The 72,089-nt window shown below is 43.0% G+C and overlaps 2 protein-coding genes across 2 annotated transcripts; both read right to left on the reverse strand.

The window, feature by feature from the left end:
* Positions 1-11,854: 11,854 nt before the first annotated feature.
* On the reverse strand, positions 11,855-35,372 carry LOC148216496 (uncharacterized). The gene is made up of 3 exons (XM_088136151.1): positions 34,493-35,372; positions 14,305-16,604; positions 11,855-12,889 (listed from the first exon to the last, which is right to left on the reverse strand). Exons 1-2 carry the CDS (start codon positions 34,947-34,949, stop codon positions 16,570-16,572), a joined length of 492 nt encoding a protein of 163 aa, XP_087992277.1. The 5' UTR covers positions 34,950-35,372; the 3' UTR covers positions 11,855-12,889; positions 14,305-16,569.
* A 98-nt stretch (positions 35,373-35,470) lies between these two features.
* Positions 35,471-42,297, reverse strand: IRX3 (iroquois homeobox 3). The gene is made up of 4 exons (XM_088136152.1): positions 41,877-42,297; positions 38,741-39,926; positions 37,213-37,279; positions 35,471-35,951 (listed from the first exon to the last, which is right to left on the reverse strand). Exons 1-4 carry the CDS (start codon positions 42,096-42,098, stop codon positions 35,897-35,899), a joined length of 1,530 nt encoding a protein of 509 aa, XP_087992278.1. The 5' UTR covers positions 42,099-42,297; the 3' UTR covers positions 35,471-35,896.
* Positions 42,298-72,089: the final 29,792 nt, after the last annotated feature.

Raw genomic sequence — 72,089 nt, forward strand, 5'->3', positions numbered from 1 at the left:
ACAAAAGAAGCCAAAAAATGTACCAGCCTACGAAAGCTGGTCTGTAATCTAGCATCTCTATTTCTCAGCACTAGAAAATAAAGAGGCATGAATTCAGCTCAGAATGCTTGAATTGGCAATGAAATAAGCATGATTGACTTGTGGAGTGTTTGAGGGTAACAACTAATTCTTAAATCAAAGCAGATTGGAACTGGGTAACTGTTGGGTGGATCTTCCACAGCTATGGATCTTCTAGTATCTGTACAAACAAAATTATTGAAACAACATGTGCAGTTAAAAAGCCGGGAGTAGAGGAGCAACCAGATCCAAAGATTCACCCTGACATCAGATCAGTTAAGGATATTCAGCTGCAGTTTTGTTTATTGACTCCACTCATAAATTGTACAACTGGATTTGACGGTAGAAATGCCAGCATGAAATGCTAGCTCTACCACAATGCAACTCCTTTATAAAGAAGGAACATAATGTACTTAATATGTTGAGCTTTGCCAGAAGCAGCATCTCATTGGATAAGAACTTGGCTACGGAACTTGAAATGGTTCAAACAAAACAAAAGAAGAAGATTGGAGAGAAGAGAAGAAGGGAAGCGTCTAGAATAGCAACCCAGTTTTTATGGTTAGCAAGGCTGGTATTTTGAGGCAGTGCCAACACTATGTTCGCATTTTCCCATAAACCACTAACTGAAGTTTTACATGTGTCCTGTCAGTGAAGCATGCCCTTGCCATGTAGTACAATGATTTATACTGATTCCAAAAAAATACTGTTTTTTTAAAGGAAAACACAAACACACACAACACCAAATACATTGACATATTTATGTCCTTTTTGAGTTTCCTCACTTTGGCCCACCCACAAATGTGTGGATGGATATAATGTTTGCGCATTACAATGTTAGGCATCCACAAATGTTTGTAATTGGGATTGATTTATTTTTTTTCCCACTGCTGTTGGATTTTTCTTGGATTAGCTTTGGTGCTTATCATTCCCCTTCCTTTCAGATTAAACCCAAATCCAGAGCTCCTTTGCCAAAGATGTAGGATAAAGCTACCAGCTTCGGGCTCCAAAACCCAAATGACTGATAGATGGCAACAGAGAAAACGTGTTGCCATTTAGGGTTCATCTGGATTTTTGAAGCCCACAGCTGTAGCTTCAATGGTAGAAGGTCTAGTGTATCTCTTTTCCCCTTCTCATTTTTCTCCAATAGGATGAACTAATCCAAAGAAATGTGGATTGTCCACCTTCAGTTGTACATGTGGTTTAAAATGAATGGGGTGCACTAGGGCCAAGAGCTGGTCATTCAGGATATCTGCCAAGATCAACAGCCAAAATGGCAACTACTCTTTGCTCCAATGTTGGGGTGTAGCTGTTGGGGATGGCAAAGTTCACACTAAGCTAAAGATCACCAGAAAGATCATGGACCATGTTCCCCTGTGTAAGATCCCTACTGGGATAAGAAATGGAGGAAGGTCCAGGAGCTGTATGTGTCCAGATCCTTCTCTAATTTGTCTTCTAGTGGCTCATCAACTCTATCCAGGCTCTTTTTGTTGTGCTGAGCATGCTAAACACGCATTTTCTTCTGAGTCCATTTTACACAATGGGTCCTTTCAACAGCTTTGATGTGTAGATCCCCTGATGAGTTATGGTATAAAAGAAGTGCATTACAGACCATGGTAGGACTTAGGCTGAGTCAAAGGAATTATATGGGGAAGTCCAGATAAAGGCTCCCTTACCTGCTGCTGTTGGTTCTTTTGTGGCAATGGGTATTACAGTAGAAATCTTTTCTTTTTTCCTGAGGACTCCCTGCCATTGCACTGAATCCTGATAGCTGTCTACAAGCTCCTGAGAAGCAAAGAACATGAAATGTTGCTCTAATAATTGCTTGAGGCTAGCAGTAAGTTGAGATAATCTTGCAGCCAGAGGAGTATCCAAGTTCCAACTCAATCTAAAAGGAGTGAATGAGAAATTGTACTATTATCTCTGGGAGGGAGCTACAATTCCTCTTAACTGCCTTGGGGATCTCTGTTATAAACCTTTCGAGACCCGTAAATACCTCCATTGCATTGCTTCTGTCACACAAAGAAGAACACTCATGATACCAAAATTCACTGCTCTATCCTTGCTGATTATGATGGAAACATCCAAGAGGATCCCGTATGGAGTATTTCTGTCTTTGCTCAGTGGAGTTACTCATGTTACACTCCACTGTCTCCTCTGTTGTACTTGGCACACAGATCTCCTATATCCACTCCTCACAAATTTGGTCCCAAATAGAAGCTGCCACATCCTACTCTCAAGTTCAAGAGCAAGCACCAAGCACATGGAAGCAAGTCATCAATAGTCCCCATCTGAGAGAGAGAGAGAGAGAGAGAGAGAGGCCATAAATGTAAAAACTACTGTTTGATTGGTCTTTTTTCCATGGTTGATAACATATTCATGCAGCTAATCCAACTCCAGCTACAAAAACAAAGAGAACCAGTGGCCTGCAAAGAACATCTCATATAATCATTGTTTTTTATGTTGTGAGAAACCCAGAGTTGGTTTAGAACTGGGCAGTGCCTATATTGAAAGAAACGGCGAAACAAATAAACAGGGTGGTTTCTGTCCAAACTGGGGCTGCTGTGACCAATTATTTACACCCACTACAAGTTACGGAATAATGAATCCAGTGCGACAAACAATTCATCAGAGTGTTCAATGACTTTGCAGCTGTCTTTGATGCTGTGCGTCGACCTGCCAAATAAGATTGTATGGCTTCTAAAGAAGAATTATGATGGCTTTATTGGCAGGGTTCACATCCAAGGTGAACTATCCAAGAGTTTCCCAGTCTGCACTGGGATGTACCAGCAATGCCTTCTTTCCCCTTTGCTATTCAATACTGCAACAGACACCAACATGAGGAAAGTCTTAACTAATAGAGGTGGCATTGTTCTGGCCAGGGAGAGTTCATCACTGACCTCATGTATGTGGAGGACACTGTTATTTTGGCCATGATAAATATGGTTACATCTAAGACCATCACCAATCTCCCTTTGTTGGCTGTTACTCGATATTGCATTGCTCTCTTCTGTGGTATACATAAATTAATAATTGTAAGTAAAATTCTCAGTGAGGAAGAAATATTATAATTTTCAGATTTCCTTATTCCTTTTCTTTTCAGCACAAAGAGGAAATTGATGGTTAGACGTCTTAATCGTTTCAATAGATCTTTTACTTTGCAAGAGTGGGGGACCAGGAAGTGAAACCTCCCTAAAAAAAAAAGTGCTTCCTTTTAAAGGATTTTTAAAGCCACCATTGCATTTGGAACTCTAGATCAGAGCTGGGAAGATTTTTATGGGAGATGACAACTTCGGACATTTAAAACGTCCTACACAGAATAGAGAGGATTTATGGGAAGAACTCTGGAATGAAATAAATTGTGGCTATTAAATGAACTCAACTGTATTAACATTATTTCTCAATAAAGAAAGAATAAGAGAAAGAGAATAAAATCACTGGAGGAGGGTTTCTTCCCTCTCTCTTTAGTGTGTTGGGATTTACACAGGTCATTCCCATTCATACAAATGGGAGTGAGCTATTTAAACCTGGTTTAAACCAAGTTCTTGGCACAAAGGGGAAAGAAGATCTTTGTGTTGATCAAGAGGTGGAAGAGGGATCATATCAGAGTAAGGGAATAAAATGTGTTTTCTCCATTGGCCAAAGACATGTTTCATAACCACAGACAGGCTAATCACCAGTCGGGGAACATTCAGTATGTAAGCAAGAGACTGAGCTGGGAGAGAAGGTAGGTACAGCAGGAGAATGTGGCTTTTTCACCAGCTGTGCCTTTTGCTTGGATCGGCTGTACATAAAAATTTAGAGAAATTCAAGACTCCCTGGACTTGTATTCCAATGCCTTTTGGGAGGGGGGCTTTCCTGAGGCTGAGATACTAATAAAGAAGCAAGTAGAATGAAAGTGCAATTCCAATCAGTTCCAATAAAATGATCAGTGAAAGATCAGCAAAGGGAAAGGAAAGGAAAGGAAAGGAAAGGAAAGGAAAGGAAAGGAAAGGAAAGGAAAGGAAAGGAAAGGAAAGGAAAGGAAAGGAAAAACATAATAATGAAAAATTATTGTCTGAAACTGGCTGTTTTGTTAACTGATTCATTCTTTTAATGGTGCTTCAGTGTGTGTGTTTATGTGTGTGTGTGTGGGCGTGAGTGCACTTATATCTGTAATAAAGCAAAAAGGTCAATAGACATAACCTTAAAGAAAGAAAAGCTGGAATTTTACGATGATGATTCCCCACAAGAAACTGAGGAAAACGTTGCTTAAGATTGCATGGCACTGAAGTCTTTTTGCGAGAGAAGTCAGATGATTAAAACAGTGTACTTAGTTCAAAGAATATGGGAAAAATGTAGTTTTAATAGCTGCGCAACCTAGCAAAAAACCGCATGTAAAAAATAAGATGTTTCCATGTCTTAATTTTTTTAAAAAAAATGTGCATGCTAATTTTGCACTAATTAATTTCATTTGAGTAGTTGGACTGCTTCAACAGGCATTTCTGAGAACTCTCCATTTTATTTGGTTTTTAATCAAGAACACCGTGAAAATATGAAGGAAGCTGGCTCATCTGATCTACGACTGCAGTGGGCAACCTGGTATCATTGAGGTGTTTTGGACTCAACGTCTGAATAGCTCCGATCAGCATGGTCAATGGTGTGCAGTTGTGGGAGTCAACACCTCAAAGATCTGGGAGTACCAGATTTCCTATCCCTGGTTATCATGGTTGATTTCCCCCCCCCCCCGAGTTCTACCTGCTACTTCTACCTATGAGCAAAACTCCCCCAGCTAACGGAACAAGTAGAATATTATCAACTAATATATAACTATACCTACATAATCCAAATGAAATAGCTTCTTTTGAAAAGTGCATCATCTAAAACTAAGGTAATGGTACTGTCAATACATTATTTTTTTTCCTGTTCAAAACTATGCTACTTCTCTTACAAATTTCTTGTGAAATTACCTATAGCCCAGTGTTGTGGACTTTCTCTCTCTTTCTCCCTTTCCTTCCCTTTCAAGAATTGTGTCTGTAGCCAGTGGTAAGACTCTGGATTGTTCCTTGTTTGATGTGTGCATGTAAAACATGCCATGGAAGTGATGTGGTCACTGAAAGATGTATTTTGAGGTCACCACTGTGACCACATATCATTTTCGAGCCTCTTGGCTCTGTGTCCATTGCAATGATGACATTTTTATAGCAGCATATTATAAGACTTGAAATAGACGGTATGCAAAAGAAGTTGACAATAAAGTCCTAGGTCGGGCAGAAGATGTGGAAAGACTAGATTAGAATGAGCTAAATATTTTTCAAATATTGTTGTTCTTATTCAGCTTTGTTCTGAATCTTGGAACACGAACAGACTCTGAAAACAATCTTGGGATGGATGGTGTTTGAGAGTGAAAAGGATTCTATTGTTGTAGCCAATCTCAGTAAAAGAGGTTTTCGCCTTCCTGTGAAGTTTTCTGATCTGGTCTGCATAGTAGGGCTGACACCTGGAAAGCATGTTTTAACAAACAAGTTAGCAGTTTTTCCTGGCTGCACATATGTTTTGGATTGCGATAGATGCAAGAACTTTGCATGGCTTGGCTACTTTTTAAAAAAACACCAGTATGATAAATTTGCTGTCCTGTCATTCCTTGAAAGAATGAGTCAGACCTTTATCCTGTTGTTATGCTTCCTGCATTCATGTAGTAACATTTAACTCAGCAGCTGAATTGCAAAATACTTGGAACCATAAATTAACCAAATGAATGATGAGGATGAGGAAGATGACGGTTGGTTGCACAGTCAGCCAGATGTTTAGACTGCATTTGGCATTTTTATCCACCTATTGAGTCCTTCCCAAGGACCTGGGATAGGCAGAGGTTGTGATTTGATGGTGCTAAAGGTATCATTGTAGGACAGAAGCTGCTCCAAGTAAAGGTGCTTTTTGCAGCTGACTGATGGTGATTTGTCAATGCTGATGGTCTTCAAGTGGTGCCCCAGATGTTTTGGGATTGCACCCAAGGCACCTATTACTATTACTATTACTATTACTATTACTATTGGTATTATTATTATTATTATTATTACTACTACTACTACTACTACTATGTTGTATGAACGTACTCCTAGTTCTTTAACTGGTGATTTTGTAAAGAAAATTTTCAGATCACCCTGGATGGAATTCTCCAGTCCATTCACTGAGATTTATATTTAGCAAAGTATAAATGTGTGAATAAAACCGAGCCCACGCTTATGAAGTTATTCCTCCGGCAGTTTTATCCCTTTCTCTGCATTTTATTATAGAGGAATTTGGAAAAATCGTGTTTCTTTGCCTTCCCTTCCCTTCCTGTTTCACAGCTTAATCCCTTTTACATCTGTGTTGGATTTCGCAGAAGCAGTGAAGGGTGAACTTGGATTACGCCACAGCAAAGCATTCAAAAAGTTAGTTTGGATGGCACTGAAACAATACCTGGGCAATCCTGAAAGTTGTTTTCCATTCAACAGTTCAACAAAGAAAAAGTAATTTAAAGAGAGCTCTTCGTCTTTTGAATTTATGCATGCATATATCCTCTCAGGAATATGTGCATGTTCATATATTCTGAACCTATATACATATATAATTTATTATTTTACTAGGCTGATATGCCTCTCCTAACTATGAGCAGCTTACAGACCTCCAAAACAGTGATAAGTTTAAAGACTAAATACAACAATATAAGCTGAATAGCAATATAATTTCCCAAGAGCCAAGGAGAAACCATAGCTCTTGACTGATTGAGAAACCATTCAATCATCTCCAGGAAAACAAAACAACCCTCAAAGTACCTAAAGGCCACTGAAATAGGCAATTCCTAAAAGTTTTATGAAAAACAGTCAGGATCAGGACCCATCTGGTATCAGGGGAAATGCTGATTCAGATATAGTCTCTTTGGAAACGTAAAAGAAATTGATATTATGGATGTTTTATTGTAAACCGCCTGGAGTCACTTCCTTGTGAGATGGGCGGTGTCTAAATTCGAAATATAAATAAATAAATAAATAAATAAATAAATAAATAAATAAATAAATACTGGTCTTTTAAACCTGGTCTCTATATACACTAGACTTATTGCTTATGAATGTTATGTTTGTCTCCTGCCTTTCAATTAATCCTTGGTCTGCCAGCATTTTCTCTTTGAGGTGCATGTATGCAAGCCTTATCATCTTGGTCTCAAGTTCTTCATCTTCTTTGAATGTCAGAATTATGATAGATACTGTGTTGGTCAGACCATACCTAGAGTATTATGTCTATCTTTGGGCGCTGCACTGAGGAAAGGACGTTGAGAAACTGGAGCATGTCCAGGGGAAGGCAGCCGAAATGAAGGGAACTGGAAGCGAGAACTTGTGAAAATCAGTTGGAACCACTGGCAAGACTTATTAGCTATCTTCCAGGGCTATCATGTAGAAGACAGGGCAGAACTGTCCCTCTAAAAGACAGTGCAAGAAACAATGAGTTTAAATTACAGAGAAGGAGATTTTGGTTGGACTTCAGTAAAAACTGTTCAACAAAGGGACAGATTTCCTTAGGGATGTTTAAACAAAAGCTGGATGGCCATCTATCCCCCATGATCCAGTTAAGTATCTCATGCGTATATGTGGAGGAAATTTGTCTTGGCATATCATTGGGAAACACAGATCATACCATTGTCTATGAGTGGTGACAGCTTCTATGTTGTAAATTGGACAGTTCTTGGTGAGATGGTTAGCATGGGAGCCAAGTCCTGAGAATAGATGTGGCCTTCTGGGGCAAGAGATTTATAGTGCAGAAGAGTCTGAAATGTAACTTGCAAACTCAGGTCGTTTCTGGCAGAATAATGCCACCAACATGGTTATGTTCCAATCTGAGTTGGGAAATGCAAATTCAACTTGGTTTTTAGGATACACTAGCAGGTTTGCCCAAGTTTGTATCTCCACATTTCAGCAACTCACCCATTATCTTAATATGTTCTGTAAAGCTGGGCATTGCATTAAACCGTGATATAGTTTACTTGTATAGTCTACTTACATTTAATGGACTATGCCAACCCAACAGTTAATTTTCTTAACAGAATGAAGATTTAGTGTCTTGTGTGAACCCTACACTCTCTTGTAAGATGTCTTATGTTTAATACTGAAATGCTTTAATAAAATTACAATTCACAGTACCAAATACCACAAGGCATTGGCAGCTGAGACCAGGCACTGCCAATGCCCATTGCTACAGTCTTACTGTTTTGGGAATTGGTGAAAGTCAGATGTGTGTGAATAGGCCATATTTCAGTTTTCCCAAGCTACATTTCCTAAGGTCTTCAAGCACAGACTCACTGGATCATGTTTCCTGTTTCCTTGAGAAGTTTGTGGTGGCATTGCCATGAACTGAAGGCAAAAGAGACCTGCTAGATGAGTGCTTTTCATCTAGCATCTAGTTTCCAAAGTGATCAGTTCAGCTTTCATTGGTGACTGTATGCATGAAGATCCCTTGAGGGTAAATTCCAAGGGCGGCTGCTGAGATGAGGAACACGTGCAGATGTGTGCGATTCATGCCTCACCAAAACCAAAAAAAGATGAAATGCATCTTCAGAAAAAGAGGACAGATGAAGTCATCAACTGGTGTAACATTGGCAGGTAACTAATTTATATGTAGCAATGCAAACGTGGAAGCAATGACTATTAACTGAAATAGAAATGAGATAAATCTCACTATTGTAAGGGAAAAAATGAAGTCTGATGTCCAGATATGATGTGTTACTGGGCAACTTTCTGGACTTTTCCTTTGTAAGGTTCTCATTAAAAAAGTATTATCTTGTTTGAGTGGTTACTTTAATGGACTATGGGATCAATCTTGCTCAGACCCCATGTGCTTTCTGAATGGCTGGATGCACTTATCAAGCTAAGCCTATACACACACACACACACACACACACACACACACACTTTTACATATACAGATCAGACTTGGTTGAATTTGACATAGTAGCCTAATTTACACCTAATTTTAAACTACAATGATTACACATCATAATAAGCCAAGGCAAACCATTTAATAGGTCTCTGAACCAGAACATAGATGTTAACCCAGATACAACACATTAAAAGCCATCATGTGATTGGCTGAGTTTTGATGTGTGAATTTTATGATTTGCAAGCCACGGCGTATGCTATAGTATGAGGTGTGAATCCAAATCATTAAGGTTTATTCAACAAGTCATTGTTAAATGATTTTAATGAAGTAGTCTATGTATGGAATCTGTAGGATCTGAGCACTGTATTAGATGTGTAATCTTGAAATGCAGTTATTATTATGGGGTCATCCACAAGTGACAGACAACCTCACTTTTCTGGCAGCTTCCAAAATTGTGTTTATTTTTACAGATGAAACCACAAAAGTTAACCTTTTTAACTATGATTAATATGTCACAATTTGTGAAAGCTTCCTTGACTCTTGGAGAGTGAATCTCATGGGGATATCGTAGCACAGTTCTGTTTATCGAAGGAACAGAAGAAAGAAAATAACTTTTTGATGTAGGTGCCAATAGCCCAGGACTGATTTGGACTAAGTGAAATTACTCTAAGTGGAAGAGACCAAGCTTAATGTAATAACTTGAGTGTGTTAATGATACAGAAGCTCTGACATGGTTCCAATTATAAGCCTTTTTAACTTGACCATCTTTCCAAAGGAGATGACAGATAATAGGAGGAAATCCGATATGTTAAAAATATACTTAGTTTTAATGGCAACAAGACACTTAACTTGTCAGCAAACCAATTATTAATCAGTTTAATGGACTTTCTCTCATCCTCCCCATCCTGTGGACAATTGATTTAATTTATGTCTGATGCATACTGAGTAAGGTTTTTACATGCTATAGGATCCTAAATACAAATGAGAATTTAAAAAAAATAACCCAAGAGTGACCACACCGATATACAACCAGGGAGTTTGCTACTGTCAAGATTCAAGGCTTTTATTTTAGGGTTAGGCCAGTGGGTTCTGGCCTGCATGTGGTCAACTAGAAGAACTAGAAGTCCATATGTATTCCAGCGTGGGCCAAAGTCAATATCCAGAGCAATGAAGCAAAGTCCAAGAAACTAGGGATGGGTGCTTAGAAATGTAGGAAGCTGCCATATGCTAGGTGGGACATAAGTCAACTATTAATATGGATTAGCAGCCCTCCACGGGGGTTCAGTTAAGCATGTTTACAGCTCTATCTGGAAATTGTAGGGATTGATCTGGGATCTTCTGCAACAGATGTGTTTTACCTTGAGATACAGCCAGTGCTACAGCCAGAGGCAGATAGATTTCAGATATATATGTCTATATGTCCAGTAGTTCTAGGTGCCACAACTTCATGCACCTAGGTAGTTCACAAAGCAGATGATCAAAACATAAACATTATAATAACTCTCATACAATATCAGTAAAAAAAAAGGTACTCAGATTCCACAATATGGTTGCCATATGCCTTCCTAGCCGTAACTGGAGAACACTGCAGAGCATCAAAGAGGTCTTCTACGGCACAGAAGATCAGACATTAGGGCCCTGCTTCTGGTTAGCTGTTTTCAAACCCCCTTCTTCCTTTCAAAGAGAGGGATGAACAGCTGTTACAGACTCACAGGAGATGTAAATGGGTAGAGATTCATTGAAAGTGTAATAGGGAGGTGTGAACCATTCAATGTAACAGACAGTGTCTATTTCATAAAGTGTGAAAAAGGAAGGAAGGATTCAGTGTTCTGTCCATGGGTAAATTATAGGGAGTGGAAGAGTTTACTACTTCTGTCTTACTATTTTCTCACCGCTTCTACTAACATCTACATTTTCCAATTATATTGGTTTATCTCAGCTTATTGTTGGGGTGTCTATTATGCTGGTTTTTAACTGTTGTTAGCCACTCGGAACCATCCTGATGAAATGGGTGGTCATATACATTGAAATAGTAAATAAATATGTGGTTATACGTGACTGAATTTCTGTATGCAATTTGCCCATGTGTATTGGATGGTTAGATCTGTGAGCCATTCAATTTCTTTCTGTGAGCCCTGACATAATTAATTTTGGAGCTGGGTGGGAATTTTCCATGTTCCGCAGGTAATGTCTGAAAGCAACGATTGGAACATCTTACAGCACTCAAACATCGTCCAGCTCTCAGAGTCGGCTGTGATCAGATTGGCCGATGTGTCCTGTAGAACGGATAAAAATTGATGGCAAGTGCTTGAAGGTCATCAAAATTAGTAGCCACCAGGCTACTAATAAAGAAGAGAAAAACACAAGAGAACACATAGCAGGGGGTATCTTGTAAATCCATCCCAGCTGTTTGGGTGAAAGCTCATTTTAGGTTTATCGGAGCGCGGTTGGCCACTTCAGTACCCATGTCCAAAAAGACATCCGACTGGCCTCTTACAAAACTCAGATGATGTAGACACATGCAGAAGCCTGGCAGGCATTAATTAAAATAACATGAAATCAAAATAAGCGTATCTAATTGCTTCTTTTGTATAGCTTACAGAGTTTGCAATATAGTCCATCAAACAACAAAGGGATCAATAGTATCCCCAGATGCCAAAGCTATGTGCAATAATTGATTCATCCCAACATATGGTCTCACCAATGGTACAGTTCACCTTGTTGATTTAGGATAGGTTTTTTCCCCCTCCAGGGTATGGGGAGTTCTTAAGTGAGCTTTTATTTGGCAATAAATATAGAAGATCACTTAGATGCTATTTTCTCTTCAGTACATGAACCAACAGTAAACATGACTTCAGTCTTAGAAATAAAGAAAAGCCCAGACCACACAGATTTGTTGAAATGTTATTTATTTTCTTATTTAAGATTTTAAACTCACTTTCAACCAGAGGGCTTCAAGGTTCTAGAACATACAAAACTGCAAATACCATTTTAGCATTAAACTATAACATTATGTAAGAGAAATACCACTAGCAGGGTTTTTTTTTAAAGTACAGCATAACAGAAGCAAATGAAGAATAAAATCAATATATTTTCTCAGTTTTGAGTTTGTGAAACCAACAGCGGGGAGGCCATAGGTCAGTTTTTCCCAACCTAGACACCCTCCAAATGTGTGAGGGTCAACTGCCCATGAGCAGGGTCTTTGCTAAGAATTCTGGGAGGTGAGGTCCATAAATCTGAAAAGTGACACCAGGGGGAAGGATGCTGAGCCCCTTTCCTGGGAAGAGGTATTCTAAAAGTGCTGGAGTAGAACTGAGATCCTTCCTTATGATCAACCAACTCAGTGACTCTCAGCGGAACAGTGAAGTGTTGCTGCCAATGCTTAGTAAGCTCATAAAAATATCGATAATATTTCAGGTAATTCGGTCTGAAATGATTGCAACTAAACATTCTCAACCTGAAGGTCTTCCGGATTAGTGGGGCTTGTTAGATTAAAATTCTGGAAAATCCAATTCATCTGAAAAATTCCAGTTTGGAAAGGCTGATGCAAGGCAACTAAATCCAGACAATTTTTCGAATGAAACTTGCATACAGAACAGGTGCGATATGCTCTGCATGACAAATTCCCCAAGTGTTCAAGTTACCATGTTTTGTACCACTTCCAGTTTCTGAGCCATCTTCAAGTAGAAACTCACATGAAATGCATTGCAGTAATCCATCTTGTGGATTTGCATAGGAGCCTGTTTGGTTTGAATCTGCCTGATAACGGAATTGTCCTTTGGAGATAAACGTGGTACTCCTGTAACGGACAGGATGTCCTAGAAGAGGATACAGAGGAGAGGCCTGCTGTAGAAACCATGAATGAGGACGATTCAATCAGCGGGCATGAGATCACACTCGTGTTATGTCTTTTGTTCATCTGAACAACATCTGAAGTCAATATCTGGGAGAAAGAACAAAAGAGAACAGATCCAAACTTGTAATGGCCATTCCTAACAACAGAGCAACAGCAACAACAATGAAGGCCGGAGGTAGTCACAAGAGCTTTTTAACATTCGGATTTTTTGAAGTCCAAACCTTATGCTGAAGTCTGAACATAAACCCCACTTAATATACATCAAGCAAGAATCAAATACTAGGGGAACATTTTTAAGGCACATTTTGGAATACATAAATCTGTGTCATTTGAAGATTTGTTTATGACAGCCTAGATATTTTTTAAGTGGTAGGGAAGGGGGAAGAACCGGGTCAAGTCTTTTTAAAAAAGCATTTGAGGTTTCCAGATAACATTATATGTGTTCATGAGAAATTCACTTCAAGTAGTACAAATAAGTTCTTTAGTAATACCCAGGAGTCATAATGTCTGTGCCATAACGAACCCTCCTAAATTACAGCCTGCACTAATTAGATCAGAGATTGCTGCATTCCAGTCTCTGAAACAATTTGCTCAAAGTAGTAGTTACCTTTAATGAAAAGGCACATAACTGAAAATGTCAGCAACCTTTTCAATTCGTCATGACTGATTGGAAGGAATCTGTTGTATCCTGCACCTACACCATGGCCACATTTTTGAATCCAAGCAGGGCTGATCTTCCCATGACAAAATAAAACATGGTTTGTGACACCTAAAAAGTATAATATTCCCAGAGGCAGCTGTTGCTTCGCCCTCCCATTTTTAAATACTCCCGTTAGTTGTTTTTTTTTTGAACTTTAATTTTGACTGTCCCTTGAATGCATTTGAAAGGAATGTTCCTTTGATGCCATCAATGGCCTCTTTTTCCTTCTCTTCCACTAAAGTTTCACGTCTTCCTTTTTTTTTCAGGAGATGATTATAGATTGGCTATCAATACAGCTCAGCTCTGCTCGGGAATCAGTCACAGGGAGCTTCAATTGAAATGGGCAGCTAATCTCAATATTGGGAAAAAAATGGGTTATATTTGTCCAGTACCACTCCAGACAGGCATTGATAGAAAAGCCATCTTGTTACTAAGTGGCACTTTTTGCTAATTAATAACTAACTAGCCAGTTGTTCATGAGAAATGAATGCTACTTTATATTCAAATACAACCCAGAACTCTTTCTTTGCTATGTGGCCTTCATACCAATTCACCATGGATTTTTCCAAATATATGGATATATTTGCACCTTGCTTTCCTATAGCCATAACTCTGAGGAGTTCATAATGGTTCTAAAATTCACTAACATCCAAATGGTTTATATGGCTAGAGTTTGGTACCAAACAAGAGAAGGAACAAACTATGAAAAGAGAATATATGAAAAGCAATCCTAGCCCTGTTGATCCATAAAGAAAACAAAATCCAGAATGCATAGATGTGCAATATCTTTAATAAAACTAACCCAAGAAAGAAGTGTGCAAGCTTGGGAGATCTCCAGAATCCTTCTTGGACAAACTGTTACAAACAAGTAGCTTGTTCCATAAGGAGGTGTGCAATTTGATCCAAGACTTCGGTCTGCATTTTCCACTTTGAGACTGATTTAAACGTTATGTCAGAAACAGAAGCAAAGTTATCAGCCCTTTAAAAAAACTCCCTTGCTTTAAGTTGGATTTTCACAGTGAATGATTGCTACTATGCATATGATTATGGAGGCATGATCTGTAATCACGTCATTTTAATTTTTAATCTCCCATGTATGTTGCAGTTTGTACTAAGTCCTTTGATATCTCACACTGCTCTAAAGCCAAGATCATAAACTCATCCCCGAATAAGGACAGTCAATAGCAACCTTCAGCTTTAGCCAATGATGCCCCCCAAATTGATCGCAATTTGATGCGTACCTCAAATTAGTTTGAAACTCCTGTATGACAAGGCCAGATTCTCATTCACCAAAATAGGAACATGTTTGTAACTGGAATGGTGATTTATTAAAATTCAATCTCAATCTCTCTCTCTCTCTCTCTCTCACACACACACACACACTTTCTCACTTTCTCTGTTTCTGCAACTGCAATCTGCCTGGTTTGTAAGATTAAGCAACCCAAGTTCACCAGGCTGCTTTCACCTGGAAAATAACGGAAGCAATGCTTGGCAGATGATGCAACAGGGTGAGTCATCTGCCTTCCAGAAGGCCAACAGGGTTAGGGCCAACCTCACCTCCGGGGACATGACGGGCAGAAAAGGTTTCTCTCCTGGGTCCTATCAGATGGAGCACCTTAGCAGACAGGACCTGTAACATGCCCTTCCTGATGGACCTGGTGGGATAGGTAGATGGAACCGGGGAGAGGTGACTACTTCTGTAGTTATCTTCTTCCCACCTATTGTTTTGGCTTGTGGCTCCATATTGCTAGAACAGGTTGTGTCATAATGTACGGCACTGAGATGTACAGGGGTGGGAAAAGAATTTCAGGCCTAGTCCCATGAGGGTCTCCAGTAAGACACTTCAGAAGATCTTGGCCCACGTTTTCAACATTCAAAATATGGAGGAGTTTCTACCATGGGACTCATACATTTTTCTGAACGGCAAGGAATTCAGTTGACTGACCACAGACATGGGCTTCCGTGTAGAGGGCAAGGCAAGGCAAGAATACCAAAATATGCAGGATGACATCAAGCACACAAATGTGGTTACTGATGTACTCATGGCAGACATCGGGATGCAGAGAGATATGTGCTGACATTATTGTGTGCTTTTTAAAAATTTATTTATTTGATTTAGATAGCTGCCCAACTCACTTGCATGTGACTCTGGGTGGCGTACACAATTAAAGCAAAATTAAACAATCAATATAATTTATCCATTAAAACAGTTAAGAAACATTTAAAAACTATAATAAGGAAAAGACAGGTAAGAGTGCAATCAACTTATACCAACCATTTCGTGAGCTCCACGCTTCCATGGGATGCCCAGGCCCAGTGGCCAAACCAAATTTGGAGAGCCTTCCCGAAGGCCAACAGGGTTAGGGCCAACCTCACCTCCGGGAACATGACAGTCAGAAAAGGTTTCTCTCCTGGGTCCTATCAGATGGTGCACCTTAGCAGACAGGACCCGTAACATGCCCTTCCTGATGGACCTGGTGGGATAGGTAGATGGAACCGGGGAGAGGCGGTCCCTCAGATAGCCAGGCCCCATGCCACCTAGGGCTTGAAAAGTCATCACCAGCACCTTGAACTGGACCCAGAAGCAAACTGGCAACCAATGCAGCTCACAGGACAGAAATGTAACATATGCCATCTTGGGGTACACATAACTGCCCCGCTGCCACATTGTGCGCCAGCTTCCAGATAATCTTCAAGGGTAGCCCCACGTAGAACACATTACAGTAGTCCATTTGGGAGGTGACTAGGGCACAAGGGCTGAGAGTAGGCATGTTGGCATCATTGTGGCTTGTAGTCGATGCCACTGATTGGAGATCTTATATACGGGGCAGTCCAACAGAATCAGAATGCTTTTACTGATGTGCTAAATATCAGTGGAAAAAGTCTAGCAGATGTTCAGAAAGAAGGCATTCTGGATTCCAGCATGGAAAATTCTCTGAACTGTAGCTTTGATACACACAGCAACGTTTTCTGGAACTGTGGATTTGGGTTGGGAAAGGAATGTTTGGAGACAAGTCTCTGAAAAGAGCCTTATATATACTGTGGATTATTTTTTAAAAGTACATTTTTAGAAGTCCATTCTTCTTCCTGATTGATCGGTTCCTGTGGAGACCATGGTGAAACAAAACAAAATGAAACAGAGAACAAATGAAAGATAATACACAATATATTCTCAACACACGGTATATTCTCTGTGCTTTCTGTTGGAAAAGCGGCTAAGATTTTATAAATAAACTTTTCCTCCCTTCTTCCATCTCTATTTCTTCTTGAGACCAAATAAGACTTGAAAGAAAGAAAGAAAGAAAGAAAGAAAGAAAGAAAGAAAGAAAGAAAGAAAGAAAGAAAGAGAAAGCAAGGAAGCAAGGGAAAGAAAGAGAGAGAGAGAGAGAGAGAGAGAGAGAAAGAAAGAAAGAAAGAAAGAAAGAAAGAAAGAAAGAAAGAAAGAGAAAGCAAGGGAAAGAGAAATAGAGAGAGAGAGAGAGAGAGAGAGAGAGAGAAAGAAAGAAAGAAAGAAAGAAAAAAAGAAAGAAAGAAAGAAAGAAAGAAAGAAAGAAAGAAAGAAAGAAAGAAAGAAAGAAAGATGACAGGGTGGAACTGTCAAGCTGTTTCTTAGGGTAAGAAAATGTAAATTGTGTGGGTCTGCCAAGGGTTCTGATTGAATATCCTTTGAAGTTATGATAGCTATAATTTAAAGCAACAGTTACCATATTTTCATCTCTCTCTATTCCCTTTTCTTCCCATGACAGCCTCTTACTGTTAAAACAAAAAACAAAACAAAAAAACCCCTTAAAACCTCCTGAAAAATAACCACGGCTATGTTTTAACATTCAAGAAGGGCCTTTAGAGGTTCTGCCTTTAATTGCCATCATATGTAGCTAATATTGCAAACATAACTGGCTAATGAGAAGGTTCATATAGAACGTTTCTTGACAGATGAAAGGTAAATTAAGAAGGAGATGTGCTGAAGCTCCCTTCCTCTGGACAAGGCTGCCCATTGTCCTTCTCCTGTTTATTTTGATTCTTGACATACTGAATAGAGATACAAGACAGGATGAGAGGATTATAGGAGAAAAGATTAAAAAAGAGACTTATAAGTTAAGAGCTTTTGAGGATGATTTGGTGTTGGTTTTGGAAGATCCTTTAAAGGGAACTGAAACATTAACGGGTCAATTAAAAGAATTTGGTGGGTTAGCAGGTTTAAGATTAATAAACAGAAGACATAGATGTTAATAAAAAATATGAAAATACAAGATCAAACAGAACTGATGCATAAAACGGGTTTCAAAATTGAGAAGAGAGTAAAAAAAATGGGTATCACTTTGATAAATATGAATTGTATGCTATTTCAAAGTAATTGTGTTAAGACATGGAATGAAGTTAAAAAAGATATGTTGAGATGGGAGAAAATATAAGTCTCATTTCTGGGAAAAATCTCTGCAGTTAAGATGAACGTTTTATCTAGAATGTTAGTTTTGTTTCAGACAATACCTGTTTTGACAACTGACGCACCATGTAAACAATGGCAGGAGGATGTATCTAAATTTGTATGGCAAAGGAAAAAGTCACGAGTTAAATAAAAGGTGTTACAAGATGCAAAGGAAAGGACTGGGTTTACCTGATTTGAAATTGTACTTTGTTGCTTATTGTTTAGTTTGGATGAAAAAGCGAGCGTTGCTGAAAAACAGAAGGCTTTTGGTGTTAGAAGGACACGATCTGAGGTTTGGGTGGCATGGATACTTGTGGTATAATAAAGCTAAGTTTAATGTAGATTTTAAAAATCATTATGTTCGACGTGCCGTTTTGAGAATATGGAATAGATACAAATCCAGGTTGTGTCCGAAAACGCCTCTGTGGCTCTCAGCACAAGAAGCATGTTATAGACGAGAAATGATAAGCAGACATAAATGGTTGACTTATTGTGAGATTTTTCGATTTTTTCAAGGGGAACGTAAAATAAAGTCAAGAAAAGATTGAGTAGCAGAGCAATGCACTTGTCAATGGTTCTCTTATATACAATTGTTAGAAAGGTTTAAAGAAGATAGAAGAATGTATGGTTTTGAACACTGTAAGACCGAATTTGAAATAGAATGTGTAGAAATGATGAACATGTAATTGCTAAAATGTATAAATTCTTATTAAAATATGAAGCAGAAGAAGAACAAATTAAAGAATGTATGATGAAATGGGCCAAAAAGTTTGGTTACAATATACAGATAGAACAATGGGAAAATATGTGGTTGAAAGGACTGAAATTTGCATTATGGTATAACCTTAAAGAGAATTTCTATAAAATGATGTATCGTTGGTATATGTCATCAGAGAAATTGACTATAGAATGTACAAAGGTACTTCAAACTTATGTTGGAAATGTAAACAACATGAAGGGACATTTTATCATCTTTGGGGGACGTGTAAAAAAGCCAGAAAATTTTGGATATAAATACATATATTAATGCAGAAGATTTTAAAGTTTAAGATACAATCGAAACTGGAGGCTCTCCTTTTGGGATTGATACACAAACAGCTGGAAAAAGTCATGGAACTGTTTTCTATATATGACAACTGCAGTGAGATTATTATATGCAACAGAAGTGGAAAGATTCGACATTATCCACAATGGAGGAGTGGTTAGGGAAGATGACGGAACTTGCAGAGATGGCTAAATTGATTTCCTCAATTAGAGAAAAGACAATATCTACATTTATGGCTGACTGGAAACCCCTCATAGACTTTTTGCACGAAACAGAAAAAAATGAACTTGTGACTTGTGGTTTTGAAGATTAGGGGAAAAAAATAGATGATAGAAAAAAGAGAGTTTGTTTTTGTAACCATAGAGTAAGAGGTAATTTTGTATTTGTAATTATACTTTCTGTAAAGAAAATCGGAAGCAACTTCTTTCTATTTCTTTCTATTTTTTCTTTTGGCCGTTCGACTTTTTCTTTCTCTTTTCTTTTTACTTTGCATTAGTTCTTGTTAGTTTTTATCTTCTGTTTAAAATTCATACACACACACACACACACACACATGCGCACACTCTCTCCCTTTCTCTGTTCCTGTGTTGTTTGTTCACGAAAACCTTTTGAAAAGAAGGTGCTTCTAATTATTGCAGTTTTCTTTCCAAAAACAATGATTCTTCAGGCCTGGCATCAGAAGAACATAAATTAAAAGGAAAACTGCAGCGTGGTGATTCCAGAAAGTTCTGGATTATGAAATACGTTAGTCATGATCTTGCACAGCAGTGGGTAATTTTGGCTTGTTGGCCATGTGCCGCCTCCAAGTCTGTTTGTGTGGCCATTGGAAGTTCCAAAAAATTGTGTCCTGATAGGCTTGTAAACGAAAAACATTGTAATTCACCTCTGCAATCACGCAAGTGATTCATTCAGCATACAGTTGCACTTTTCCAAAAAAGAAAAAGAAAGTTGCTGATTATCACCTTTAGGGTAGTAAAACAGGGATGGGCTACTTGCTTTCTTTGGTGATCTCTGGTTATACCACTGCACATAATTGTAAAAAAATAATCAGCGTAGTTTCCACCATTTTGGAAACACACAGCAGTGTAGTGTAGTAAAAGAAGTAGGTTTTGTGAACATCGCACAAAATCCTCCTTGATCCCAGGAAAAGAAAATGAAAATTCTGTCTCTCCCCATGTGCATGATCGGACCTCACTCTTCTCCTATCACCTTGAAAATGTTCTAGGTGTGACTCTTGACTATCAAAAGTTTATGCAATCCAAGACAACCCTTTTGCAGCTGAGGACTGCATTCTCAAAGGAGGTGGTGCAAGGATGGGATGTGCATCCCAAAAGTTGTGATTCATTAACTCAAGGAAGCAAAGAGGTAACAGCTCAGCAAGATAACAACTTGTGTTGAGCCAAGAGCCCTTGGAAACACCCTCATCTATCATCTTTTTCTCATAAGCTTAAAAGAAACCCAGCCATTTAGTAGAATTTCCTATCTATTCTTTGCCCCTTTTTTGAGGGGCATGGGTAAATGGATAAATTTCTCCATTTATGCTAAGCAGGGGACATTGTGGAAAGTGCAAAATGGTGGTTGTGTGGCAACAGCAATGAATTCTAAAATATCTATCTATCTATCTATCTATCTATCTATCTATCTATCTATCTATCTATCCATCCATCCATCCATCCATCCATCCATCCATCCATCCATCCATCTATCCATCCATCCATCCATCCATCCATCTCTAGCTAGCTAGCTAGCTAGCTAATCTATCTATTGGGAAAAGGAAGACATTGAGTTCCCTTGCAAATAGTAGTCTATCCCAAGGACCCATTGGAGAATTCACTGAAATGGTTATCTGTCCCCTCTCCCAGCCCACAAATACACACTTTGCATAGAGCCATACCTCTTCAACAAACTGGGACTGTGACCGAAGAAGGAGGTGAACGGGCCTTTCTCTTGGCAATGAGGTTAAACACTCATATGGATATAAATTATGGAGTTATTCATCAGATGCAAGCTGAGCGCTGGTTTAAGTTAATTATCCAGGAATACCTGCATACATGAGCTCTTTTTCCCCCTAAAAGCCTGTCTCATTAGACTGAAAATACCTTCTTTATAGTATAATTAGATTTTTATTTAACTGGTGAATAAGGTTTATATATGCACGTAAGTTTTAACACTTCCCAGAATCTTAGAGGCCATGCTAATCAGCTCAGAGTTGCCCTGAGGATGAGAGCTGCAAAGACATGTTTCACTGTGTTTTGTTAGTAAAGATACATCCTTGTGGCAATTTGGCAGACTCCTTCAACATCTCTGTATTCAGGAAATTCTGCATAAATGTAGTATCTAGTGGTCCTTGGCTGAAATAAATCCTATCTCTCTGTTCCTTAACTACAAACAGTCTGCCTCAGTTATATTCTACACAACACATTTTTCTGCCTAAGTTGAACGTTGCTTTTTTTCACAGAAGCTGCCCAGTTGGTCATCGCCATCCCCTTCAGAAGTTAGAATGATAACAAATGTCCCATCGTTGCCCCGTCAACAAGAGAGGACCTTCTAAACTAGATGGAACAGCAGAGACAAGGAACCAGCCTTTGTGGTGATGGAACATTTCTCCCCCTGTAAAAATGATTCAGAGGAACCCAAGTCTTCCCCTAAACCACCCCCTCCCCTTTCAGATGGATCCGTTGCAAGAATATTGGTATGGCTGGGGCCTGACAGAGACAAACGAAACAAAAAAATTGAACCTGGGACAAGTCTCCCTCATTTTTGTTCAGATCCATCTCATCTTGCAGATGAGACATCATCTTGCCTTTGGACAAGCAACACCTAGCAACAAGGTCAGCTGCAGAAGGAAAGCCAAACATGGAAGCCCCTCTTGGCGATCATCGTTTGACTTGCTCAAAAGCCGGATTGTTTCTCCTGACCCCTCCCTTCCCCTTTAAACTATCTGCAAAGAATTCAGAATGTGAGACCTTTCACTTCCAGGCACAGACCTTATCAAGAGAGATCTCAGCCTTCCTGGCCCGAAGGGTTGAGTTATTGCATCAAGCTGTTGCTTGAGACACCACCTGCAACTGGAGCTGGTGCAGAAGGCAGGGAAGCGCTCAGGGGCCTTCACCTGTGGAAGCTGGCAAGAAGAGCCTTTCCTTTCCATGAACAACACAAATAAGCACACATCGAGGCTTTGCGGATGATTTCAACATCTCGAGAGAAGCACATAATCTTCATTCTGACTCGTGTGCTCTGCATATCGGCTGCCTGTTCCTGTCCACCGTCTTTAAGCTCAAACACACTGACTCTTCTCGTCCTGGTGCCGACCTCCTCAACATCCTCTCCCAGACATAAAGCATGCACCAGTCTTACAGCAATTCAGGGACATGCTGGAAGTATTTTTATTCCCTTTGGCATACGATATCTCACAGTGCCATTGCTCCACTGTTCACTGGCTGCTGTTTTATAGATTTTAATATATATTAATCTTGCTATTGCTTTATATTAAATATACATATGCAATATATACTATGTATGTATATACCACCTGGAGATGCATAGCATGATAGGTATATGACAAAGAGTTGAAATAAGTAAATATTAAGATTTTTCTCCCTCCCCTCCTATGAAGATGGGATTTGGAAATCTCAGAAACTGACCGTTTTCAGAGTTGTCCTAATATGGATTCTTTTCCCCTCACCCTAGCTTCTAGCTAATTATCCCATGATTTGAACATTTCTAGTTATTTGTTTGGAGATCTATGGCCTTCTCTAGAGAGTCTGAGAAGAATTTAGTTACTTTGGCTGGCTCCTTTGCTTTAGGAAGAAAGAATGTCACCTTGTTCACAATCTGCTCCAAGATTCTGAACGGCTGTGCTAAATAATAGATGAAGGTGCGAAAAGATCATTCTGTTTGCTTGTTCCTGTGCTGCAATGACAAAAACAGCCAAGTGCTTATCTGAAGGAAGTCTGCCCAGATAAGAGCCACCAAAGGAGCAAGCAGCCGCAACCAGGAAGTTGGTCAGATGGACACCAATTGCTGGAATCAGTCAATCCCATTTGATCATGCGTAAATCTTTTTTTTTTTTTAAGGCAAAATTATGTTCAAAATGCCACTTTCTTCCAGAATTTGTCACACAGTTTCATCATTAAAAACAATCCTAAGCTAGGGGAGCAAAATATCATGTGCCAGCGTGAATGGAAGTAGCAGTAGAAGTTCAGAAATACACAGAAAGTCACTTGTGTGCTCACTGTGGGTTATCTTGAGCCCTGTACAACTTTCTCCTGGAAATTCTAAAAAATATTCATCGTATTTTGGTCAAGAGGAGGAGGATGCAATACCTACAGCTTCTCTTTGACAATGAGTTATTGGTTCATCATCTTGGCTTGATAAGATTTTCCAAAGGAAAAGAAACAAATATGGGAAAACCATGATGTAATGTTGCGGTGCATATCTTGCTAGGTCACTTAATGGTTTTCTAGGCTGTCAACAGGTGGGATTCAGACCTAGTTGTACTTTGTGGAAGATGAACAAGTGACTTGTTAATCAGGCCCAAATTAAATCCTGTTGATTTTAATGGTTGCACTCTAAGAATATCATGGAACAACTCCAATGTTAGGCATTAATAAGTGACTTATTAAAAAATTCAATAAATTGTAAAGAACAATAAAAGAAGGATTAAACTATATCATGCATACATGCAGAGACATACAACTTTTGAAACATCAGAAAAAGGGATTCTTCTAACAGGCATCTTAGAATAAGCCCCATGGCAAAATCCAAGCCAACCACCAGAAACTGAAACATTTTAAATGATCTCAAAGAACATGAAAACAGAAGCAATTCAGAAGAATACACTTTCCTTGGAAGGAAATGTAGGAGGACACCATCTTCTTTCAAGAATTCTGCTTACCTCTAGGATTCTTCATTTTAGCTCTGTTGCACCTGATGGTCACTCTTCCAGTTTTCTTTTCCAGCTGCCACTTGATGTTCTCATCAACTGCCCTCCTACAATAAATGTGGAGGAGGGGGAGGGCTTGGCCCTTAATTTTTATGATTAAATGTGGCATTCACCGGGACTCTTCAGCGATGCGCCCTTAATCATTACCGAGGCATTCCACGTGCTGACTAGTAGGACATCCATATGGAAAGGAAAATATGTTTTGTCTCCCCTGCCTTTTATTTTTTTAAGAACTCACATCCTTCACCTTAGCTGTTTTGCTTAAAAATAGAATTTAATTTTGAGGTGTTAAAATGTGGCAAAAGCTGGAATAGAATACCTAGTAATTGTAAACCCATCTTTCCAAGCTGGCCTACTGACATGCATTTCCACTGCTTCTAAAAATAATGAGGAATTCAAATGACTCCATTGATGGTTCTGAGTCCCATCACTTTCCTTGACCTAATTGATCGTAGCTATGCACCCCTGGAGTGCTTTGCATAACCAGCCTAGACAGCAAGAACATTTCCAGCCTGATTGATTGACATATTTTATTTCGAACTTTAAGCTTAATCATGGCAAAGAAATGATTCATTTACACCTTACAGATTTTTGGAACTTGACACAACAGAAACCCGTCTGCAAGCGCCTTTGCTGAATGATCATTTGATGCAAAGCTGTATATATAGACATTATATACAATATTAAATTTAGTTTATCAACTTACTGAATCTGTTGAGGATGATGAATTAAAATAGATTCATTAAGGGGCAGCCAAAATTACTTCCCATTACATGAGACCAAGAGATATGCCAGGTTTCTTTACAACAACAACAACAACAACATTACAAATTAAACTTCCAGGACTTAATTTAAACAAATGTTACTAGCATTTTATTTCATCAAATGTATCCAATTTTCTTCCTTGCTGCTATTCAGCCCTGAAATGGATGAAATTAAGAAAAGCCATAGAGCATGTACAGAGTACATTTGTCTCTGATAAAAAGGCTTAAAAATTTTTGCTTTTTAATAAAATGTGTTGGCTGGAAAAAGTGTGACCCAAGACTCCTTCAGATTTTTGGCTACCGTAGACCAACAAGGCTTTCCTCCTACAAGGAAAAGTCTAAACAGTGGTGGGTGGTCCTCTATGGGTCTTTTGGTAGATGACTTGGTCTGCAGATGTGCTGGTCTTCAATTCCCAACCAGCTGTAGCATACAGGAATGGAACAGCTGCAGTATTCCAGTTTGGGGAGAACAATCTCAGATAGTTTAGGCATCTCTGTGCCCAGGAAGTCCTTCTGAGTTAGTAGAACTTCAATTCCTTGAATTGATCTACTCCAGAATGCAATGAACTCTGCAGATATCGTTCCAAGTCCCAAGGCGAATAAAAGGGGGTAAGCTATAAGCCTGGTGTGCGTAACCACACTCTGCTCCCTTCCTTTGTGTTGCTACGCTAAGCCTGTCCTTTAGCACTTTGCAACCATATTCTCTAGTGTGCAAAGAGGCTGACGCTGACGCAGAGTATTTAACATTGCTGGGAGCGAAGAAAGGAAGTGAAATAGGGATGTTGATTATTAGCCATTAGCCACAAGGACATTCACTTAGCATGTGAATAAATAAATGGCAGTGTACCCTAATGGGAATGGCCTCGGTGTACCTTAAAGCAAAAGAGAGAGGAAAATGTTGCTTAATATCCGTCCTTTATTGAATAACTAAAGAGGGTCTTGGACCTTCATTGGTAGCACACATTTAATAAACGGGATTTTGTTGGGGCTGTGTTCTATAAAGACCATCTTCCATAAAAATTAAATGTTTTTCTCACACCACACTATGGAACATGGCTTTTAATTTTTTATTTTATTTTATTTTAAGGGAAGGGTTAACATCTTCCTAGTTTAAGGGTGGGGAGGTGGAAGTCTTAGTTGAAACAGGCAAGTATCTCATTTTTCCACTTGGCATTCAAAGCATTCAGTTAAAAAGAACCCTTGATATCTTTATTGGTTTTTCTTAGATTAAAAAGCAATCAGACTATAAGCCTTAATTTTCTTATAGCTGTTTGTTAACAGGGGGAGATAAGACATTCCAAATCACTTGGTTAGCAGAGACTGCCTTCGTAATATCCCGGGTATGGTTTGAGGTGCCTGCATTTTTTAATGAGATTTATTATTGTTCATTTGTAACATCTATTATGTTCCTGATTGGAATCATGCTCTTATGTTATTTAAAACCCCCAACCTAAATAAAATGAAATGAAAACCATTCAGTATGAAAAAGTACATCATTTAAATTGTATTCTCCATATGGTTACACTTGGCTATGTCTTTTTTGGAAGCATACATAAAATACATTTTGGGAAACACAAATCAGACTCATGGTCATGCTGAGAGGTACCATTAACTTAAGCACTAACAAGAAAAAAAACTCTAGAGCGGCAGAAACCTAGAGTTATATGGTTCCACTTGAGGCTATCAAGACCAACCCCAGGAATGTAAATTAAATGGATCCCAGCCTAGCCTTCCCTTGAATGCATCTAATGAAGAACAGCCCACCAACTGCTGGATTATTTGGTCCCACTTTTGAGTTGCTCTTACTGTAAGGAGATTTTCTTCCACATTCAGTCAGAATCTGGGTTAAAATTAATCCATGTTTCCATGCCTTGCATTCTGGAATGAAGGAAGATGGACAATAGGATTTGACCTTCTTCTGGGTGATGTCCTTTCGGGTGGTCAAAGAAGTTGCTGTCCTCTTCTCTCCTCATTCTTCTCTTCTCAAGGCTCCACATTCCCAAATCTCTCATTCTGTTCTATTATCCTGTAAACCACTCAGGTTGGCCAAGGACAAGTTATCTGCTCCAGGTCACCCCATGCTTTGCAGTAAGTGTAATAACCAGAAGCAATTGCTTCAATAAATACAACACAGTTCTGGCATGTGTGAGTCATACAACACAGTCAGGACAGTGACACCTTTTACCTTATTAAGGAATGTCAGAGGAGGATTACATTTTTCTACCATCAAATGAATGCCACGGAAAGCTTACTTTCTCCCACATGCAAACACGTAGACAAGGAATGTCCCCAAATAGAGCAAAATAAATTTCATCTTATAATAATAATAATAGCAGTAGTTTATCCACTTTCTTGTCTTCCATTGGTAGGCTCATTTTTCCCTTCATGCTATGAATAAATAACAAGAGACTGTGTAGTTCAGAACTAAGAAAGAGAATACACACGGTTTCTGGAAGAGGTTCTCCTAGAGGTAGATTGGATTCCCACCCAATTCCATCATGTGAAAACTTGTTCATTTGCCCCCAGTCTTTCAGGTTTTATAGTTGCATACTGTCTGAGATTAAGCAAAGTCATTCTCTGAGCTATGGGAGCAAGATTGATGTCAGCCCAACAAGGTAGACTAGACTAGGAAGCCAATGCCATATAGTTCAGGTTTACTTTTATTGTAACAGCTGTAGTAACAGAATCTTGCAAGTCTGAATGTGCCTTCCCCTCCCTCACATTATCTTCATTGGAACTAGGGAAAGGCTTGTGTGAGAAGTTTCCTCAACATTGTTTCTTGGACTGGGCTCAACTCCACTTATCTGACAGTTGTCTTGGTAGTGGCTCTTCCTCCTGTGCTTTAAGGCCATTCCCTACAGCCTCTACACAACATGAACACCCTTCATGTTAAGCTCAGGAAAGTGCTGAGGTTTGCAGAACCCAACAATGTGAGAGAGCCACGTTTCCAAATAAACTATAATGGGAGGGTTGGATTCACACAACGTGCTAAATCAATGGCTAGGTTCACATCACATGCTGAACTGTAAATTACCTAACCCTATTTTAGCCTAAGCTGGCATTGTAAGAACTCAGCCAAGGAAGACCAAGCATGCCCCTTTGGCCACAAAATGATAGGGATGGGGGGATGAAAAATAGTTGTGAAAGGCATAGGAAGAGATGAAAGGAAAGGAGTGATTCTGAACTGATATGTCAAATTCTAGTTCCCATCAACCTCAGCCTGCCTATCCAATGACTATCCTAGTTGGAGTGAGAGGACTTGTATTCCGATGTATTTGAAGAACACCAAGTTGGAGGAATGAGCATCCTCAAAGAAGTTAAGGTGGGCTGGTTTGAACCTTGGTTGGGAGCTTCTCACCCAGCAAGGTGACTTTGTCTCCCCATTTCATTTTATATTCCTCCAACCGATCTTACTTTGCTACGCTTTTAGGTTTTTCAAGTTTCTCTGTTTTAACTGCATTTTTAAATATTTGTTTTCAGAGAGCCTTGATGAAGAGTGACCCGTTGATCTCCCAAGTGGAACCAACAAGTTGGCAAGTAAATGAGAGAGGAGGGTGGTGATGGGCTATGAACCTTTAGCTTCTTGACCCAAATGCTTGCTATGGACTTCTCGCTCAGTGCCATCTTGTAAAAACTATTTTGAGCAAGCTGGAGAAGCCCCTGGCTTGACAATCTGAAGATCTCAACCCCTTGCTAGTCCTCCCCCCACCACACACACATTCACATCCTTCCTCTTTCTCTCTAGGAGCTTCATATAGGCAGCAAGAGGATTACATCAATCAGTGTCAAATCCAGACTCTGTGATTTATGAATATGCATAATGAGGTCTCACCTTTGAAAAGGACTAGCTAGGAAGATAATTGATTGGACAGGGAAAGAGCAGCCAAGAAAACAAGGTAAGGGAGGCAGGTGAGGTTAAAAGCTTTCCCTGGCTAGCTAGGGCTAACCGTCAACCTGGTTCTCTTCTGAAGGAGAAGGAGTTCCAAAGGATACGTCTCACATTGGAAACAGATGTATAAATCCCAAGGGATAATATTCACAGCCACCCTTTGAAAATGTTGTGGAGATCCCAACCAGGAGGATATTGGTAGCCTAGACTCCAGGACCTAAGCCACCAGAAGAGGGAGCCATTGTGGCATGATCTCTCATACTCTACTCTTGGACGGTACTAAGGCCGGTGGTCAGACGGAAGCATCGCATTATAACTTGTGATTTGTAGATGATCCAAGGAACAACGGCACAACACCTTGTTGCATACTCTATTCTTTAGCATGGCAACAATTACATTTATCCATTTAATCATGGGTCTTCTTAGGTGGTTCAACCACCTTACTTCATGATCATCCAGCGTCCATCTAGTGCTTCTGATGTGGGTCGACGCATTTAGCCCTAAGCTTGCTGGGGCTTAAGGTTAGCTGGCAATTCTGGTTATCACTCTGTATGAGTGCAACTAGCTGTATTTCTCTCTCTCTCTGGACTGCAAGCTACATATTATGCACACATCACCACAACTAGACCATTGTTATCCATGGTAATTGGAGAACATTTATCCTTCATGCTGATAGCAATTTTCCAACCCACACTAGCAAGATATTGAGGTGTCATGCATTTGTCATAAGCTAGTCACCTTAAGGATGCTTGACCCTCCAGATAATCCTGTACTCAAACTCCTTCTGTCCCTATCGGCTAGATCAATGACCAGGAGGGTGCAGTCTAGCAACCATGAGGGGAACGCAGGTCCGTGAACCTTGCATCCTAGGATTGCAACATTTTCTTTCCTCATGATCCATTGAGAATCTCTTCTTCCTTCAAAAATCACAAAGGCCTTCTTTCTGCTATCTGGCAGCAACTTGTGGGCAATTGTTACAGTGGGTGAAACAGAAAAGTAGAAGGAAGTCAGGACAGAAACGAATGGAAAAAATAGAGCAAAGAAAGGAATGAGAGGAGACTGAAAACTCCTAGGAATAACAGAAATGCAAAAAGAACAAATGCGGTTGCTCTGATGAGAGAATGATGGAATGCTTTCTGTACCAGTCAAGCATAAACATGGCATGGGCTAACCAGTTCCTAATTCAGGGCACTTCAAAATGCTACCTTGTAATCAACCTTGGTGATCAACTAAGCTGAGATAGAAAGAGAATTGGGGAATGAAAAGCCAAGGAAATCATTTGCCAGTTATATCCTCAACATTACAAGCAAGACACATAAGGTCAGCAATATTGTCTTTCCCCACTACCATTAGTCAGTGGAGATCCTTCTATTATGTTGAATTCAGGAGAACATCAGGGAAGTCCAGGAATGGTAGAGAACAATAAACATGGCTTTGAGTCCTTCTCTTCTTCCTCTAAACAATAGATACACACACACACACATGGCACAAATAAAGGAATAGGGTGGAAGAGGTAGGCTTTGAAAATGCAGGTTGGTATAACATAATTCTGACAAATATTTGCAAAACTCCACACACACACACACACATACAAAATCCACGTAGAAGTGCCATTTTAGCAAATGCCATGCTCCATCCTCTCTGTGTCTACTCAGAAGTAAATCCATGCACAGGTGTTCAGCCTTATGGAAGACTCTGCCTGCAATTCTGCCAGCTGGGGAAGAAGGAATTTGCTTGAAGAAGGAGTGTTTGCAAAATCTATCGCCTTGCTAACTTGCTAAGGCTAAACTAGGAGGGCATCACTCGTTAACCTCAAATTGAATTAATTACCTACATTGAAAAATAAAAGGGTTGTGCATTACTTGTAAACAATCACCAGTGGGACATCTGACTGGCATTGAAGGACTCTCCAGGGGTAAAGCTATCTCCATTAGTGGAACAGTGCTTAATGCTACTTCCTTAAATAGGAATGGCCTTCAGATATTTCTGAACAACACCACCAAACAATCCTAGCCAGGATTATCTATGGTTGTAATAATGGAACCTATTGTTCAGCAGCACCTAGAGAGTTATAGATTCTCTACCTCTGCTCTTAGATCTGTCTCCTTAGTTTAATGGGGAATCTTGCTCAAATGTCCTTCTTTTGCACTGATGAAGAAGACAACAATTGTTTCTGCTGGGGAAAATATTGCACTGACTTCATCAAGGTTTTCTTGAGGGTAGAAAGAATCTGGTGGTGTTACAAGCAAGCAGTACTGATTTCCTGGAAGAGTTACAGAATAAAAAGCTGACTTGCATAGTTACACACTATTAGAGTTAGACCATGCTTATGTTGGCCATGTTGCACTTTCATCTCAACTATCTTACAGAGCCTTGGGAATAAAATGAATGGGTGTGAAAAACGGTGACTACCATCTGAAACTCCTTGGAGGAAGGCTGGATAAATGTATGCCATTAAAAAAAAAAAAAGGCAAAGAGATGAAATAAGCATTTTACCATTAAAAACAAACAAGCAACCCTCTCATTTCTGTCTCCCAGCCTTCAGCTGCATACAAAACAACCTGTATGGAAGACTTGTGGAAATTCAGACTTTCAGGTGTGCTAAGCTCACACCTATAAAGTGCATCTTTAAGAGAAAAACAAGAGAAGAAATCAGGAGCTTTACAAAACTTGAGGATTTCAGATGTGGTTTATCAGCTGCTTGCAACCAGGCCTATAAATAATACATTCCTATCACCATGACCTCAAAATGTCAATACCGCCACCCCACAGCATTTGCATAACTTGTACTGTCTAAACTTGAAGCATGTCAGCCTCGGTGCTCCAGTATCTTGGTCTTATCTCTTAGCATCTAGCAGCTATTTCACTTCTATAAAAGATGCATTGATGCTTCTGTGCAACTGTGTGTGCATTCGGGGTAAAAATCTGCTGGAATTTCTCTCTGGTTCTCCAAATAACCAGCCTTTCCAACCATCCATCTTCTACAGTGTTAGGCTGCAGTGCCCCTCTACCTCAAACAAACATCGTCCTATCTTTTAAAACTTCCTTTCCTTTCCTTTCCTTTCCTTTCCTTTCCTTTCCTTTCCTTTCCTTTCCTTTCCTTTCCTTTCCTTTCCTTTCCTTTCCTTTCCTTTCCTTTCCTTTCCTTCCCTTCCCTTCCCTTCCCTTCCCTTCCCTTCCCTTCCCTTCCCTTCCCTTCCCTTCCCTTGTTCATCCTTCCCTTCCCTTCCCATCTTCAATTTCTAGTTCTCTCTGGATGATAAATGCAACCCACACATCCATGGTTATCACAGTTGAGGCCCCTGAACCCATGCCCTGACTTCTCCATGTCCATCATAATTCATGAACTGAATCCATACTATAAATGGTCTAGGTATCTGCAGGATAAAGTTCATGCATACTTTGCAGGGCCCATACATTTCTACTTTTGGAGAGATCCTATTCAGAAGTTGGAGCAAACACATGGGGGCAGTCAAGGAAAGTCCACTGCTGCTTTGTCATCCTTGAATCAGGCACGCATGGAGTTTTTTTTTTTCAATGAATTAATTTTACTGTATTGCCAATTACCAGGGATTGTCAGCGGTACCTCACGGAACTTGAAATCAACCTCAAAACCAAACCCAGGACCAAAGCAATGAGCAACAACCATAAAGAACAATTCAAAACAATGGAAATCAATGATGGAATGTCTAAAAAGGGGTCTTTTAAGGAGATTTTTTTTAAAAAACAACGACGTAACAAAAACAACCAATCTCTTCCATTTAGCAAGGAATGTGTTCCAAATTTCTAGGACAGCTATAAAAAAAGTTTGACCACTTGCCCCAAGATAGGACTATCACTTTAGGTCACAATGAAAGGAGGTGGGTTGTATGGAAAACGGTGCTTCCTCAGGAAGTCATAAGAGGACTTTGAAAGTAATAACCAACATTTCACAGTCATTTTAGCAAGGGTGAAAAATGTTTCACCTGAGTTCTTGCAAAGCCCTTCCGATTTTTCTCTTGAGAAGATCTCTTTCTAGACAGATATCAAAAGAACAATGGTGTACTTTAAAAGATTCCAGGGTCTATATTCCACGATGCATTGACACTTCAATAATTGGTTTGTCCTTTCACCGCCTTCTTCTGTTAACACAGTCACCAGCTTTCCTTCAAATTAAAAACTAAAAACCTAAACAGAAAGGAACCCTGGCAATTTCCACCTAACAGATTCATTGCGGGGCTAAGTCAGTTTTAATATTTGCAATTGTGCAAATATTTTTTAGGTGAACTGCCAAATTAAGAGATAAAAAGGTGCAAAAGGAGTGAGTTAAAAACAGGAGGACTCAGGGAGGGCCTTAATTGGATTGCAGTGGCTATATAAATCAATTTAATGCATCAATAAATTACAGTGGGGTTCCTGAATTCTTAATGGACTTGCAATGTTCTCAATGGGCAAAATAAACCCTAGGAAAATGCTCCATTTTTTTTTTTTAATTCCATCATCGTCATCATCTTGAAAAATATTTTTTCACCGCTTTAGTTGTCTCAAGCTGGCAGAGCAGGTCAATTTTCTACATTTTGCCAAGGAAATAGATGCCCTCTTCCCTCTTAGATTCGCATGCCCAACTTTGCGGAGGTAACTGAAAAGTCAGCCTCGTTCTTCCTTTTTTCTTTTCAAGAGGATTACCCTCCCCTTTCAAAACACGAATCACAATTATTTTCCCAGCCTGCAAAACTATGTACATCCACCAAAGAATTGTTTAATTGCAAGGAACTTGCATTTATTAAGTAAACCTGCAGAAGAATCCCACTGAAATGCAATCAGTTCTTTCTTCACCCTTCCGCAAACTCCCAGATTGGAGTGCAGGTTCCTTGCAAGGCTCTGGGAAGAGACTGATTTGCAAGGAACAAACATTATATTTGGACGGCTAACACTTGGACATTGAGAGGGGGAAGGATGAATCTGAAGCAAAACGTTCATTTCACTTTTTCAAGGGGGGAAAAGGCGGGCAGAGTTTCAGATTTGGGGTGCAGATAATATTTTAGATCAGCCTTCTCCAGCTGGGGCCCACCAGGAACGCAGTTCTGCAACTAGCAGAATTCCCCACCAACATAGCAATGAAGGAACCCTCCAGAAGGAAGCCACACGAGGCCAACTCCTGCATCTAAACAGCCAGAAAACCCCACTCTCCTTCACCCTGATGATACTACCGAGCCTGGAAATGAAACGTCTGCAAGAAAACCACCAAACTCCGAGAGAACAGGAATCGAACAGCACAACGTTCACCTGGGAATCCAGGGAATCCAGACTCCCAGATCTTCTGGAAGAGTCCTGGATGGAACAGGTTCTTCAAGTTAACTTGTCCCCTTTCTCAGCAAGGGTGACTGACATAGCATGAAGACCCCCCCCCCCAACTTTCCATGATGCTTCAGCACGCTAATCAATCAGGTTTGACAAGCAGGGTCTTCACCAGCAGGGCAAAGACACCCTTCAAAACGACCCCTGCTTTCTCAACGTTGGCAACTTAAAGATGGGGGGGACTTCAACTCCCAGAATTCCCCAGCCAGCAAGTCCAAAAATTTGTGGGATTTTTTCCCCCCTACCGTCCTTCTCAAGCCAGCTGTCCCTCCATTTCCAAGCGGGGTAGGGGAAAAGGCAAGAACATTGATAGCTAACCTACACTGGAAAACAGGATCCTTGGGGTGTTGGGGCTCGAGCTGGAGCGAACTGAGCTTCCTCCCCGCGTGGTCCCCAACCCCTCGCTCCCGCCCTTGCTTTTTCACGCCGGGCTGGTGGGGTCTACTCGCTTCTTTGCACGGCAAGATCCCGAGAAAAAGTAACCCCCAGCCTTCTCGGGGGGGGGGGGGCTTTGCAATAAGGGGTGGGGTGGGAAGGAGAAAAAAAGATGCTCTTTCGAAACCAGCGCGGCCGGGCACACTTACCTGGGAATCCTTTTCCGTCTGGAGCCGGGGAGCCTTTACTTCCGAGTAAACGCGCCCCTCTGCGTGGCGGAGCTCCCCCGCGCCCGAGGAGGCGTGCTGTTTTCCGCCTGCAGAGGGCGCTCCGGATCCAGGTTTGCCTCCCGAGCAGAAGTCCTGCGGCCGAATCCCGCTCGCCTTTCACTTTCGGAGATTCTTTCGCCCCCCTCCCCAACTTCTTCTTCTTCTTCTTCTTCTTCTTCTTCTTCTTCTTCTTCTTCTTCTTCTTCTTCTTCTTCTTCTTCTTCTTCTTCTTCTTCTTCTTCTTCTTCTTCTTCTTCTTCTTCTTCTTCTTCTTCTTCTTCTTCTTCTTCTTCTTTTCCGTAAATAAAAACGATTGGCAAATGAATATAAAATAATCACAGGAGAGCGCGATCCCCGCGTAACCCGCCAAGCCCCTGCCTTCGCGGCCGGCGCCCATCGCTCTCTCTTTACTACAGACCTCTTTCGAGGAGAGGCGCGGGGGAGGGGAGAGGAAAAAAATAATACCGTAATGAAGTGGGAAGAAGACCGAGACTTTCCCTCTCTTTTCCCGCTCCTGCCCCCACCCCCCGCGAGACCTTGCGCCTCCTTAGCCGGAGAGACCGCCAGCTGGGGCTAGAGCTCCCGATCCATCAACTCTCTTATTCATCAAGCGCCCCGAAAAGAAATTGGGGGGCGCGCGCGCCCGCACAGGCACCCTCCCGAAAACGCTTAGCTTGGTAGAACCGATTTACACATTCGCCCGCGGAGGAAACTTAATAGCACTCATCCTCGCATTTTTTTTATAAAAAAGATCAATTCTGATCAGCCACAAGGCTCTCGCAATCCGTCGATGCGTTTCAAGCGAGACCTACTATCCAGAAACGCCTGCCCCAAATCAAAAGAAAGCATTTCCCCCCCCCCTTCTCCGTAGAGAGTTTCTTCCCCCAGCGCCCCCACCCCCTCTCGCTTTTCCCTTCTGCGCACACAAAGCCTTGATGGATATTTTCTTAGAAGAGCAAGACTTGGATCCTCCAAGGGAAAGGACTTTTCCTTCCATCAGAATAAATAATAGAGTTCCAGCGGGTCTCGGAAAAATTGTAGTCAAAGTGGCAACAGTTTATTAGCCAAAAATATATACTTTCTTGTACAGTTTGGTTCACACGTATGTACATTTGTGTGTGTGTGTGTGTGTTTTACCCTATATACAAAGGAAAATGAACGCCTATTTCTCACCAGACTTCCAAAATACTTCACGAATTTGGCTAATCCAGATGATAGCACAGAAGTGGATTTCTCCCCCCACACTTTTTTTTTCATTTAATACACAAACATGCGTACAAGCTGTAACTATACAGAGAATTTTATTTTACAATCATTTAGAACAATAATTAAAAAAAAAAAGGACTATGATGACGACAACGCAGATAGAACCATAGCTGCATCGAGTTGGTTCTCAGGCCTAGAAGAGAAGGGATACAGAAAATACATATTTGGGTGCGCGTACATTAAATAGCAATATATCTCATCATCTGAGTCTGAACTAATCTGCAAAATGCTAATCAAGGATTCCTGGGATATGCAGAGTTTTATTGACTTTAAAATGATGGTGGAATTAGCATTTGAGAGGGGGAGAGTTAGATCTCCCTTGGCCCTGCAGCCATAAAATAAAACCACAGGCCAATCGGTGTTGGAATGCTCTGAATTAATTCGGCAGTGCCAGATCAGTAGGACTTCTTTACTTTTACAGGTGCGTTCTGCACAAGACCCTTCGTGTTAAAATTATTTGAATTATGAAAATTCAGAACACCACACCATTTTCAGCAGCGGTTGGCCTAACCCTTTTTCCTTGCTCTGTGCTGTGTGGGTACACCCATTCCTACGCCACACGCATAGCTCCCTCCTGTTTCCAAGAGACCCATAAAAATACCTCCCAGCTCAGTTTCCTGATTTGAGTGGGCTGAAACATGCTTAATTCTCTGTTCCATTGGATCAATATACATATGCACAGAGGTAAGAATAAATAAATATTTTAGAGCATTGAAAGAGGGCCGGCACCAAAACGTTTTGTGTTTAGACTTAGATTTTGGTTTTGTTATTCGTGCTAATTTACATTTATGGTTTAAGTGATTAATCATAGTATAGACTGATACCTTCTTTCTTTCAACACACATGTTTTATAACTAGTGTCAAATCTTCACCTATTAAACCCATTTTTAAATAGAGTCCATTCTGAGCTGCTTTATGAATCGGAGGCAACTGAGAGCTTCATCTTGTAGTTTATTCCAACAACAGCAAAAATAGAACCCATTTTACACACACATACACACAGAGAGCCAACTGCATATCTAAAACACCTCTGAGCAGAAGTTTTAATAACTCTAGACATCAAAATGATATAGTAATTATACTTGAAGCCACAAAACACAGACTAAAGTATGCTAGTACCGAACTTGTGTGAGGGGGGCAGGAGGGGAGAAGTGTCCCTATTCAATTATTTCTTCACCCCTAATATGATACTGATTCAACCCTTGTAAGTTTGCTTGGAAGTAAACTCGAATGGCTTCACTGATATTTACTTTGGTGAAGCTATGGGTGGATGGCCACCAACCCAATTCAATTCTAAATAAAACTGATTTCTAAGTGAATGTGCACACACACACACCCCCCTTCGGTTTCCCTTTTCATACATCTGCTCGTCTAGGACATAGATAATCTCTTACCGCCTCTGAACTGGCTGGAAAGCTGTCTTTATTAACTTTTTCTCTACTTCCAAGGCACTAGATCGATCTATAACAAACAAAAGCAAACAAAGGGGAAAAAATCTTTTTGTTGTCTTTTGAAAAGCACCTTGGATTTTCTTCTATCAATCCCTGAATTCATATCATTCTTCAGCACTTCATTCAGTGCATTTGCCAAACCAACCAGCAACATCTGGTCCGCAGTTCCCAAATCTTCCGTCCATCCTGTTCTTTAATTCCACTGCCTTCATCCTTTGATTCCCTAGGCTCCAATTCCCTCTTACCTGGGGCCCACTCAACAGCTGAGCCTTACTTCTGAGTAAGTGGCTAGGGTTGCCTTAGCAAGGGAGGGAAGACTCCTAGATCTCCAAACTACCCTGCTACTTGGATGCAAAACAATACAAGGGCACCCTGAAGGCTTCAGGGGCAGGACAGAGGGTATACAGGCAGAGGGGAGCCCGCGGGGAAGAATGGTTGGCGATGCGAACAATACACCATCAGCAGCAGAAGAAAAAATCGGGTTTTGACCACAGCAACCCACCTCTCCCCCCCCCCCCGTTTCGAAGCTAACTGGGGTCATCTTCACTCCTGCCCGGTCTCCCCCAGCTCGGTTTAATTGCTGATAGAAACAGCAAGCAATTGCCCCCCCAGAGAACACCCCCCCCAAAGCAGGCGAGAAGCTGGCCTGGAAACGCTCACCAAGAGTTTCCTTTTCAGACACTTTAGGCGAAGGACCCAACTGGATCTTATGAGAAGACTCCCACCCGCACAGCCTTTCCCCGCTCCTCCCTCCAAGAAAAACCAGAAATGAGTTTATCAATACATTCTCTCTTTCTCTCTCTCTCTCTTGAATCTCACGTTTAGTTGTCACAGAGTTTCAAATTCCCTAGGACTTATTTCAAATTCCCAAGGACACTTCTCAAACTGTCTCCTGCATTTTTCCCACTCCCCGTTTTTCTTTTTAATCTATTAACATATTTATTTGGGATACCTTTTCCTCTCCCCACACCTCCAGGTCCTCAGCTTCGTAAGCTGGGCATTGAATTCCTTTAGTCAATTCTCTCCTTACTGAATTCTGGCTGACTGGGTTCGCACGACTGTGACCTCGATTCCCCCAAATTCTCTAGTTTTGTCAGACCGAGAGAACCACCAGCCCAGAGCTGGGTCTCCACATCCACCTAAGCTAGAGGAGGAGTGGCTGGTTGGTGGCTTAGCGGGTCCTGGGAACACAGCCATCGAGGACCCCGAGTTAAACGCGCTTGCCCCCTCAACAAGCCTTCCGCAGGCAACACTCCGGGAGTTATGGTCCATCGTCCCATCTTCCAGCCCCCCGCCCCCAAATCTGTTTCGATCCGATTTAGAGGAGAAGGATTAACGGCTCGACTTGCCCTCGGAGATCCAAAGGGGTCTCCACGACCCCCTGCCCTCCCCGCACGAGACATCATCTTTCCAGCTCGCCCCCCTCTCATCCGGCGGTCGCTTCAGCCTCCTCGCCCCGTCCAGTGGTTACCTGTTCCGGAGGCTTCCGCGCTCGGCGCCTGGTCCGCGGGTCTGGAGAAAGCCGCAAGAGCCGCCGCCGCCGCCGCCGCCGCCGCTGCCGCCGCCGCCGCGGGAGCCGTGCTGGGGCTGCCCCCCCCGAGTCCCAAGAGATGGGGCGTGTTCAGTAAGGTCAGCGGGTGGGGGGGGTGAGGGGGGGCGGCCGAGAAGGGCCGGCCCGACCAGCTGGCGAACTTGCCCAGCGGGCAGGCGGAGACCAGTCTGTGCGCGGCGCCCGGGGCGGGCTGCGGGGCCGCCCCCAGTGGAAGGCACGGGGGGCCGGCCGGAGGGGAGCCGCCGCCGCCGCCGCCGCCAGAGGGCGACCTGCGCGAGGGGTTATCCGGGCTGGTGGCCGTCTCTGCCAGGGACCAAATCTTGGGCTTGGGCGGCTGGGCGGGCGGCGGAGCCGGGCTGGGGCTGCGGAGGGCCGGCGGGGAGGACGGGTGGGCCGCCGAGGCGCGCCGCCGCGCCGCCACCGCCTTCAGGAAGCGCTCCTGCGCGCCGGACAGCTCCTCGAAGCCGTCGGAGCTCTCCCCCTCCTCCTCCTCCTCCTCCTCCTCCTCTTCCTCCTCCTCGGAGTCGCTGCCGGCGCGGGCCTCCTGCGGGGAGGGCAGGCGCAGCGCCACCGCCGCCGCCGCCGCCGCCGCCTCCGGGGCGCCCTCCTCTGCGTCCTCCTCCTCCCCGACGTGCAGGAGCAGCTGCCCGCCCTGGGCGCCGGCCCCGGCCGCCCCGCTCTCCGCGGGCTCGGAGTCGCTGTTCTCCAGGTCGATCTCCTCGTCGTCGGCGTCGCGCTTGTCGGCCTCGCCGTCCTCGCTGCCGTAGGCGGTGCCCTCCTCGTCTTCGCTGCGGCTGCGGGGCGCCCAGGTCATCTTGTTCTCCTTCTTGAGGCGCCGGCGGGCGTTGGCGAACCAGGTGGAGACCTGCGTGAGGGTCATCTTGGTGATGATGGCCAGCATGATCTTCTCCCCCTTGGTGGGGTAGGGGTTCTTCCGGTGCTCGTTCAGCCAGGCCTTCAGCGTGCTGGTGCTCTCGCGGGTGGCGTTCTTGGGCCTGGACGGGTCGCCGAACTGGTACTGCCCGTAGGGGTAGAAGGCGGGGTGAGGGGGCGGGAAGGCCGGGGGCTGGACGCCGGGACTGTCCTTCAGCTCATACTGGGCGCCCTGAGCATGGAAGGGAGAGAGACAAGGGAGGGCGTTAGAGGCAGGGATCCCCCAGAAGGAGCCCCCCTTTCTTGGAAAAAGAAAAAATAAAGACCCTGGTTGGTGGACCCGGCAAACTCACCGGGACCTCTGCCTTCATGCCCGGCCGGGAGGCCTGCCGTCCAATCTGAAAGGAACCCCTGAGAAACCCGGGGCTGCTTCCCCACAACCTGCTTGCCCAGCTTCCTGGATCTGCCCATTTTCCCAGGCTTGTTCAATGCAACCAGCAGTAAATGAAGCAGAGGGGCTGGATTCACTTGACCCCAATCCTCTCCCCACCAAAGGAAAAAAAAAAAAGGAAGAAAAAGAAGAACCTTAATATGATTGCTAACATGTTTAGCAACTAGTGAAAATACAGCCAACTGGGCCAGGTAACTGTTCTGGTCACAAGTGGGTGGTGTGAAGACAGATTTTACCTGGGAATCCTCAGGGAGAAAGAGATTCTTTTAGCTACAGGTTTCCAGATAGATTTGACAGGAGATAGAGAGGGAGTCCCCCGGCCTTAAGGCCCAGATCTTTCAAATGGTTAAAGATCCCTTTTTCTCACTCCACATTCCCTCTCCCGATTGGATGAACTCCCCAAACAATCTTCTAAAATTGGGCTTGGTTCTCCTCTGCAGAAAAAGAGGGGCCTGGGAGTGAGCCTGAACTGGAAAGATTAGGATGAAAATGCGCTGTGCATCAGGGTATGAATTTAAAAAGGAGGAGGTGGCCCTGGGAAGATTAGAATTTTTTTTTTAAGGCTGCTTTCAATTTTTGTAGGAATAAAAGGGGGATCACAGAGTCTGAATCTGAGTATGTATGTCCCTTTCTCTTGGCCCCCTCTTTTGCATACTGGAGGTGCTGGGGAGAAATTCTATTAAAGCTGCCCAACAATACAAGAAGATGTCAATCAAACCTTCAGCCAAGAAAGATCTGCACCTCTGGCTGCTTTCTGTATTTGTGTAACTAAGGGTGAGAGTGTATGTATTAAGCAGGAGAACTCTTACGATTTTCTTTCTGGAAAACACGCCTAGGCCTCCAATTTTCCCCCCTCCTTTCTTTTGGCCCTTTTGGAACGTTTTAAACAAACCAAACAGCGGCTCCCCCAACTTTTCTTCACACCTTTCCATTAGGGGAATAAAAGCAACCCAAACTCTCCTTCTTAATATTGTATTTCCTGCATTCCTAAACCGGCTCTTCCTATTATTATTACTTTTTAAATATAGCACTTATTCGTTGATATATGTTGGTAATAAATCCAGGATGCCGAAGGTAGGACCTTTGGCTTTTTAATACAGATTTAAAACCCGGATTCCCGACCCCCGGGGCTTCCCTTGCCGGCTCCTGAGCAGGAAAGCAGCGAAGCTCTCCGATGCGGGAGGTGGCCCTTGCCTTCCTCCTGCGGCCCCCGTTCCATTCCCCGTCCCCGCGAAAGGAAAGTCGGGGAAGCGCAGAAGGAAAAGATTCCTCTCCCGGGAAGGATCTGAAAACGGCCCAGCAGCAATCGGTTTGAGGATCCGGCTGCGAGAGGAGGGTGGCGGGGAGAGAAAGAGAGGAGAAGAGAGAAATCGGACTACAACTGGGAGCTTTTTTCTGCGGACCGCACTCATAAGAGAGGCCACGGGGGAGAGAGAGAGAGAGGAAGGAAAGGAAAGAAAAGAAAAGAAAAAGAAAGGAAAATTCACTCCCACCCGCTTCCCGAACAGCAGCTGACGTTTTGCACGCCGGCTCGTCTCGTGGGGAAGAAAAGGGGGATCGCTCCCGAAAGCACAGCTTTCGAGCCGGCGTCTCGCTCAACCCGCCTCCCGCCCCTGCTTTGCGCGCCGGAACAGTTGCAAGGAAGGCAGCGGAGGGACGGGAGAGCGGGTGGGCTTGCAAAGTCGGGTCGGGGGTGGGGTGGGGTGGGGGGCGCCGAGTTTTTTTCCTTACCAGCTGCGGGAAGATGGGAAGCTCGGCCGCGTAAGGCAAGAAGGCCCCGTAGCCCTGAGCAGCCGCGGCTGCCGCGTAAGGCGCGCCGTACATGGAAGACAAGACGCTGCAGAGGGAGCCGGACGGGCTGAGCTCTGCCCCGCTTCGGGAGCCGCTGTTCCCCTGGCGATCCGTCGGGTAGAGCGGGCGGATGTACTGGTAGCCCAACTGGGAAAATGCCATGGCGGGGTGGGGGGGGCGGGTGGGGAGGGGGAGGAAGGGGGGAAGGAAAGAGGGGAGGGGAGAGAGGGAGGGGGAGGAAAGGAGGCGAAGAGGAGAGAGCGAGAGAGGCGAGAAAGTTGCGGCCGGACAGCTTCCGCGCTCGCCTTGGGCTGGTCTGCCGCACTTTTAGCGCCGCGCAGAAAGTCTGCCAGACATTGGCGAGGCGGGGAGGGGGGTGGGGGGTGGGAGAGAGAGAGGGCGGGGGTGGAGACCAGGCGAGGCCGGGGGCTGCTGCTGCCCTCTCCTCCTCCTCCTCCTCTTCCTCCTCCTCCTCCTCCTCCTCCTCCTCTTCCTCTTCTTCCACCTTTTGCGGCTCTTCCTCCGGCGGCCGCCGCGTCAAGCTGTTTCTCCCTTCACTTTTCTTATTGATCTGGACGGACTGCAGGTCAGGTCCGTACAGAATTGCTGGGGACTTCGTGGAACTCCCCGCCTTTGATTGACAGCCGGAGTCGCTTCCTTAGGCCCCGCCCCTCTCTTTTAAGGCCGGCCGGCTGGCTCGCTCTGACTCTGACTCTGACTCTTCCTCCCCCGCCCGCGCCGCCTTCGCCGCCTTCGCCTTCATGACGTCGCGCCTTTTATTTGAGTGCTTTCAAATCTGGCGCAAGCCCTCGCCAATCGGGTCGCCGGTTTGCCAAGCTTCAGCCCTGCCCCGGAATCGGGGCTTAAAATAATAACAATCACGCGCTCTTATTATTATTATTATTGTAATACCAATATGATAATCCCCTTACTGGAAATCAAAATCAGTGTTAGCGGGGGAAGAGAACGTGGAAGGAAATTGATGATGATTTACTACTAAGTTCACTCCGTGGTAATTTGCTCTTTTTTTGTTTGTTTTTGTTTCTTGGTAATAAAGATCTGGTTCATTCCTTTACTTTCCTCTCTCACTTCTCCCCACCTCCATCTCTTGATTTAGCCATTCCGGCAGATGTTGGCGTCTTTCCTACGAGTTTGATCGCCTCTCCGCTCCTCGGTCGTCCACGCCGCCCCGCAGGTGACTGTCCCTGGCGTACCAAATGTTGAAATCGTTTTTCTAATCTGGCAAGAATCGGTACAATAAAGTCATGAAAGGGGGGGGGGGAGAGAAGGCGGGGGGAGAAGGGCGGGGAGCAAGTTAAACGTTCCTCCTGTAACGGAGTTTCCAAGACATGTATGCCATGTTTTTAACGTCAAAGGTGAGAAAAGGAGACAAATTAATGAGAGAGAGAGAGAGAGAGAGAGAGAGAGAGAGAGAGAGATCAGAACAGCTCCGTGGGTCACTGACAAATACTGTAAATAGCATGAAAAAGAAACCGTGGGACGCGCGCGCACGCAGAACGGCAATCAATTCTGACGCGACTCGTTAAGCGCTTTTGGGCTTTAATTAGGACATTTATAAAGGTTTTCTCCAGACGTGAAAGATGGCAGAAGAGACCCTGCTAGGATTTAAGAAGGACGAGACTGAAAAATAGAACAATTTATGGACAGAAAGTGTTGAGGGGACGCAATTCTTACTCCGTTTCGCAAGGAGACGAAGAAGTTCAGGGTTCTTCCGACCGGGGCATTTGACGTGAGCCGGGTTCACTCAGAAGCAAGTCCCCAACGTGTTCAGTGGGATTTAATCCCACTTGCGGGAATGTAGGATCGCAGCTTTAGGCACCTGAGAATGGTCCCCTGAAGCCTGAGAAAATGTCCATAAATTGCCCTGATGTTCTCTTAACCGCCCCTCCAAAAGTGGCCTGTCTCGAGATTAATTGGCTTTTTTATGGAATTGCGTTTTTGTTTTCTGAAAGAAACCTAACCTTCTGAATATTCAACGGCGCCCACAGACATACGGCTTTATATTTCAGCTAGAATATAATTATAACGTCCTTAAAATATAGGTCATGGGGCTTAGCTGCCTGCTCTGGCATTTCACACACGCAGGGGAGACAGGGTACACCCACGTTCGTGCACGTGTAGATGTAGACAAACAGGCACATATTTCTGTATTCTTTATCTCCTCAGCTAGTTTCCGGTAACTTTATCCTCTAGGAAATCGGATGAACTCCCCTGCATCCTTCGGAAAACAGAAAATATTTTTTTCTTTTTTCTTTTCCCCAAAGTGGACATATAGCTCCTCATCTTTTTTCTGCTTTTTTCCTTCTTCCCAGGTACTTCCGAGTTTTAGTTTTTTCCTGCCTGATTCCTTTCCTTCCTTCCTTCCTTCCTTCCTTCCTTCCTTCCTTCCTTCCTTCCTTCCTTCCTTCCTTCCTCCCTCCCTCCCTCCCTCCCTCCCTCCCTCCCTTCTTTCTTGTAGGGTTTAAACACTAACCTTTAACCGCCCCCACCTACAATACACCCTCTCCTCATTCTTGTCTGCCTTTTATTTTATAACTTGATTTGTTAAAAAAAAAAATTAAATTCATGTCAGATTAAACGGGTTGAGAAATCGACCTTGATCGCTCCCTCTCATAAACCGCTCTCATCTTGTAATAAATACGGATTAGGGTTTTGTTTTGCTTTTTTTTAAAGCGGCATCAGCAAGAGCCGGAATTAAAATTCTCGGAATCAATATGAGGAAATTGGGGAGAAACATCTCTAATCGTATTACGCTCCTCTCGATCTGCTGAAGCCAAGCTAGGCTGTTCCCCACGCTTTGCCAGCCCCCTCCCGCCCCAATTCTCAGTCCCAACTTTGGAATTTATTTTGCCCTCCTCCAATTGTTGTCTTGTCAAGAATCTTTTTAAAATTCTAGGCTAATCAATAAGATTATTGAATTGAGCTCTGGGATTAAATAGCACAACAACGAGAACAACAACAACAATTTGCAAAGAAGAGAGAGAAAGAAATGGAGGCAATTTCATCTCTTTTGGAGAAATTTTATCCCTTTTTGTGCCTGGACACACTCAGTATGTGTGGGATGGCTGGGCAACACAAAAGCACACATGCGTAAACACGATAATGGGGAGGCCAATAGAAAGAGGCACATTTGATGCAATGCTCATCTTCAGGCCAGTTGGGGTCTTTTTGATGGCTTGGACTACAATGCCCATCATCTGAGAAAGGAGGAAGGGAGTTGTAGCCTGATCCCTCGGGAGGACTTGCCTGGGGAAAGCGGTTAGCTGCACCAGGAGTACGTTCTGCTGAACTTAAGGAAGTTTCTGCATCGAGATAATTGGAATGGTGCAATTAAAGCAGGATATTAAGGATGTCCAGACAGAATAAGGACCCCCCCCCCGGTGTTCAGAAGGAACTGTCCTCCCCAAGTGTTTGCAACCCCCAATAATTTTTAGGCTAGGGTAAAGAAGAGCAAAATTCCAGCAGCCCCATGTAAGGAAAGCCATAGAGATGGATGTTGGGAGTTGTAGCCCATGCTTTGCAGCTGAAGGCTCTCCAGATAGGGCTACTCTGAATAAGAGGCCTGTACCAGTCCCATAGAAGGATGGAGGTGGGGAGGGGGGCAATGCAAGGATTGTGGCTTGTGGCTTTGGCACCCAGGTGGGGCTGGGAGCGATGGGCCCTCTGGATTACAAGCAGGGGCACCTAGAAGAGAAGGAGCGAAGAGAAAAGGCATCCTGTCCTGGTCCTGCCCCATTGCTCCACATGCCTGTGGGTCCTTGTAGGGAGGCCAGAGAAACCCTCAAGCTGCCTTTCTTTTTTTTGTCTGCCACAACAGCCCTGTGAGGTAGGTTTGGGGGGAGAGAGAGGTGACTGGCTCAAGCTCCCTCAGGGAGTGTAGTCTTGAATCTAAAACACCTAATCCATTACAGTTATACCAGATCACAACAGCAGCAAAAGAGGTTCTCAAGGCTTCCTGGATCACAACTCCCATCCTCCCCAGCCAGGATGACCAGCAGTTGAGGCTTTGGGGACTGCAGTCCAGCCTGAGCTTGAGCTGGCCCACAAGGGGCCAAACTTTCGACCATTCTACATTTCCCTGGCCTACCTCAAAGGATGGTTGTAAAGTTGTGCAATGGCTTCAGATTGCTACTATTTAGAGGAAAGACCAACCCCGCAGCTACAGCCCTTGTTGGTGTGTGTGTCTGTGTGTGTGCCTGTGTGTGTGTGTGCAATCCTGCCAGGCTGTTTCCCACAGCCAGGCTTCTTCTCAAGGGGGAGTCATAACTCAAAGCACCCCCAAGGAAGGAGGGGCCTGCCCTGAGTGCAAGTCTCAGTTCTCAAGATCAAATGAGAACTTCCTTTACCTCTTGGCTGTCATCTGCGTTTTCACCAGCCCTATGTGGTACCCTAAGTCACGGTTATGTAGGAACACACAGAGGGCTGCGTGTAGATCTGTACGTCTCTCCTGGATCATGCTCCCAATCGCCCCCTTAAAAATCCCTTATTCTCATACAAGTGTCTGAATCCTCTCCATTTTATAAACTTCCTTTGGAAACATCATGGCTGGGTTCTTCTTCGTAGCAGAAAGGGTTGGACTTTTTTGTCTGTTCATTTAGTTACGGGAACGATATGCTGCCTTTCTGTTCAGCACGGACCCTCAATAACAATATTATTATTGTTAATAATAGCAATAAGGTGTTACTACTTTAGTAACAAGATTCATGCTCATCCTTGAAGGAGAACAGAAACGGGTTCTAGATGATTAATCTCCCGAGTCCAGACCAAATCAGGGCTCTCCAAGCTAAAGGAATCCTCCCCCACGTGGCTGTTTACCCCCAGGCAAGCGAGAGCTGAAAGAGGCCCGTCTGGATGGCCTCTGGAAACTCAGTGGTGGCAGGTGGGAAGAGGAGCATGGAGAGTGTAGTCAAATGGGAGGGGGCAGGCAGAAGGAAACAAGAACAGGGAGGATGGCTGGAGATTCTGAAGACCTGATGGGAATGGATGGAGGAGATCAGAAGCAAAAGCTCACCTGGCATGTGAAATGTTTTCCCCCCAGGTGGGGAGGGAAAAAATGGAAGGGGGTGTGGAGCATGGTGCAATCCCCATCGTCACTACTAGCCACACTGGCTGGGCTACTGTGAGTTGTAGTTTTTAACGTCCGAAGGATCTCCAGTACCCAATTCCTGCAAGATCATGGGTTTAAAAAAAAAGAAAAAAGAAATAATAATTTAAGAGGGGTCGTCACTGGTGCTGGAGGGGGTAATGGGAGTTGTAGTGCAATGTATCTGGAAGCAATGCTGCATTGGACTACAACTCCCATCAGCACCACTTAAATTATTCTTTGGGGAGCAAAGAGGAGGAATCCTCGGCTGGTCTCCTTCTTCCACCATGTTTTTTTTAATCTGGGACCCATCCCAAAGTGAGAGGGAAGCTTGATTTATTATACCAACTGAGTCTGCCCTTCCTTCCTTCCTTCCTTCCTTCCTTCCTTCCTTCCTTCCTTCCTTCCTTCCTTCCTTCCTTCCTTCCTTCCTTCCTTCCTTCCTTCCTTCCTTTTGCCAGACTATGGTTCTCTCTTCCCTTTCCACCAGCAAGGAACAAACAGAAGCTAAGATGCTCCTATTTCAAGGACTACTGTTTACACTGAACCTCACAAGCTGTAATTCCAGAAATCAGGGTAGTTTGGATCATGAAAAAAGGTGCTCTGCGTATGCTCCGAAATACCATCGCCTTGATAATTTCTTCCAGGCCCAAGTGCTGCTTGCAGAACAGATACCAAGCCACTGGTCAAAGAAATATTTTGCTTAAGGCCTTGCTTGTAAAGAACAGCAGATTGTGGCAGAGGAAGCCAAATTTCCCCACACTTGTGAATATACAAACAAAGGATCCTTCTGGAGGTGGGAAGTTGAAATGAAGGTTACAAAAGCCTCCACGTTAATAGGATCAAAGTGATATTAGTTAATTGGGAAATGCTGGCCAACACAAGGTATTAGGGCCTTAAGTGCTTTCTAAGCCATTTAAGGAAGACACACACACACAAATACACACACAGAGGGACATACTTGCTCAGAGAAGGACAAGTTGCAAGCAAGGGGAATAAATGGGTCCTGATATAATTTAACTTCTGGGGCATCCATTCTCAGGATGGGTGGCAACCTCAAGAGAGAGATCCATACAAATAAAGCCACAGGGAATCGGGTAGACCCCACTTGCAGCTGAATACATTTCTGCCTGACAACAGCAGTCCCACCATACAATTACAATGGTGATTAGGGCTACCAGATCTGAACTGCAACACTCCCAGGTACCCACTAGAGGGCAGCAAGGGAATACAGATACCTGCCTTGGCTGACCTCTACTGGTTGCCTGGATTTTGCATCTCACATCTGGTGGCCTTAGTGGTGTTAGAAGACCCACTGATGGATCGTTTCTCCCAGATGTTGCTCTGCCACTTACTTTACACTGATTATTGTAGGACACAATGGATGGTTCACACAGTACATTAAACCCAGCTAATAAACCCGAACCACATAACAGGTATGCCTAGATAAACCATATTTGTTCAACCAAATAACCCATTTAATCTAGCATGTGGCACATCTTCATTTGTAGAGACACAGGGAGATGGCTTTGACACAATTATTCAGAAACTGCTATGTAACCAAAGAGGACTGAAGCATTCCTTAAATCCTAGGAAGGGAGGTAGGGCTGGCTCCTTCCTGACTCAGTTTCCTGGAAGGAGCAACACCAACCAACAAGTGATACCAAATTCAGGGTTGATGGTTGGGTTGCTTCTGTTATGGGAAAAAGCAGCTTTAGATTCCACGCATTGATGGTGTCTGTGGCCTTACCAACTATGCCACATGGTGGCCTCAACTCAGTGTGAACTTTCCACAAAGCTTAGTCCACGAGACCTAACTCACTTGAGCCAAGATTAATGTTACCATTTCTCCAGGAGGACCAGCACCAGGACCTGGAGTCTGGTTTTGCTGGATCAGCAGCTATGTTTTTGACTGCATTTATAACAGCAAGCTTAACTTGGCCATGAATTAACCATTCTCTGTGTTTGCACAATGCATTGAACCATCAACTGACCCAAATGGCATCATATGCTAAGCCATCTGCCCCTATTAAAACTAACCAAACCGGGGTGGGGGGTGGGGTGAATGCAACTTCTAGGCTTCAATCCATAGGTGGAGACTGCAATGATATTTCTGTATGTTCTAATGGCATAGTGCATATGTTGTGAACTACATATTTGCATCATTTTCTCTCACACAGAGGGCCTCTGGACTCCCTGGATTTTAACTGAGCTGAAACTAGCCAGTTGTCAGTCCACAGAGCTGAGCCCACTCAGTCCTCAACAGAGGAAACCAAATCAAGAAAGTGTTGACAAAGAAGATTGGTTGTGTGTGTGTGTGTGTGCATGAGAGACTGACCAACCAAACAGGCATCTATATGCTGTTTCTTTGTCAATATTAGCTTGTTGATCTTGGCTGAACAAGGCTCCTTGGGTTTTATGAGGTCTCCTAAATCCGATTATTCTCTTTGTGTCTTCCTCCCCATGACTCCCAACTTTGGTATTTACCCTTGTGTGTCCCCAATGAACTCTGGTGCTTGTTCTAAGTTGAACATGGTCCTGTGTGTGAGGAAGGAGGGCCCTTTCTCCTTCCCCCTGCTTTTCAGTGCCAGTTTTAGCCAAATATTGCAGAGATGTGTTAATTAATCCATGTAAATAAAGCTTCTGGGGTGGGGAGCAGAGGACAAGGGGTGGGCCTCCAGAAGGGCTTTTCCTCAAGCAGCCAGCATAATGAACTGATTTTCTAGTCTCAAGATCAGGAACCTTGGAAGGGACAAGAGGCTTGAACCCAATACGTTGGAACTACGGCTGTAGAACAGCAATGAACTGGATTGCTTCACTCAGGAACTGGCATAGGGTGGCCAATTTCAGTAAAATAATAAAATAAAATAAAATAAAATAAAATAAAATAAAATAAAAAAGGGAAAGAATTGCTTAAGGATGTTGCATGCAAACATCCGTAATAGAGATGAGAAGGTGGGAGGAATTAGTATAAACCGAAGGGAAATATAATGCACTTCACAACTGAGGGTGCGTAGCGGGGAGATAGTGAGCAGATCACTGTTACAATTGGTTGTCCAAGGTAATGTATCAATGGGCAGATTCTTCTTTAACAATTTAAAGAACAAATAGACAAATAGAGACTGGTCTTTGTAAAATGTTCGCGCTATGACTTTACCCGAAAACCATCATTTCATGCCACCAAAGTTGCACATGGGACAAGAGGCAGTAGAAGTTGCCTCCCCTCCCCCCCCCCCCCCCCCACCAATAGAGTTTGTACTTCTGCAGATAGCAACTTGTGTAAGTTATTTTGGTGACAACCTGATCGCGCGCTCTGTGGGTGGGTGGGTGGGTGGGTGGGTGTCATATTGGAATAGGGGTGAGTGTCAACTTGGCAGGTTTGGGCAAATGGATGTCACTTCCTCTAAAGAGTCTCCTTGATCTCTGAAGGCATCACCAAATGTAAGGCAAGACATAGACTGGGGGAAGATCAGCAGTTGGAATGCTCAACTCTCCCAGAAGAGTCAGGCCCATTTTTGACTTGTCTTATCATTTCATTGAACAAGGAAGAACAGCAGTTCCTTCATCAACCCAGGATAGAACCCAGTTGTTTTGGAAGCTGGTTCTGTCCACCCCCCACCCCCCACCCTCCCAGGGCTGAGTGTACCTTGCATCATAAGGCAGTCTGAGCTTCACCTGGTTGATTTGGGTGCCCTGTTTCCACCTCAGAGCCCTTGGGAGAACGCATAGTTAGATTTTTTCCTCCCACCATAAGCACCGAGTTTGTACTTCATTCCATAGATGCTGCCCTTATATCAGTAACAAACAAGCATTGATTTTATGGTAAAGTCACTTTGGGATGGGAATGAGTAACTCCGGGCAGTGGTATCACTGTATTACATGGAAATGGCCCAGGTAACAAGATGATCATTGATTCAGCATTATGTTTGATCAATAATGAAATAAGTAACTTCAGGGCCAAATTAAAATGCAAGCTAGCTTAACGCGGCCAGCTTCTGGGCTAAGTGACAAAGTTAATTCAGTAGGGAAATGGCAATATTTGCATTAGAGCTTGCATCTGTTGTCAAGCGGAAAAAAAATGAGCTTGGAGGAGTGTGAGGGTGTGTGTGTGTGTGTGAGTGTGGAAGGGAGGCTTGGATGTTTATTGAGATTACACGAAATTACTTCAAAGCATTGATGGCTGCTTTAGTGTGTGCAAGAGGGAGATTGCACAGTACCATCGGATACCAGGTCCCACCACAATTGATTCAATCGTTTACTTGTTCCAAAGAGTTTTATCCCTTCTTTTTTTTATCAAAGTGATATAGAACCCTACCAAGAACATGGTAATAAACACATAATAATATTAAAAGCTGCAAAAGGGTTGATAGGTTCCTGAAAAGTAAATTATGATGAGAAGAGCTGCGGTAGACAGCAATGAAATACATCATAAAATGCCTCAGAAAATTAAGGAAAAGGAGTCTCAACTGGCCCCTAAGATTCTTTAAGTCAGAGTTGTACAATTCACATTAGTTTGAGAGTTGAATCAGGTATTGTGTGGGATGATGACGGCTGCAGTCTAAAAGTAGGTGGGCAGGCAACATCTAAGCTAATGCCGGATGGATAGCAGGAGAATTTTACACGATAACAATTGGGAAGGCATCGTGAAGCTATGGAGTCCCATCACTGGTAGAATTTTAGATGTGATGGCCAACGGTTCAGATGGTTTTAACGGAGGAGCAAGAGTAGAAAAGGGTGATCACTCCTTGTCCAAGTCGGGATCTTCCATGATGCATCTGGTTGGTCCTGTGATGACACAGAATGCTGGACTTGGTGGAGCATGGGATGATCTAGCATTAAAGACAGACACTATCTACTACCTTTAATGGTGGTGTGTGTGAGAGCTTTCACGTGAACCTATTGAGATTTTCATCCAAAGTCCTACAGAGCTTCAGTGGGGCCTTTCTGGTGACAGAACTTCAGTTTGGGGCTTTCCTCTCTCCTAGTTTTCTGAATATTAGCTGCTAGTTCCTTTATTTTCCAAGTTTTGGCCTACCCACCTTGAGAGACCTAGACAGGAAAAGACATACATATTTATCAATTATGAATGGAGGAATGCTTCTTTTTAAATACCTCGAAATATTATTTTACTGTTAGGTTTTGGAGGGGAGAGAGGGTTTGTTGACTTTCCTGGGGAGTGCATCTGTTTCAAATCCGCCTCTTGCATCCTGCATGCAAGGAAATGATCTTGAAATGCTGAACAGCAAAGGGGTTTTCAAAGCAGGACCGGACCTAAGAAAGACAGCTTCGGAGGATGGTCTTAGCCCCGTTTTCTCTGCTATTTTCTCCTTGGCTAATTTTTACAGGATCACTATCATTACAGAAAGTGTGATCCATATTGATTTCCAATAGAAAATTTCACCTCCCACCAGAGAGAATAGCCAGACGGTAGGAGATGCAAAAACCTTGTTAGGGCAAAATAAAGATGGGGTGGGGGGAAGGGAAGCAGCTTAGCTGTAGGCAGAAACTGGGGTGTGATTTTTTTCAGCAAATGAACCAATCTTCCTTGTTTTCCCTCTGCAAACAGGCATCAGGAAAAAAATAATTTTGTTTGTACGTCCCATCACGGAGAAGAAAGGAACCTTTGTCTTATGTGATGGCAAAGCTCACGGGCCTACAGAAGGATTCCTATCCTGCTCTTGAAGGATCCACACAGATTTCCAATTATTTTGCTCTCCTTCTGAGGCACTGAATGACCAGGGTGGATTCACTTTTGATATTAAGAACCTAAAGTCTGGGTTTGCAACTAAAATGGATTTAGAGAGACTTGACTATGGGAGACAAATGCCTCAGGACAGCTGAAGTGGCAAAACTGATTTCAGCACAGCATTTATTGAAGCTAAAAAAGTCCCCCAAATGACCTACAGGTCTTAGCCGAGAGATACTCCTGGCGTTTGGGCTTATAGCTGACAAGACATGACCCAGCAAGGAGAGCATGATGGGGAGGGAGAAGGAAAACAGCAGATTTGAGCACCAGATTTTAAAAATTACAGTTAGCGTCAGAACCAGCTGGGAGAGGTTCTCCACAGGGTAGGGTCTAAAAAGTCAAGATGGTGGCCAGATGATGGAAGCTCTGTCCATTTTTTCTGTGCATCACACATGCAACACACATAAAAAAACTAGAAACAAAAAAACCAGGCAGAGCTTTGATCCCCATCAGGGTCACCTTGACTTTTTTCAACCATATCCTGCAGACCCCCTTGAGCTGGGAGGGCAACAGTTCAGGTGGTGGGAAGAGTGGAAACCAGTGGTGGGTGGGTCAGAGGGAAGCACCGAATCACCTTATTTCTCTTTTTCTCTTCTCTGCTTTGCTGCTGATGCAAACTGTTGAGAACAGGTCCTGTCTGAAGAAGGACGGAGCCTTCTCTCCATAGCTTCTGCCCTGGAAACTGTAGGAAAATCAGAAGGGTTCCCTTTTCTTTTTCTGGCACTAAATCTGTGATTATGTGGTCTTCTCCCTGTGGGCAAGGCTGGCTGGCTGGCTGGCTTCCTTCCTCTCATCTTCCTCCCTCCCTTCCCGGGGCGTCCTTGTTCTTAAGGGGCAGCCGCTCCTAACCCTTGAACGCGGCTTACTTAAACCGTCTCCGAGGAGGCGCTGGGGAACCAGCCCAGCCAGACTCAGTCCCCAGACTCGTATCGATTGGCTGCTTAACTTCACGCCGGGCTTCTGGAGGAAGGGCGCTCGAGTCTCCTAGCCCCCAGGGAGGGGGCAGGGACGCCTCGCCGGCTGGGAAGGCGCGCCCCGCCTGCCCGCCCCGGGACCGCCGCCCCGCCCTGCCCGCCCGCGAGAGTCGGAGGCGCGCTTGATTTCCTTTGAAAGCTTGTTTATTTTTGCCATTAAAATAAGATCTGCAAACACGCGCGAGGCGAGCGGGGGCGGGGAAGCGGGCTGATACCAATTATGGCTGTTTTCTTAAGCAGGTCAAACGCGATCGTTGCCAGCCATCGATTCCCCTCCCGCCGGCGCGCGGGGCTAGAGCAGAGCGCCAGGCGGGCGAGGAGGGTTTGCTGCGGCGGGAGGGCGCTTCTCAGGCGGGCGGGGCGTCCTGAGCCGGAGGGCGCCCGCCCCCCTCGCCTCGCCTCGCCTCGCCTCGGCCAGGCAGGGGCTGGGAGAGCGAGGGGAGGGGGCCCGTCCGCCCCCCACCCCCGGATTGCAGGGACGGGGGGAGTGAGGAGGGTTGTCATCCAAGAGAGCTAGATGCCACCCGGCTAGGGACGATGGGGCTGGTTGTGCTGGGGGACCGGGCCATGCCCTTATTTCTGCTGATTGAGTCTCTAGGACTGAGTTATTCGTGCTCATTAAGTTGAATAAGATCCCACTGCTTTTCCATCCTTGGACATCTTGGGAAGTTCCTCCGAAATTTAGGGACATTGATACTGTACTTAGCTATCAATGTCTTCCTTCCTTCCTTCCTTCCTTCCTTCCTTCCTTCCTTCCTTCCTTCCTTCCTTCCTTCCTTCCTTCCTTCCTTCCTTCCTTCCTTCCTTCCTTCCTTCCTTCCTTCCTCTCCTCCCTCCCTCCTCTTAATAATTTAGCATCTCAAACTTGACTCTATCTGGGGGCAATAGTGGATTCCAGCCTCTCAATTCTTCATTCTTCAACGGGGCTGTGTGGGAGGGTCAGGTGGGCGAGGGAGAGAGCGGTTCCTTTATCAACTTTGCCCAGAATTGTTAGGGAGCCTGGTGCGTGCCCGTAGGCACACCCACAAGCTGAAAAGCAGGTTGCCACATGCACCTGCCAAGTGATTAAAATTGTCTTGGTGGATCGCTCAGGCCCAGCTGAATAAGCCTTCAATAGCACAAGCTATAATCGGGTCCGGAGCTAAGATTTTGGTGAAGCAGAGATATTGGGGGAAAAGGGGGAAGGGGAAACATGAGAAAAAAATGTATTGGGAAAAAAATCAGTCTTCTTGGCTGTTTGTAATCCCAGCCAGCCCCCCCCCCCCTCCTGTGTGGTGGAAAGGTACCAAGACCAGCTTGGTAAGACCTCTTAGAGCAGAGCCCCATAAATCGAGGCGTCATTTGCCACCACATTTAATTAAATATTTCGGAAAGAAAACCCGTGTGATGGATTGGTCTGCTGGATCGATTGGCGATCGATCCCTGCGCTTGGGCGTCTGGCTGGCAGAAGCGCCATAGAGGAAGCGTGATGGGAGGAAGGGGGAGGCTGGCCTGGGGAGAGGACTTCTTTAAATTCACACCCCCCAGAGCCCCCAAGAATGGAGAAGGAAAAAGATTATAAGCTGCTCAGATTTGCGTTCTAAGTTGAGTAGCGGTCCAAATCTTTTAAATAAATAAAGAAGGGGATGGGGGAAATCATTTCCATCAGACCTCCCCCCCCATGTAAACTGCCGGTCAACTCAATCAGATGCCAGGAGGCTATTGTTGGTTGCTGATGTCCCCACCCCACCCTCACCTGCCCCTCAAAAGTTCCTAGATTCCTACATGGGTTCGTGTCACCAGTTCATACTTTGACCTTGGAAGGTTGGCCAAGAGCAAGCTTCATCATATGGGAGATTCAAGGGTGGGAGAAGATGTCTTGTCTGTGGATGCAGGCAGTGTTGGGCTCAACGGGGGATTTCACTCTGGATTCACAGGACAAACCTAACCAGATGAGTGTATGTTGTTGGGTGAATGGCCTGTAAGCAAATAAGTGTAAGGTTAGGAATAAGAACTCCTGAAGTCCAGTGGAGAGTGTGGGAGAAGAGGCATTGCCATCAATCAATCAAACATCCAGCTGAACTAGCTATAATTTAATGGCAATAACTGTATTATTTTGATATTTAACATCAGTGGCACCTCATATATCAAAAGGCCTGAAATGCATCAAGCATTCTGGGAAGAGTTGCCTCCACTGACCCCATAAGTGGAGTTGAGTGTGACTCCTTGGGGAGCTGAATGACCTCTTCCCTTTGCCATTAGATAATCAGCTACTTAAAGATTCATCTTGGGGATCTTCACTGTGATCTGGATTAAGGGAATCTGAATGGAGATGCTCTTATTCCTTACTTGGAACTTGGGAAAAAGATGTACAAATAAAAGAATGGATTTATTTGGGAAAGACATCCCCCCCCCATCACAAAAAATATGAAAGCTACATGTTGGGCTTTCAAGTCTCCATCTTCCATCTTTGGAATCTTTAGAAGTACTTACTTTAGTAGTTTAGGTATGAAAGTGAAAGGAGGAGGAGGAGGAGAAGGAGGAGGAGGAGCCCAGTTCACAGTGAAAGGGAGAAAATATGATGATTAGGAGCTGGTTCAAGTTCATCACTGCAGTGACAAGTGCAAATTTGCATGTCTGAATTAGTCATCAGCTGTCTGAATACCACCTTTCAGACGTGTGCCTTCTACAAAAATCTATTGCCACGTTCACCCTCCTGTCTTCATTGCAACTAAACCTACAGGAGCTGGGGCACTTACTTGCATGTGTGATCCAGCTTCCACACATTTTGGGAGTCTGTCCAGTTATTTATGTGGACGCTTTTATACTGTGTCAATGGAACCTCACTTCCCTTTGCCATCTAAGGTAAGGTGTAATCTTCCAAGTTCATCCTTGAAGGAATAGAAGGACAACCACACGCTTTCTCTGAATTGGAAGTCAGTAGCATAACTGAGTTCAAATGATATGTTTAACTTGGGTTGCGAATTAACATATTTTATCATAGGCACAATACATTGAACCAAACAGGCTGAGTCCATACATCATGGTAATTCCCCAATCTAACCCAGTTTAAAAATAACCAAATTTAGCATGTTGTGCAACAGTGAGGCCCTTCATTGACTTGGTTAAGTGCATTGGGAATTAACCAAGTTACCCACATGGCACTGTTAATTTACTTGGTGCTGAAAAGCAAAAGACATTTGCATATGCTCAGTTCAGATCACCTGCTGGGAAATGCATCAATCACAAGACTAAACAATAAACATGGGCAACAGGCAGGGTTTGTGGGAGACATGCAAAACATCTGGAGGGCATCAAGTTGTCCCTTGGTTCATGCATTGCTTGCATTCTGTTTTATATAGCCCAAAGGGGTGAAGTGGGTGTGTGGGTTGAAAGACTCAGATAGCATATATGGGCTCTGCAGCTATTTTTCTTTGTGAGGAACCATGCTCATGTCTATTGCATCAGGGCTGAAGCCTTGTTCTGGAGGTTGGAAGGCATGTAGGAAGGGATGAAGTCCATGTAAGCTTACACAAATTGCCTTTTTGTTTGCTTCACTATGGACTAATCATGATGGATTACCCAGTGTATTTATGGGTAGGGCACAACACAAACTTTTGGAAGGACAATTGGGGAACAGGTCCACTCATTGAAATAAGAAGGGTTTGCTTCTGAGTGGACCATGCAAAAGGCTGTTGGAATTCTGAAAGCAGATTGTGGACGTTCTCCCAAAGAGGTTCTCCAGGAAGGGAGCTTGCCTCTTCAAAAAATGGCTTGCATGGTAAGCAGGTATGATCATTGGAAAAAAATACCAGAAGAAAAACCAGTGAAGTTAATCTCCACCAGTTTCTCTATCCCTCCAAGATGTTCTCCATCACTCCTGCTTCCCTCGGTCTACTTTTCGGGGTGAATGGGCAATTTTCTAACCAGCCACCATTTTTATTTTCTAAAATGCCTCTGAAGCTTTTGTGGGTCTGAAAGGCGTTCCTAGAAATGAAATGGTTGCAAAGGGCTGGATTCCAAGGGACGTTTCTGTGACCATGGGCACCAAGTTTTCTTCTATAGTATGGCAACCTAGGTCCTATCCTAACTATCCAAGGTTGAAACAACAAGCCCCAAACCCAAACCCATTCTTAAAAGATTTGGTTTTCAAACCATCAGGAATACTCCCTTTCTCTTAAAAGGTTCTCTGAAGTCTCTTAGCCCTTGCCCTGTGGGCTTTCAGCACCCTCCTCATGCTTTCTCTGCAGCCTGCAGATGAATGCCAGAGTGCCCTGCCCAGCTTCAGAGCTTCACGTTCCTATCAAGGGTTTATCAATCCTATTTTAGAAGCACATTGATCTTTGCAGAAGATCTAATCCGAACTATGAAGTTCAATAACTCCATTACCTGCCAAGTTGTGATTGGAGACGCGTAATGCTAAGATTAGTGGCAGGCTAGCTGCCCTGCCAACATTGATTTGCACGGTGGAATTGCTTGTTTAACAGGAGGAAAAGGGGGGAACAAAACAAAGAGAGAAGGAAAAAGAGAAAACTGTGGCTGCTGGGTGATCAGACAATTTTCTTTTTCTTTTTACTTGCTTAAATCTCCCCCTCTCTCCACCTCCCAGTCAACCCCAACTCTTGCATCAGATACCTGTTTGTGTTAGAGGTTATGTAACAGAAAGGGTGGAGAAGGCTAGATGGCAAAGGTCTACCTCCTTTCTATTTCTAAAATAAACATTTATTGGGCAGATGCATTTTGGGACACAAGGGCTCCTAGGTGGAATTATGTTGTCAATCCAGGGTAAGGAACCAGGTGGTGTCCAGATGTTTTGCATGACAGATCCCATAATCCCTGTCAATTAGCCATGCTAGTTTTTGCCTATCCCAATGGTTACTGCATTGTCATAGGGAAGCATCACTAGGCTAACGGCATCTAATGATTGGACTACAACTCTCTCAGCCAATAATGTCGTCACACATCTGGATGAGACCATATTAGACAAGGCCATTTGACAGATGGGGGCAAGGGTTGGTTGTACAATGCTATCAATTATCTTCCTTCCTTCCTTCCTTCCTTCCTTCCTTCCTTCCTTCCTTCCTTCCTTCCTTCCTTCCTTCCTTCCTTCCTTCCTTCCTCCCTCCCTCCCTCCCTCCCTCCTCTTCAAGTAGATTAATCACTTCCCTCCCCACCCCCTGCAAATGTTGGTTTTAACCAACTGAATTTAAAGCTACTTGTATATAAACCCAAACTTTTAAGATTAGATTTTCCAATCTTGCTTTGAACATTACAACAGAACAAGGGTTTGGGCCTGTGTACATTCATACACAGACATTAAGTTCTCTCCAGGAATCAGATAGGTCTGACCTGTGCCTATCATCCATTCTATTTCTTCCCTCCATTCCTCCCCCCACTCGCCTATTCTGAAGTTCCCTGGAGTAGGGTGTTAATTCATTGCGCTTCCTTTTGATAATATTGTACCTTCTAGCTATCTTTGGGATATATACCAACATTTTCAAAACATATGTAATACATTTATGGATGATACATGTTTGTTTAACCAGGGCTGTGTGAAGTGGTGGTGCTCCGTCTCAGTGCATTGCCTTGATCTGGCCTGTTGCATTCATCCAAATCAGAGTAGTGCCTTGATGTGGAGAATGGGCTCCCCTCTGTCTTGATACGCCCAACTGAAATATGCAAGCAGGGTTAAGCCCTTCAGCCAACAGCTTCACTTCTCTGGAAAGGAGTCCCTGGTGTCCTGAAGTCTCTTTTAGCTTCAAGGTGAAAGCTCCAGTTCAGTGTTTTGGTGGGGAACCCTCTTTCAAACCATGATGATGCTCCAATGTTACACGTTGATCAAAGCTTCATTGAAACAAAGGGGTCCTTTAAAGTTTTGCACACCTCATGCAGACTGTAACCTGCTGTAGTGGGGAGCCCTCAAAAATTGTTTGTCGAGGGCAAGAAACATGCAGTGGACATACATTCTAAACCAAAAGACCTTCCAGCTCTATTAGTTCCCATTTATTTCAGGATACAGATCCAAGGGCTGGTTTTAATTGTCAAAACCCTAAAGAATTTGGGGCCAGAATATCGCAACAAACACATCTTCCTGTATATTAAACCTGCTTGAAATTTACTATCTCGGTTAGTGGCTTTCTTTGACTTCCTGCCACCTCTAAGACTAAATTCACGCATCCTTGGCACACAATCTTTTTGGAACACCCTGATTCTGATACTTCCTACCCAGGGAGATTAGCTGGGCTGTCTCTGTAGTGCAGCCGGTCCATTCCCAGCAGGATTTTAACGGCACTGACTGTTTTAAGATACTTTTTAGTTTTACTGCACTGAACATTTTTATTCCTAGAAGCATATCGCAGCCCCTGATTTTTGGAACAACCTCCCCCCAGAGATATGGATGGCCCCAACCTTCTTAGCCTACCAGAAGACCATGAAGACCTGGCTGTTCCCCCAGGCCCAGGACCAGGGTGTTAATGGAGGTGTGATGTGGGCGTGCATAATATATTGGCAATGCAATTTTTAAAGAGGCCTTGACTTGGTTTTTCTTTAATTGATTGAATCATATATTATGTTTGATCTTTGTTCCCCAGCCAGAGCTCCATTTGGATAGATGGGCAACTATCTAAATTCATCAAATCAATAAACGCAGAGATATCCCTTTTATATCCTGCAGAAATTACCTTAAATGCTTATGGTCCTACTCTTGCATGTCACCATAGATGGAAGTAGAAGGTAAGACCCATACACAGGAATACATTCAACGCGTATAATATTTACTTATCTATGTAATAAACTCTATGTATTAAAGTATTTATAAAATATCTTTGGGCTGATGGATCTGGAGCGGTTGTGTTTACGTGTCTGTGCGGCATATGAATTTGTTTCAACCTACCTTTCCCCCCTCCAAGCACCGGCTTGCAATCAATGGTTTTCTCCTCATTTTCTTGCCCGCAGAAAAACGGCCCCTTTGCAACTCACAAAATGGATGGTTTTACAGCCAGTTACCCTTAAGTAATAGATACATTGGACCCAGCGTAGCAGAAGAGACAGCTCATTCATTTATTTCTCTCTCTCTTTTTTCCCCTCCGTCTTCCAGGGCCAGATTATCCAGGTTAAATAAATGAAACAGACTGTTTTGCTCAACCATCACAAAGGCAACAGAGAAATGGATGAACCCGTTTTCCTTAATGCATAACATGAATGTTACACTCGTTTTCCCCCATGGTAGGGTTACAGGTTAATGAAATCCTCATTTTGCCCACACGTTTGTTTTGTTTTTTTCCTGCAAAGTTCTGATAAGTAGCTAACCAACGAAGCTTGTAATTATAATCTTACAGAAACCGGCCCGATCTGTATATAAATCTCACCATCCAATTACAAGATGTAATAATTTTGCACTCAAGCTGGTAATGAGGTCTAATACTCGCGCACGTGATAATCCCCTCTGGATGCTGGCTTGATCAGATGTTGGCTTTGTAATTAGACTGGCAGAAAATCATTATTTCATGTTCAAATAGAAAATGAGGTTGGTGGGAAGTTAATTTCTCTACGCTCTGTGAAGCGTAGACAAGAATTTAATGATTTAATTACAGTTGTAAGCTTTTTGCATGAGACTTAAATGGAGCTGAGAAATTCCCCCTTCCCCCACTTCATACTGACATATGAAGGGGACTCAGCATCTCAAAATTCTCTGGACGTGAGTTGGAAGCACTTGCTTTTGATTGTCAAGAAAGGAGGGAAAAATATTATGATTTCTCCCTCCTCCACCAACCAGGAACCATGTGAGATAAATTCTGGAAAAAGAACGCAAAAGGAGGGGGGGGGGAAATAACGAATCTTAATTCATCCGAAATGAAGAAACCGAAAGGATCAAGACAAAATCTCTTTCCCCTTTTCCCTAGCTTTCAAATTGAAATAGACATATTTTCTTTGACATTTTTCTCCTACCCTTCCTATATCTGGAGGTATACAAATCTCTGGATCATACGCTTCAATGTATAATGCAACTGTAGAAAGTTTTCATATTTAGAGGCCTTTCAGCATGCTGATGAGATGATGCATTTAGTAGTGCATCGACTTTGAAACATACAGAATTCTGCTCTTAGACATGCAGGTTTCCAGACTGTAAAACTAACTTTTCATGCCAAAAAGACCAGTTAGGGAACTTAGCTTTTACTGAGAAACCGGGACCTAAAACTTTTGCCTCTTCAAAAACAGCCAAAATGGATCACTTCCAAGTTCTACCCGGTGCAATTCTGCTACAAAAAATCCATATTTCTGGAGCCCCCTCTTTTACTTAGAGTTGGGATGGAACGATATCGAGGGTCACAACCATCGTAATAAACCATAACCCATTATATTAAGCTTTTCTGAGCATTGCATCTGAGTAAATGAAAACCAGCCTTGCTTGGAATTAGAATGATGTATATACAAAGATAATAAACAAACAAGCAGGGATACTGAGCTTACTTCTGGCTTCCTTTTATTATTGGAGCCAGTTTACACGAGCATAAGCTGCATATTAATTGAGAGCGATAATTTCTTGTTCCGTCAGAGATGCATAAAATAATGATTCTTAATTTATTTTAAGGAATGCAATTGCCTGCCCTGTTGTCCCTCAGCTGCCTGAAAAGTGCTCACCATCCGCTTTCTTATTCAGAGTTGGAGGATTTGTCATGTCATATCCTATGACAGTCAGATAATCATATCTCACCCCGGATAAGATGCATGGATTTTAAAAATGTCAGTCAACATGACGGATTTTTTTTTCTATTTAGCATTTTGAAATCCCCCTCCCCCTCAGTATTTTCACCTGTGTGTGTGTGTGTATACACACACACACACACACACACACACACACGAATATGAAACCCCTCTAGGCGTTTAGGTCTTTGTATGCCATCACTGGGGAATGAATATGTTGGTTTATTGGATAGTAAAAGGCCAATCTCTGGGTGACAATTGGATGGCCATTATTCAACATTTTCATCATGCATATTTAGAAGATGATAATGAGGTGGTTGCATTGTTGCATGAAAATGGTCAATTCCCTACAGTTTTGATGGGAAGGAAGTGAAACATATGAGATAGGTAAGGGTCTGTCCGAGGTTTTAGCTGGTTCGCTTTTCCCATCAGGAACGGTCTATTCTTTTGAAAGGGCCCCAGAAATCTGATAACAATAATGGGAAAGTCTCGCCATTATTCAAAACCTTATTGGCAGCCATCACTGCTTCATGGCGGGCTGGCAAGACAGAATTTGTGGAATATCCATTTCTCGTTTATGACTTACTACCCGGGAAGCTTTTCAATTGCATTGGCCATCCCTACAATTTCTCAAGACCCATGTGTGCCATTGGTGAGAGAAGAACAGAGCAGGGGGACGGCGGGGGGGAGGGAAGAGAGACTAAATTTGGTTCTTTTTACAGGCGCCGCATATGGAAGAGTGTTGGGCTAAAACTTTATTCAGATTTCTGTTTTCAAATATTCTTCCTTAATTTGCTGTGGAAAAGAAATTGCTTTTGACATGGTTTCTCCCCCCAAAGGAGAAGAACACATCAGTGAGAGAATGCTCTTTAGCAGGGAGGAGGTACCCAGCAGATATGTGTGAGCATCTTCTCCTTCATGGTACAGTCATCTCTTCACAACCTGCAGCCTTCCTGTCTTTCCATATTTCAATTAAACCCTAAACGGCCGAGGGATTGAGAGAGGGGCAAGGGGGGAAAAGAACCTTTTTAAAAACCCAACACATTCTTCCCCTCACAATAATTCAGGACGCTCAAGGAACACACTATGTAAAGAAATTCTAAAGAGATTCTTCAGCTGGCTGACAATGAGAGGAAAAGAGAGTCCCCTTATTTGGAAGAAGAAAATTCTGAGGAAGCTGGAGGACAGGTTTCAACACTGTGTGATGGGATCACACAATGCACCCAGCTAGCTATAACTGGTAGTTTTGTGTTTCATTGTGTTAAGGGAACCCAACCTTGGTATTGTGTAAACCAGTGTTTCTCAACTTCAAGAACTTTAAGATGTATGGACTTCAACTCCCAGAATTCCCCAACCAGCATGCTGGCTGGGGAATTCTGGAAGTTGAAGTCCATACATTTTTAAGGTGCTGAGATTGAGAAACACTGGTGTAATCCAACTAAAATAGAATTTATTTCCATGTTGTGAAGACCCAGCATTTGCGTTTGGTTAACTCCGGTTTAATGGATTGTTTGCAACCCTTGCTAACTTAATGCCAAATGAAGTGGTACATCTATGCAAGGTTGCAGATGTATGTCATTTGCATTTAGGGTTAGTGATAGGCATTATGGCATGCGTGTCATAAATGCACCGTGTGAACTGGCCTTGAAGATAGCCAAAGAGTTCTTTCTGGTAGATGGGCAGCTATGATCAGTTTGTTGAATGAATGAATGAATGAATGAATGAATGAATGAATGAACGAATGAATGGCTTGGAATACAAAGTAACATTTAAGCAGTACTTCTCTGCCTGAAAAATGGAGTTTCAATTCAGTGGTACGGTGCAACTTCAGGACCTAGGGAAAGAGAGCACCCTTGAACATATATAGAAGGCTATTCCCCCATCACTGTCCTACGTATGAGAATTATAAGGCTATCAGGATTTTAAACTCAGACATTGGCAAAAGTCCTGCTTTAATCTTGAAAGGTGATGGTTCAATGCTCCTTTCTCCATCTCTCTCTCTGTCACACACACACACAAGAGTACATAGTACTGTACAAGCCACCTTGATCATGGCTGGACAAAATTGTTCCATGCCTTCCAATGACTGTGTTAAATATTACTTTCCCTCCCCTTTGTCTCTACTTGTAATTAGGCAACCGGCTCAGCTTCTTTGCTGGGATAAATCACCCTTGTTTACTTTGCCTGCACACAAAACCAATATTTGCCTTTCCTAATTGTAAAAAGAAAAAAGGAAAAAAAAATGAGCTTCATACTTCACTGTATGTGGGTTTAGAGAAACGACGCTGTTTGGGAAAGCCGTGTGATTTGCGGTTCTATGCTGCATGCGGGTGTTGGTCTGTACGGACAGACTGACAGAGACACTTGCGTGAAAAAGAGCTTCCCCGTTTTCCATTACGGGGGACAGGGTTGACTACAACTCCCTCCTCACAAAAATCCACCTGCGGGTTCTTCTAGATTCTTTCAAATGAATTGTGGTCATGTTTAGGAACTTTCTTTGTTGTTCCAGAAGGGCTAAAGCCATTGGTTTTGTAGCTGTGTTGTTTACACAACTTTCCCTTTTTCTGTTACCTCCTTGGCTGCTCATACGTCATGATCTGAAAAGTTCCTTCATTGTAGCATCCCTTAGGGCAGTTTTTCTCAACCTTGGCAACTTTAAGATGAGTGGACTTCAACTCCCAGAATTCCCCAGCCAGCATGGCTAGCTGGGGAATCCTGGGAGTTGAAGTCCACACATCTTAAAGTTGCCAAGGTTGAGAAAAACTGCCCTAGGAGATAATTAAAGAGCAAGAAGCCAAGAAGGCTGCTATCTGACCACTAACAAAGATCATACTATGAAAAGGAGGACTCTTACATGCACTCATCACTACATTCTGTCCACGAACATTTCACTGAAATGTTTTCTTCTTTGGGAAAACAAGTGAACAAAATCAAAGCCCACTTATTTTATCTCAAACTGATCTGTGAGTTAAAAAAAAAAAACCAGCTATAATCCTCAGTTTATTAATGACTGTGATCTGTAAAATATGTAGAAAGCCAAGTTCTCTAGGGTTTCCAGGCAGCTGTTCTGAACAATCTTGGCATTCTCTGGGATAGAGATTAATCTTCTATTTTTGTTTGTACCTTTGCCTTGTGTCCATATTGAAATTCTGAAACAGACCCAGAGTAATTTTATGATGATGTCTTTGGTTGAGAAAACTTGTTGCAAAGGAAGAAGAAAGAATGAAAGAAAGAAAACCAGCTTCCAATCATCGTATGGCTTTAAATGTTTATTTCCACCAAAAGAGTCCTTTCCGAAAACCCTTTGTGATGTCTGTCTTTCTCCCTCATTCTCTCTCTTTCTTTTTTTGCTTTTTACAAATAATTTCTGTGGGATCAAGATCATGTCAGGAAGTACACTATGCAACATTATTATTATAAAATACAAAACAGCTGCCAGATAAGCAAGATGTGATGTCTTGCATATATATGTGACTGGTGAACTAGATATATGAATTTGGGATTACCCAGTTAAATTGATTTAACCCCTATTGAATTTCTGCATGTCCTTTGTGCAATTATTAAAGGCATACATCCTCTACTCATAAAAATACTCCCCCCAACCACATGACCTGCCTGGTCTTAATTTGTCTGCTAATGTGAAAGCTTCAACTCCTCATGTGAACATAACAGGATGCTCCATGTCCCAGTAAGACTGTGATGTTCCAAAGAATGTTCAGCTTGATTTATCTATGAAGGATCTGAGATGCCATAGCCTAGTGTTAGAATGTGTCCTGTAGATAGAAGGTACTAGATTTAATTAGACCTGGTTCATAACCTTTTAATCTAAGAGGAAGGTAATACGATGCCCATTTTCCATGTAGAGAAGCAGATGAGACTGACAATTAAATCTTTCTTTTAAGACTTTGCTGAGACAACATCCTTCATTGGCTGAAAGGTAGTTTTGAACCAAAGAGTGAGTTGACCTCTAATCTACTCTGACTTCCAATGCAGCACTGCTCTTTTTCTCCTATCAACATCTACTTTCTGGGATGGCTGTCTCACTCTGCCAGATGATAAGGCTAGCCCTGATCTGACATTGGTAGTTAAATTGTCCTAGACAGCAGGAGATGGGGAGGACTTCTTGAGATTCTGGAGAACTACTACCAAATGAAGTGGTCAGTATTGAGGGAGATGGAAGAGTAACCTGACTGGGTCAAAGGCAGCTTCAAAGAAATTGGGTATGGTTGGTTCTTTGATGTTAGAGGTTCCTGGTGGAAGGAGGAAGAGTTGCTTAATGAAATAATGTCATTCTTCTGACCCAGTTCACAACAGGTTAACAAGACCACCTTCTTGAAAAGTGAGATGATGGTGGTGGATAGTGACTAAAACAAGCCTGGATTTGTAAATATGTTTATAAAGACAGATACTTTAATATATTTAATATATTTATCTAGATTATTTCATGGTCTAATAATATATGATTTGCGGAGAGACTAAATCTCAACTAGGTTCCCCAGGAGGGAAACAAAGATGGAGCTACTCCCTCTTCCCTTCCCAGACTCAAATAAATAAATATCCCAACAGTTTGCTGTTTCTATGGAAGACTGATTAACTTCTTTTCCATTGCATGGTGTGAAATCTAGAATTTTTGACAATATGTTTGATGCCTTGTGTAAAATCCCATTTTAATCAGTGGTGACAGTTTGACATTCCTCCAGCTGTTTAGACGCAGCAGACAGTCAAATATCACAGTAGGCTATGGGTTGGCATGCTGGGGAGACATGTAAGCTTAAACATCCCCCCACTCATTGGCTTACCATGGTTCTCAACAAATGTAGCAGTGGAAGGAGGAGGCAGGAGGGAGAGAGATGTTTTCATACCAGCTTGTACCATCTGTGTATTGGAGCCCTGTACTGCTAAAAAAGCAAAATCTCTTCTATGAAACTGTATCCAGATGTGCCTCTTAATATTATCATTATTTGCAGCCGGAGAGGATTTATACCATGCCCTGCCCTCTCACGAACCCCTTGTGGTTTCTCATGCAATAAATAACAATTAAAACTCATTTTAAAAATGCTCTGAAGAAAATGGCATCCATTGAAACACAGGCGGGGGAAAATGAAAAATAGGAACATTTAGGGAAGATGAAAGGAAGGAAGGAAGGAAGGAAGGAAGGAAGGAAGGAAGGAAGGGGGGGCACAAGAGGACAGATTTTAATGGAAGTCCAAGACATGGAGTGGAGGGAGGTTAAGTTACCTTAAGCAGGATGCAGAAGTTATGTGAGTGGGCTACACATAAGTACAAAGGGGATACAAAACCAAATATTTGAGCATTTGTAGCTACTCTAATCTTGCCCATCATCTTGGTCTGTTGGTTTGTTTTTTTCTTTTTCCCACCTCTGTGAGTCAGCATTCTGTGTCCACTCCATTTCCGGGATTTGCCTAGATTTAACAGACCCCCCATTTAACTGACTTCAGATGAAAATGGCCAGATTTCCACCTGGATGTCCCCCATGTCTGTTGCATCTGAAGCAGTCCAGATGGGGCAGTTAAACTGATGTAATTACCCCCCCCACACACACACACCATTTGATGAGATATGAGATTATTTCTGTTATTTATGCACTGACATCATTACACAATTGATGTAAAATCACTGCCACAGCATATTTTTGTATCTAATGATCTCCAGGAATAACGAACACACCGTCCCTCCAAATGGTCTGTTTAAATGGGTTTCACCATCGTTTGCTTCACTTGGGCTTAGCATTCTATGTGCAGTCAGACATTGTGGGTTGTCAATCATGTCTGATTGTGGGAACCCAGTTAATTTTGGTTTATTTAATGACGTTGAAACAATTATTGGATTATCATGATATGTGGGACCTTATGGAACCATGATAATTGGGAAGCCTACTTAAGCTGGTTTGAAAGTTTCAGTCTGATGTGTCTGTTTAAAATGAGCTAGAATGCTTGGATTCTTTCATATGAAAAGAAATAACTGAGCATTTTCCACGCAAAGCTTTGAAAATGCTCTGGAGACTTTACTAATAGGTCTTCCCAATGGACAATATTAGCAAGTTGATCACAGTGGTCCTTAGGAGTTCTCAGAGGAGAAACTCTTCTCATCATAAAGTTTTGATTTCAACTGACTAACCCATGTAATTTACACTTAGAATCAGAAGAAAATTGAATTTTTTTTTTTAAATGACAGAGGGATTATTCAGAATCCCCTATAGAAACTCCCAGAAGAGTTACTAAATTGATTCCACTTGAAAAGATGAGAGGAGACACAGAGGACTTAGCCAGTTTTACATAAATAACAAGTATGCGTTGCTTATAACACCCTCAAAGTATTCAAAACACTTCACATCTCTGATCTCTCATAACAGCTTTATAAAGAAGGTCTGAGTTATTATTCCCATATTACAGATAGAGACGGCGAGGCTTCAATTCCCATTGCCTGAAATGGCCTCTTGCAGATCACACTCAGGGGAGAGATGGGAATCTCAGAGGACAGGCATTCTCCTCTGCTTAGTGAACACATTTCTCAGTAGAAGTGGATAAATCCCACTTCGTCCATATGATTATATTGCACAACATGTTTGCAGCCTGCCCTATTGTTTTATTTATTGTATGGTAAAACAATTGTGGCCATCCAGTATATAAACTTTACACAGCTAGTTGGCTTCATCCTCCCAAATTACACACATTTGCACACTGTCCCATGTTGACCTCGCTCCTTTGCAATGATCAGTATTTCTCTGGAGTGGAGCAGTGCTTCTCCAGCTCATCAAGAGGGAAGGACAAAATTTGGCATCCTCAAGACCTTGGGGGATTAGAAAATGGTCTTTGTTTTCTTCTATGAGATGTTGGATGATCCTGAATGGGAAGAGAAATTGGGTCTTCCATCACTTTGCAAAAAGTTTGGAGGACTTTTGTGGGCTATGAATGGATCACACTAGTTTTATTTGGAGCTTCATGTTCATGATCCCCCTAGCCACAGGTCATCTTGCTTACATCTGTTAACAGGTTATATACAAGTTTATTAATCATCTGAATCTCCTCCTTGCTTTTGAGTATCAGACATGAAACATTCTATATGACTTTGGACAAACTCGTGAACCTCAATATTTCTTCCATAAACAAGCAACAATTGCTGCCTACTTCTCCTGTGGTCTGAATTAAATAAATAATGGGCCTTCTCAGTGGTGGTTCCCTCTCTGTGGAACATCATGCCTACAGGGATAAGACTGGCCCCACTTTGATGCTCTTCCACAAGGCCCTGAAGACATGATTTTGCCAGCGGGCCTGGGAATCCCAAGTCGATCCAGAGCCCATCAAATGGCTAGTGTAAATGTGTTGTTGTTGCCAGGGGGGTGGGGTGGGGTAGGGGTGTAGTGGGTTTTGTATTTGGGATTTTTATTCCTGTAAGCTGCCCAGAGTCACTGTGATTGAACGGGCAACCATATGAATTGCATGCATGCATACATGCATGCATGCATGCATAAATATAAATAAAATAAAAACAATGCAGAAAATTTAAATGTTGTAAAACACTTAGCATAACCAACTGATGTGTCAGTATAGTTTGATCAGGATTTGTCTGTTTGATTGATTGATCATGTGCCATCAAGGTGGTGTCAACTCATAGATAGATTTTCTCCATGACAATCTGACCCTAACCTAGTTTTTCAGGTCTCCCAATGGTACCCCCGTTACCCCTGTAACTGAGCCCATCTCCCTTGCTGCTGGTCCTCACCTTCTCCTCCTTCATTCCACCTTTCCCAGCATTAGAACCTTTTCCAAAGAACTGGGTCTTCACATAATCTGCCCAAAGTAGAACAATTTGACCCTTGGTTTAAACAGGATTTGTTTAATAGGTCTTAATAGTTATTCCTTATTTTCATAAAGCAAATGAACTGTTTTTGGAGGGGAGGAAGGCTCACTATTGCCTTTGAAACCTCAAAACTCAGTTGAATCAGGGTTTAATCATTAGTTCAACTCAGTTCAAGTAGTTTAAACCCAATTCAACCCAGTTCAGGCAACAAGCTTGAACCAACCTTGAGCCGCTGAAAGAATACCCCCAGTCTGTCTGTTTTAAAATAATATAAGCCTGAGGCTGGTAGAAGTTAAAGCCCCCTTGTCTGAGTGTGTTATAAAAAGACTTTGTCAAGGTTGTGGTTTTAAACAGGTCATTGATTTCATCTTGTGGAAATGATCTATGAAGAATATATATAACCTTTTATGGCACATTATGGTAAATGATAACAAACAGCATCCCATTGGGTTAGTTAAGAATTTCATTCTAATGAGGATGTACTGTAGCAATGCAAGGATAATAATTTATCCTGTTCTCCGTTTGGCAATGCTCATTGTCTAATGTGCTTGTTTGTCATCTCACAGGCTGGAATATGAAAGCACCAATCAATACAACACAACCATTTTGGAACATCCATGGGTGGGATGTCATATAGGAAGATGCTGGTGCATGAGCAAAGATTGAGTGGAGGTCTGGGTCTAATGTATGTTGCAACAAGGCCCATGGGCTCATATTGTCTAGAGTGGCTATTACCACAACACTACCCCAAATCCCGTTCTGAGCAGCCAAGTCGTGAGACTGTTAGATTTTCTTAAAGATCAGCTGCAGAGACACAGGAAACATTTGCCTCCCATGCAGTTCCGTACATGATCAGGGAACCTTGGAACGTCCTCTATTATCCTTGGAATAATCTCTGTGATATATTAAATCATGTTATAATCATGGCAACCAGCATGACAAGTTAAGGGAAGGTTAGGGAAGATGACGGCTGCAGTTTTTAGAAAGTCAACCAAATTGGCTTGAAGAAGCGTGAAACTTTCAGGTTCTCTAGAACTTGCCTTTAGGCAGCAGGAGATAGGGAAGAAGCTAATCCCCAAAATTAGGCCAGATGTTTCAGCCATGAGGTCTGCAGTCTTAAGAGGTGTTTTGATGTCAAGGAGTCAGGGGCAGTAAAAATGGTGAGGTTTGTGATGGGAAAATCCAGCTTCAAATGCCCCTGAAGTTCAACTTGAAACCATTTTCTTCGTTTTCAAAACTTGTTTGTTAGCAGACCAAGGGGGCTTTAGGCATTTTTATTTCTTGGGGCGGTACAAGATTCCACATTTTGTTTTCTAGATCAAATCAGTGATGTGCATTTTTGTTTGATAGCAAACTGCATTGGTGTAAAGGAATTTAAAACTGACCTTGGGGAAGGTATGAGTTAGCTGTGAAGGAAGGACATGGACAAGAGTCTACACAAGCAAGAGATAGAAGGAAGTGTGAGAAAAAACTCAAAGCAACCCTCCTTTGATTTTGTTTAATATAAGATGGGGGAGAGAAAAGCTTGGACAGGATTTCAACATTATGTTAATATACCCTATGTAGCATTCCTGGAACCCCTGCAGTTCTTGCTTCTTGACCTGACCTACCTCGAAGAGTAGACAGAGACAATGCAAGTCAATAGCAGTCAGTGCAAATTGGACTCAACTTAGCAGCAGCTTGAAAATAGGTTCTGAGTGCATGGATGGATTGTGGTCCAAGAATTGCCACCCCTGCTTTAAGATGAAGGGATCAAAGTTAAGAGTCCTACCGGGTCATCCCCTTTGAATGCATATGTGTGTGCATAAACCACGCAATGAAAATGA

The sequence above is a fragment of the Python bivittatus genome, unplaced genomic scaffold, assembly GCF_059951505.1.
Source record: "Python bivittatus isolate LINGU-HERP-01145 unplaced genomic scaffold, Pbiv_v1 ctg000190_np1212, whole genome shotgun sequence".
Taxonomy (NCBI): Eukaryota; Metazoa; Chordata; class Lepidosauria; order Squamata; family Pythonidae; genus Python; species Python bivittatus.

Coding starts and splice junctions, on each gene's coding strand:
- LOC148216496 (XM_088136151.1), bottom strand. CDS start 34,949: ATGGGCGCCGGCCGCGAAGGCAGGGGCTTGGCGGGTTACGCGGGGATC. Junction 16,605..34,492: donor AGACGGAAAAGGATTCCCAG/GTAAGTGTGCCC, acceptor TGGTCTCCACAG/GAACCGATCAATCAGGAAGA.
- IRX3 (XM_088136152.1), bottom strand. CDS start 42,098: ATGGCATTTTCCCAGTTGGGCTACCAGTACATCCGCCCGCTCTACCCG. Junction 39,927..41,876: donor TTCCCATCTTCCCGCAGCTG/GTAAGGAAAAAA, acceptor TTCCATGCTCAG/GGCGCCCAGTATGAGCTGAA. Junction 37,280..38,740: donor CGCGGAAGCCTCCGGAACAG/GTAACCACTGGA, acceptor TGTTTGTTATAG/ATCGATCTAGTGCCTTGGAA.